At 41.3% G+C, this 72,089-nt stretch overlaps 1 pseudogene; it reads left to right on the forward strand.

Annotated features, from left to right (window-relative positions):
- The window catches only part of LOC116393981 (piggyBac transposable element-derived protein 4-like), a 1,662-nt pseudogene extending 862 nt beyond the window's left edge, over positions 1–800 (forward strand).
- The last annotated feature ends 71,289 nt before the right edge of the window (positions 801–72,089 follow it).

A 72,089-nucleotide genomic window follows, 5' to 3' on the forward strand; every position in this document is an offset into this window, starting at 1 on the left:
TACTGGACATGACAGCCGGTCTCAACGGGCATAATATCACATGTGATAACTTTTTTACGTGATATGCGCTTGGTCAGGAGCTGCTGAAACGAAAGCTCACCATGGTGGGGACAGTGAGAAAGAACAAGCCTGAACTTCCCCCTGCGCTGGTGTCGACCAGAGGGAGAGAGGTACTCTCGTCAAAATTTGTTTTCACTGACACACACTGTCTTGTGTCATATGTTCCTAAGAAGAACAGAAATGTCATCCTGATGAGCACGCTACACAAAGACGCCACTGTCAGCACCCCAGAGGACAGGAAGCCCCATATCATCCAGGAATACAACAGTAACAAAGGAGGCGTTGACTGCCTTGATAAGGTAATGTACATTTTCATCTATCATGTATTTTATTTTACTTTTATTCATGTAAAACATTGCATTTTTGTGTAAGACAGATTCAATATCGTTTCCAATCTCTTATTTCTTTCATTGCAGCTTACTGGTACATACACCTGCAAGTGAATGACAGCCCGTTGGCCTGTGGCGGTGTTCCACAACATCCTGGATGTGTCTGCATACAATGCATATGTGGTGTGGATGGCAATCGACCCAGCCTGGAATCAGGGGACATTTTTCAAGAGGAGACTCTTCCTCGCAGAGCTTGGGAAAGCTTTAGTGCCTCCACTAATTCAATGGCGCCAGCGCCTTCCCCGCACACCAGCCTCTGCTGGTGTGGTTAGGAGTCTGCAAGCACCAGCCGCTCCCCCCCCAACAAGGACAGGGGCAGAAAAGGAAAAGATGCAAGCTCTGTGTCCCTAGAGACAATAAAACAGGCCACATGCTACAAATTAGATGCCTATGTTTGCAAGGCACATTCTGACCTGATTGCACAATGCCACTCCTGTGCTTGAACATGCACACACACACACAGATGACTATTCATGTTGATGTTCTGTGAATTTGGTCTCTGTTATGATTTTGATTTTAACCTTTTACAATAAATGTTAATTTAGCGATACATTTTCAGTGTCTATTCTTTGTATATTCACAGCAGTTATTCATGCAAACCACTAGTCTGAGAAATAGTTTACAGCTTAAAAAGATGTTAAATAAAATTTGGTGATGATTAATGGTTTTTGTGTTAATGTAAGAGCAGTTAAAACAGACCGGTCTAATTTGACCAGGAACACTAAAGTAAGGGGGATTTATTATTTACCTTTTATTTTTATTCATTTTTCTGTGCAGAACTTGATGTACACTAATTTATTTAGGCTCTTTACTTCTATATTTTGCTTTTATAGTATACATAGGCCTAATGTGTGATGCTATTTATATGTGATGAATATTTTCTTGTTGATACAAAGCTTTGCTTAGTTACACTGACATTCTGTGACTGTTCTTCCTTTTTGTGGGGTTCACCAGAGCTTTGTGTATAATATATAGCCCAAACCTGAATGCTCTGCTATACCAAATTGTGAGAAAACGGAAAATCCAGAAAAACGTATTTCCTATATTTTAAATACAAAATACATGTATTGTATTTTGTTACATTTTCTGGCACCAGTATTTTGTATTTTATTTTAATACATTTATTTGAGGGGTATTTTTGCCCATCTCTGCCTATTAGGGTATACAAAGCTAAAAGTCATGCAGCCTTACAATCCTGTAATAAATCTGCCTTCGTTACACTATATTGTTCCGCAAAAAGGTGTTAACCTGTACAGTTGTTTCTGATATGTTCGAGTTCAATCAACACCACTTCAGCAACAGAAGGTCTCAAACCTCACGCGCTTCCCGCCGCTAACTTTAAATCCCCTCAGGCATACTTTGGTACTTGGACATTTTACCGTTACCGTTTAACCGATAGAGCTAAACTAAAAAAAAAAAAAAACGGTATTAAGGATGTTTGACTATGTAAAATATATAGACGACGGGTGTAAGGAAATCGTTCCCTCGTCCTGTATCAAAGATTTTGACAGAAGTGATAGTGACAGAAGATTTACTGGGTGTGATAGCAGGAGGAATTTTTCAAGGCCCAAATATTGCTCCTGAAGGGTAAGTTATACAGCTCATGTAGTTCATTAATAACTAAACATAAATGTTTCATTAAATGAAATAGTGAACCTGTATACGTTTAGTTAACGCTACCGAAGTTAGTGAAGTTGAGGTGTACGAAATCCCATTTAACTGTTAGCCCTAGCATCTTCTTCTTAGCAGCTAAACGGTTTGCTATGATTGACCTAATCAATTTGGTTTAGCTTCTAAACCAAGTAGCTAACCTGACACAATCCCATTTAACTGTTAGCCCAAGCATCTTCTGTTCTTAGCAGCTAAACGCGTGGCTTATCGCCCTGAAAGCCGTTCAACTTTCCGCCATTAACCATGGAAAAAATAACCTATTTCTGCTTAGTACGTGTTGTGGAAGTCCCAGATATCCCGGGAAACTAAACGCCGTCATGTCTGGTTCATAACATTGTCCAGAGGAGCTCAGTGGATTTTATCGAAGTGTATTCCCTGTGTCTAGCAAGCCACACATCGCTGTTTACTACAGCTGTATGAACACAAAATAAACTGATTTGGCTGTGATTTAACAGCAATAAACCGAAAAAAAGGGACTCTGAAATAACTATGTAATGATGCCGATTTGTAGGCTACTTGTCTTCTTTGCAAGATATGCAAAAGCGACATGGCATGGCACGGGAGCACCACGGTGATGATTCAGCACCTAAAACGTAAACATGTTGGAGTCCTTGATGAGGAGGAAGGATGTTCAACAGCAGGGTAAATCACTACAGAATCCTACTTTTGTTCCGTTTTGAAGTGAGGAACGTAACGTCCCTCCAGTAGCTCTTCTGGTGCTGGTGTTTACTCTTTATCCAGCTTGACAAGAAGCGTTAGCTCGTTAATAACACTAGTAAAGCAGGGGTGGTATAGTTTGCAAGACTAAAGACACGTTTTTATTCACTCGCCTTTTTTGGCCCATTAATATCCGATTCATCGATTAATCGAAAAAATAATCGCCAGACTAATCGATTATTAAAATAATCGTTAATACTACTGCAAACCCAGTTGTGATACGATGCGGTGGACAGTGGAGATGGAGACCAAACACTCTGGAGACCACCCAGAGGATATCATTACACCGGTCTTTGTTGTGGCACCCCATCATTTTTGTTTTATTCAATTATATATAGCTTTTTCTATCATTGTTTTTAGTGTCACAGCTATTGCCATTTATAGTTATTTTTTCGAAATGAATCAGTTGAATATTATATAATCAATGAATATGTATATAATAAATACAATAAACAATGTATTTAACAAAAAACTTAATTTTATTTACATGTTCATTTATTTGTCAGCCATTCTCTCCAGTAATGAAAAGAGCCTATCCATCCTCTCCTCTGCAACCTCATATCCATCAGCTCATCCTTTCTCTTTCTCTTTCTCTTTCCTGGCTTGGCCCTGGCCGGACTTCAAATTGCACCTGGCTGAAGAGCTGTTGACAGAGTTTGATGACAGCAGTGAAGACAGTGAAGAAGAGTATGAGCCACCAACCAAAATGAGGATCCCACAACCAGAGCCTGCTGTGCGTAGACTAGGAGCCAGGCACACGGCAGAGATGATGGATACCAAGCATGCAGAACGATGCAGAAATAAGGGCTGCAGAAGCAAGACGTACATGAGGTGTACCAAATAAAAGATGTTCCTCTACATTACCAAAAAGAGAAAATGCTTTCAGGATTATCACCGCTAAAAATAAAAACATGCAAAAGAAGAAATGTAGAACAATAAAGAATGATGAACAAAAGTAGATTGGTTTAGGTTTGACAAATAAGTAAATCTAAATTAAAATAAATATATCTGTTCTAATTTAGTTCTACTAAAGTTGAATATATTATTGGTTTAATATCACTCTACAGCCATAATTTATAAAAAAATGTATCTTCTATATTTGGCTGTCTTTTCACACTAAAATGGTCCTGTGGTCCACTACAGTAAACATGCTGTAGAATTTAAAATAAAATCTTTTGTGTTTTTTTGGTTTTGGTTGCTAAGTTTTGTATTACAAAATGGTATCTATTCCATGTTTCCAGACAAATCAGAAAAAAGCTGTGGAAGAAGCCAAAAAAACTAACCTCCTGGCTATTCTTCAAGAAAGAAAAATTCGGAAAAGAAACTGAAAAGAAAACCAATCTGCCCAACTCCAATCAAAAAATTCAGGGAGCATATCCTCTCTGATAGTTTCTCAGAAGTGGATGGTGACGACGATGATGGTGGGGTGGTTCCACAGAAACATTTGGAGGCAAAACAAAAACAACACCTTTACCAAAAACAATGCAATGAAATGTCCCTGCAACTGCAGGAAACAAGAAAAAAGTGAGTTGATCTTTGTCCAATTTTTTATTTAACCTAACTTTGACACATTGAGATATGCGTCCACTTATTTGAGAGTGCTCATTACTTAATTTGCTATAATCTAGATGACATAAATAGAAATTAAGAGCAGCAGTTGAGGCTGAGAACACAACACTCCGTGCTCTCAATATTGAGTTGCAGCAACAGCTGCTGAAGAAGTTGGGCAGCACATCAACCCCAAATGGTAACACTTGATAATAAGGTTCAGTCATACGCCTTTTGTTACATATGAAGTCCTCATTTGCGAGTAATTATAATACATTTGTATATGAGTAATATGTGGTATGCCAACATGTAACATAACATAGAAAACATCTAACTGTTCATACACATTCATTAGTAATGATTAATAAGATTGTTTGTGTTATTATAAATCACTTGTAAACTAATTCAAAGATATATTATTCCCTAAATCGTAAATACATTTATTTATCCTTCAGCCATTGAGTGTTAAAAAAACAAACAAAGCTAGGCAAAAAAAACTCTTACTACTACAAAGTTCTGCTAGCTAGTTTCACAACAGTCAAGCTAGCCCACTGACCAATCACGCTGCACGTTAATGCTGACGTACTCGGCTAGGCCACCCAGAAGCTCTGGCATGTCAAAGAATACGTCCAACATGTCAAACTAAAAATCTGATTGGTTGAAGACAATGACAATCAACAATATCGTCCCCATTTACTTAAACTGCAAAAGGTTTCAAAAAGCTCTACTTTATTAAATTATAAAATAGTTAAAACTTTGATTCTGTCTGGCAAGCAGAGAAGGCTTTGCTGGCCCTGACGGCCCACCACTGTAATGAGTTCTGTTTTCTTTGTACACACTGCCACACATCCATACATAGTTTACTAATGTTTGCCTGGCTCGTAACACTGTGGCACAGAGAATTGAAGAGCTATAATGAGATATTAAGAGACAACTCTGAGACAGGGGAATGAATTTAGATTTTTTTTCCGTTAGCCTGCGATGAAACAGTCAAACAAAGTGACACATAACAGTCGGATAACGTGATCGTATCAGCAGCTACCAAGGTGTGCAGCGTAAACAGTTCCATTTTTGAAGATTACAACCAAAATAGTGCGACTTACCCTCAACAATACAAAACACCATTGTGAAGAGAAGACTACGGAAGTTTAGGAGGTGCAGAAGAGGTTGAGACGTCATTTCTGCAGGAAACAAATGAATATAATAAAATAACGCTAAATAAAAATAAATGTACACAAACTCAACAGGATCGTTAAATGACAAACTAAATTCAAATATTAGAAATCGGAAATAAAAAAGTACATTTTTACCTCAGGTACTGATTTTTTTTGAGAAGCATTGACGATGACGTGAACGTAACAGAAGATATGCTTGACCTCAAAAGCGTTAAAGGCCAACCAAGAGGAACAGATGTATTCCTCACGGTTTGCTCAGCTGTTGATGATATGAAACTACTGTGGAGTAAAGTTAGTGGGATTATTTTGAAGCGATTGAAAAGGACATGTTTCTTTTCTCTTCTCCCTTCAGCGTGGACCCTGATGATGCTCCACCTCACCTGCAGCTGGAGCTGATTGAGCTGCAGTGTGACAACAAATGGCGCAGCCGGTACCAGCATCTCTCTCTTGTGCATTTTTACCGGTAGCTAGATAAAGGCAGGTTTCCAGAAATGCGAACATTTGCAAAGAAAATGCTACGCTTGTTTGGCTCCACATATTTGTCCAAACATTCTCTGTTATGAACTTAAACAAGAACCTCTTGAGATCAAGACTAAGTGACTCACACCTACGTGACATTTTACGCATGCCAACCACTGCTCTCAAACCAGACCTGCCCTGTGTACTGAAATCCAGGTCTCATTAGTGTCAGTAAGTTAGCTGTTGATTGATTATAAGACTTCAACAAATTCTAGTCTGAGTGTTTTGATGACTAAGTTCTTTCAAATGGGAACATCTGTCACTATTAACGCTGAAAAGCCACTAATACATATATACACTTGGACTTATGGCACTTACTTTAAACTTTTGAATAAGATAATGATTTGAGTTATGTAACTGTAGATATAACTTTCATGTGTGTTGAACTTAAATGTTAGTAAGGGTAATGAAAAGTTGTCTAAGTCATATTTAAGATTGTCTTGAGGTAAACATATTGATCAGCTTTTAGATGGCTTGTTCTTTATGTTATCTGACTTTCAAGATGTGAAAGAAAGGCAGAATAGTTGTTGAGATTTGTTCACACCCGAATGCTTACGTTTGGTTACATTGCTACTATTTGGTGCCATTTCCGCCAGGTTTACTTCTATCAAAATAATTTTTATATTTCATCTGAAAGAGGGCTTGTTAAACTATAAGAAAAATATATTTGTAAAGCTCAGGATATGATTGTCTAATAATTTTGACCAATTCTTTACATGTGTTACAGGACATTCACATCTCTATTAATATGTGTTTTGAATACACAGGTATTGTAATAATTACATTTTCTAAGAGTAAAAATGTCCCTTACTTTAGCCTTAAAATATATTTTGAACAGTATTTACAAACAAGCATTAATTTGAAAAAAGTTACTCTATTTTAAGGCACACAAATGCATGCTGAATTATCTTTTTGTGAAGGTTTAAAATGCTTAGTTTCATGTTATGCTTGAGCTGCTGGTTTAATGTTCACTAACCATTTTGAGTGGGAAGGAGCTTTGTCTTGAGCAGAGTCCTTGTTAGGAGTAGAGCTCGTTTGGGGGACGGTGGACAGTTTGGGTGAGCAGTCCGACGAGGAATCTATGATACAGAGGGCTTCTGGCATCCTGCATGAAAACATAACGTTTATCAAATGTTGACAAGTCATTGAATCATGAACCAACATCGTGACATCACATCAACGTTTTTATTTGGACTTGCTCACTGAGAAGATCGCTGGCCAGTTTTCTACGACGTTTTTCTACTGGTCTTTTGCAGAGAGCCGGCGACTCCTGTGGGTCCTCCTTACTGTCTGATGCAGGCTGTTCTGACTTAGTGGAGTGACTGCATGATGAGAGTCGAGACTCAGTCAAGCATTACGTAAAGAGGATCTTAAGGCACAATGAGATTTACCCACATTTCTTTTAGAATTAAAAGGGAATTTCAATGGAATGTTACCCCATCTTTAGGTTATTTAACTTTGCCAATTCATAACCTGCAATTAACCACAAAGATATGCTTAATATTTGTTGATTTAATTTAACTATTATAAAAAAAACACGTAACAGGGTGGACAGAAGAGTAACAGGGTGGACTGGACGTAACAGGGTGGAAATCATATTAGTGAACAATACGTTTCACATGAACATAAAAATTATAAATGTAACTTCCATTAACAACCATTAAACCATTAATCATTAACACTCACGGGTTTAGTTTCTACTATGGCAGACTATTCAGCAAACCAGCAACCCATTTGTTTTTCTAAGAAATCCCACACTGTCTTCCAGCTGGACGGACCTTTTATTTAAAGGTTGTGGCTCTCTCATCAGGCACACGATCTGGTCATCTGTGTACCAATTAATGTCATCTCGTGGACTTGGCCAGTACAACTTGTTGGTCTCATTCTTGTGCATACTTTTGACTCTCACATCATCTTCAACCTCCAGGGTGATTCCTGGGTAGGGTTCACCGTCATATTTCACAATGCACCACTGCCCAATGTTTTCTTTCATGATGACCTCAGGCCGGGATGGTTCTTCGTTCACACATGGCCTTGCTTCTTCTCCCAGGCTCACCTCCTTCAGCCCATAGCAGGGACAATCCAGTATACCTTTGTCTGCCTGGCATAGGCAGGTTATGTCACGGTATTTAATTGTCCCTGTGGAGAAGCTGATGACTTGGTGGATTTTCATTGTTCCTCTGACAGGCACAAGCTGGGGTGCAGCCGGCATTTCCTGCACTTTCCTTTCAACATCTTCCTCTCCCACAACAAAAAGCTCCACCGAAGTGCCCAAGTCCCTCAACTGGTGGAAGATGGCCTCTGCATTGGGGATATCTCCTCCATGTCGCACAATTCTGTCAGCTGATCTTTTAAGGGTACCCCCTATACCATCTGGAGCCCCCTTTCCATGGCTGGCCTCAAAGAAGTTCCAGCTGATGTCTTTGAAGCCTTTCTTGAAAGGCTCTTTTGACAGAAGGTAAAAGTTGCCCTTCTGTTTGTACTGGGTAGCGGGGCCATCGCTGAAGACATGGAGGCGATTTATTAGAGGGTATCTCTCCCTCACCATGTCTAACACAGGTTCGAGGTGGGCCCAGATAGCTGGAGGATCGTGCCTTCTGGAGGGTGAGATTGAGCAGAAAGTCACTGGGGACGGTTCAGTAGCAGTGTATAGCACTCCAGTATGTAAGGTTGCTTGCTGGTGTGACCCTCCAAAATGGACGGATTGAATTACTTGTGCGTACTTACAAGAGTAGTTCTCACTGAAATCTACATGTAGTAGACACTCATTGTTCCCCAAGTTTTGTTTCAGCTGTCTGTAGGCCCCGTACTGCCATCGAATATTAAAGATGTGCCGCCTAAATCTGAACAGTCTGTTCTGGAATTCCGTCACAAGTCTGTTGTCGTCACATTTTTTTTGACAGTGATTGTTGACCTTCTACCAGATTCCTCATTTACTTTGTTATTGTCCTCCAAAGACCACTGTGTGATGGCTACCTCTGCGTTTGCAGGCACTCTCAACATTGCATGTGTTATGATGATACAGTTGTCACATTCACCATAAGCACAGAGTTTGGATTTGGGATCGCACATTGTTGCATCTACCATTTCCTCAAGACTTTTTGATGCTGACAGAATTTGGCTGTACAGGGTGTTGGCCATGAACTGTAAGTTCTCATGGGTTCTACACCGACAGGTTTCACGATCAGCCTCTGTGGGCACCACAACCCAAAATGGTCTTAAGGTGCAGAAACAAGAATAGGAGACCTGATGTTCATTTTCTGAAAGGAACTTCTGGTGCAGACTTTTCATTGTGTCAGTTAGCAAACGTTTCTGTCTTTTCATCTTCTTTTGAGTGACAGTTTGCTTTCTTCCTGCTGTCATACGGCTGACATCATCCCTTAAAATGAAAGCCTTTACGTTCTCTTTGCATTCAGCAGGTAATCTGTTGCTCACCTTCCTTTCAAATATTATGAGCCCTCCATCTGGTCTTTGACCTCGCTTCTTTGAAAAGCCCAGAGTCACCTGTGCAGCCCTCTGCAGCCTGTATTTCTTTATAATTTTTCCCATTGTCATTTTTGCAATAATTTGTTTTTCCCGTTCCTTCTTGGTGTTTTTGTATTTATTTCTGATGTCCTCAATTATTGATTCCTGCAATAACAATCTTCTCCTAATGGTGTTATTAACTGTTTGATTGTGCAGCATTCCATCCACTATAGAACGTGGCGATTTTTGCTGACCGCTGGTACCTCTTCTTGTATTTTTCTTTTTTTTTCTTTTCCATCTCCAACAAGGCCTTTAGTTGTTCAATTTCATTCTGCAGCCTCCTTCTCCCACGCCTGACGTTCCTCCATCCAACAATTAGGGGTGCAACGGATCACAAACCTCACGGTTCGGTTCAGATCACGGTTCTTGAGTCACGGTTCGGATCATTTTTCGGATCAACAAAGAAAAGGGGAGGAGACAAATATAACTTTGCTTTCCATTCATTAATTAAAGAACTTGAAGAACACTTAAAGAAAAGAACTTTGGGCTATAATCTTACATAAAAACAAAAAATATTGAAGATGTCCAATTTGAAACAAAATTAAATAAATAAATAAAAATAAAACATTCAAGAATATTAAATTCTGTTAAGTTTAACCCTTAGATGCACGAGTGACTGGACCCTACACTCTTCCATAAGTGGGTCAAAAATGACCCATATTAGAATCAATGTGTTTTTATGCCATTTTTGTCATTTTGGTTAAGAATAATCACTTGTATAATATTTAGTATTATATTTAGGACCACACAAGAATGATTTCATGTTTGAAATATCTTTATTTTTCACTTTTTAACATTTTTGAAAAAGAAAATTACCCAGAACAGCAATAGAAAAATGTGAACATCCATTGTGTGTGTGTGTGTGTGTGTGTGTGTGTGTGTGTGTGTGTGTGTGTGTAACTGTCCAGTCATTGACAGTTCCTCTCTCTTTTCTCTGTTTTGCCTTCTTGTCTCATCACTGTATGCAGTTCAGACAAACTACCTGTTTCTGGCTGTGATCATTGCACACAGGTACATTGCATTTCCCACACCTATTGTTGACTTTGCGATCTTTGTTACTTGGGCAGATCTGACACCTCTTTCTCTTTGGTTGGCCCTGTCTGCTTCTTTCCTGTGGCTGGGTTGTGGCTTTTGTCACCCCACACCTTTCCATTGCTTCAATAATCGGGGTTTGCAGTTGGGGGCAGCCTTCCAGTCGACTCCTCTTGTGTGGTGTGACAAGCTCCTTTGACAGCTCTTTGAGGAAGAGCCGTCGTGCATTGGTGATGCCTCTCTTGAATTCTGGGTGCTGAGCCGTGAAAAAGGTGTAGGCATTCAGGGTGGCGATGTCAATTATGTTGTATCACAGCACCATGGGCCACCTCTGTGTTTGGTGCTTGCAGGTGTAGGTGCCAACCATCTGGTCAGTGGTGTCAACACCTCCTTTCGTCTTGTTGTAAAATGTGATCACTTCTGTTTTTTTCTTTCTGCTATTTTCATCCACTACTTTGTCATGGTGCATCGTGCTCAGGAGCACAACAGCTTTTCCTTTCTTTCTGACATAGCTGACCATGGTAAGACTGTCGTTGAATCCAAACTCTGTGCTGTGAACCTCCCTGGACTTGGAAGGCTTCATCAGAGGAGGGATGTCTGGCTTGTTCTGACGTAGAGTCCCCACAATAGTGAGATCCTTCTCCAGGAGATGCTGCGCAAGAGGCACACTGGTGAAAAAGTTATCCATGGTGATGTTGAGACCTGTGTTTCTAAATCTACTACACAACTGCTGGACAATGTTTTCCCCCAGATTCTTCTGAACTTCTTCCCCTGGTTGTCTCCCCGTGTAAACTATACCATATATTGCATAGGGGATGCATCACAAACCCAGAAGATCTTTAGGCCGTACTTGGCGGGCTTGCTTGGCATATACTGTAGAAACTTGCACCTACCCCTGAATGGCACAAGCTGTTCGTTCACAGTGACACAATCACTGGGGATGAATCGCTGTCTGCAGTTGACCAGGAACAGGTCCCATACATAGCGGAAGGCTGCCATATGGTCTGTTTCCAGTCGGAAGGCTCTGGTCCTCTTATCATCGAAGCGCAAGGTACGGCGAATGTCTTCAAGGAAGGACTTGGTCTTGAAGGACTCCCAAACAGCTCACGGGCTGATACATCCCAGTTCTTCTCACTTCCTGCAAGCAGGGTCAATCCAATGAAGGCTATGAATTCATCTTTGGTGACATTTTTCCATTCTTTTCCTCTAGCTGTTGCTACTCTCTGTCCTTCCAAGTTTGTGCACTTCATCACCTCTGGTATTATATCATCAGTGATAAAGAGCTCCCATGCATCTTTTGGTGAGACAATGGTGCTAAGCCCTTGTGCAGGCCCTGACCGACTTCTGAGGATATTGTGGCTCTGTGTTCTGCCCTGGGTGGGAGGTAACTCGCTCCAGTAAGAGCCCTTCCGACTCATTCTGTTGGACATGATTTGGACACTTTCTTCTTCAGAGGACACAGAAGAGGAATCTTCTGAGTCAGATTGATCCTGTTCAGTTGGATTTCCAGGTGGACGACTGCCACTGCCACCTGGACAATAGTCTGGGTCCTCATCATCAGAAATATAAGACTCGGAGTCCAACCCCGTTACTGCCTCTCCATCATCCAGCATCTGTAGGACCATTTCAGCTGTGTATCTAGCAGCCATGACACCTTGGATGAGGAAACATAAGAGTAATGTTTTCAATAGATCAATATGTAGCTATAAAAATAAATACACTCACACACACACACACACACTACATATAGTAATGTTAGCTTACTTAGTTAGCTAGCTAGTGTTAGCTAGTTATAAAGTAGGCTAATTTGTTGATAAATAATAATAACAGTCATGAAAGACACACACAATATTATATGAAGATAATACTTACACGTATCAGCTCTTGCTGTGTAAAATAATCTTCCTGAGGGTGACACTTCTGATATAGTCTGTGTGGTCCACAGTTAATTTATTCCTGACAGCCACAGTTGATAAGAATCAAAGGTTCCCATTGGATTCCATAGAAAATGCATGCGGGTCATTTTTGACCCACTTATGCATCTAAGGGTTAAGTGCAACATGAGGTATGTTGATATCCTCGTCCTTTGATCAATACTGAAAGAAAGAAACAGCCAGTGAGCTAGCTTCCACTGTTTCAACTGAACTGAACTGCTCGGCAACAACTTGGGTCTATATTTACTTCCTGTCAGGTTATGTCATTCAAATATACTGCAATAATGTTTACCATTACCATTATTTTCAAAAAGATGAGAATATCTACATTGCCTGGGGAGAGGGTAGACCTTTCTGTAGTGATATTACTAGTGGGCCTGTCTAGCTTCCACTCTGATACTTCTGTCAGCACCTGCCCCAGGTGTGTGTCTGTGTGACTCTCACAGAGGGGGCGTGTCTGCAGCACCGGACTATGAATCTCCACTCTGCCGTGCTGAAAGCGGTCACAGTCTTTTCCTTCTCACAGAGGCCTGGAACAAGCTTCACACTGAAGTGGTGCGTGAGTGGATTTCATATCCACTCACGCACCACTCACGCATTTTAACCAGATTTTGAAATCATTTGCTTTCCACAACGGAGTGTTCCCCGTCGCTGACAGACGGGATGGTGGCTCTTCATATGTGTGGACATGCTGATGTATTGCCGTTATCGTATGTCTTTATCTTTAAATAACGCCTATATACCGCAACGGTTTTGTCCACCACCCTTATCCGTCATTATAAATTACAGGGAAGTCAAAATGCTCCCAAACTTGTGACTTAAATGACTCCGGGGGCTTCTCAAGTTCCTCCGCTCGCCATGACTTTCGCCGTTAAATGCTTTTAACCTGCTCCGTTCACGTGAACACACTACTGCTTTATATCTGTTCACTGACATTCTGCATTGATATGTGGGGACTTGTTACTTGAAAAGGAACAGCAGCAGTAAAACTTTATTACACACTATGATGATTACACTGTGAAAAGAAAAGAAATACTCAATTGATCCGCGGTTCACGAGTGATCCGAACCGTGAGGGGTGATCCGAACCGTGAGGGGTGATCCGAACCGTGAGGGGTGATCCAAACGGATCACGGATCAATCCGTGATCCGTTACACCACTACCAACAATATATTGCCTAAAACATAGTTGGCATATCGTCACAATTTATAATCAATCTAACAGATATTTGGTTCCGTATACAACCGCTCTAGAACAGGCGTTTTCTACCCGTTATTGTAAAACCATCCCTTTCTTAACCCTCTAAACTCCACTAACCACTAACCCTTATATATTCATTAATTTATTTATATACTGTATGTATGTATGCATGCATTTATATATTAGGGACAGTGTATATTAATCAACATTTCAAAGTAAATGTGTCGGGAGTTAGCTCGTGAGCTAATGTATCCAATAACACTCCAACCCGAAGGGGGCTACACACTCAGGATTTATGCATGTTCTTTAAACCTAACCTTAAACCAAGTGTTCACCCTAAAAGAAAAGGGAGTCCCCACAATGTGACTGTATCAACAGATTTATTTCCCCACAACATAAGTAATACAAGGACTGACTAACACTCACACACCTAACCATTAACTCTCTCTAACCTTGAGGGCCCTTGTAGTGGGGCATTTTCTGACTCTGGAGGAATGTCTGGACTTGGAGGAAGAGTAGTCCTGGCTCTGGCACTCTCCCTAAGTTTTTTCTTCCTTTCTCGCCATTTCTTTCTCTGTACTCTCTTTCACTGAGGTCTGATGGTGCGTTCACACCAAACGCGGCACTAATTATTGGCGCGAGTAGATTACATACAAAGTCTATGCACAGACGCGATGAGACTGGCGATTGACCCGAATTCGTGTCAAACGCCAAATCGCCCCAAACTCGTGAGTTGAAATTTTTCAACTTCGGCGAAATATTCGTGTTACGTCCCAGCGCGATAATCTATCAGTGTTGAGATGCTCCTCCTGTCATCACTGATGTCCTGCCGTTGTTGAATCAGGAAATAAATACTGTAGACGCCTGTGTTCACCCAGAGCTCTACGACACCTCATATCAATAGAGACCGGACCAAACTATGTGTATAAATATGTGTGTGTAAACCATATGGTACAAACAATGAATAGACGCTGCCGTATTTACATCTACATGACGTTATTCTGAGTGTTGTTTGGAGCTGCTACAATGTTAGCTTAGCCTAGCACCAATCCATCAGAGCTCCATTGAGTACAAATCGGCATCATTACGTAGTTATTTCGGAGTCTCTTTTTGTCGGTTTATTGCCGTTAATCACAGCCAAATCAGTTTATTCTGTGTTCATACAGCTGTAGTAAACAGCGACGTGTGGCATGCTAGACAGTGAATACAGCTCGATAAAATCCATGGAGCTCCTCTGGACAATATTATGAACCCAGACATGACGGCGTTTAGTTTCCCGGGATATCTGTGACTTCCACAACACGTACTAAGCAGAAATAGGTTATTTTTTCCATGGTTAATGGCGGACAGTTGAATGGCTTTCAGAGCGATAAGCCACGCCCCCTATCCAGCGCGATTCACGCGAATGAACACAAATAGTCCCCGGCGAGACCGGCGGCGTGAATGACGCGAATACGCGGCGCGATGAATTTGCGCCGCATTTGGTGTGAACACGGCATGACACTTTATTTTTTCTCATCCTTCTCTTTTTTGAGGTATTGCTGCCTTCTTTCAGGGTCTGCATCCTGACGTGCCCTGGAGCGCCGCTGCTTTTCTGCAGCAGACAGGGGCGCCATTCCCTGACAAATACAAGCATGCCATTTTAGCAAATATTTTAAAAGTATAGAACAAATACATTCATAATTAAAGCTGCGAGCAGCATTGATCGGGCCCTCGCAACTTCACGCACGTCGGGAGTACTAGCAGGACTCTGGCCATGCTTTTCTTTGACCGTCATACATTGCATGCACGAGTGAGATATTTCCTGCGTAGACCAGCAGCGTAGCAAGATCATGTTGCCAGGTCTTAAGCCTCAAATGTTTTGAGTGTACCTCCGATACAATCATAAATGTAAGCCTTTAAAGATCATTAAGAAAATAAATGTGTGTGAATGTGCTTCAGTGTTTGTAAAATAACAGACTGTCAGTTTACTGGGATGGGGTTCAACTCCCTGCAGTGTCCTGCTGATTGTATTTGGACTTACATGAAAGTTAACAAAACAGTAGTGCCATTTGCTGTTACTTGAACACTTTAATTTAACACTGTTTTCATTTTAAGTTCTTCTGTAACTTTAGATTGTAGTGTGAAGCATTCATTATAACGTTTAACCTGATTGTCACGAAGAAGCTCTGGACAGATCATTTATACTAATGCCCACTGACATGGTTTGAAAATCCACTGTTATCTAACTTTTGCTCTCCAAGCATCTTAGTTTGCACATTTAGATCAGAGATGTCTTTCTCATGGTGTGCCCACAAACCCTTTCAATAAGTTCAGTGTTTGGGCCGCTGTAATTATAGAATCCTGCTTACGTCTGTGCTTATCAGTAGGTGGCGCTATGACTATGAGTTAATATTGGCATGCAGAAGTCCTAAAGCCATGACAGTCAACAAGCATGTCAAGTTTGGGACAGTTTTGACAACGTACAGTCGAGTTACAACAGCTTGATAGATGATGGCGAACCATGTAAAATGGCCATCACACCATATCCACGTCGTTCGTTGAAACCTAAAGCTTTTAGTAACTTTTAATCGCTAAGGTCTTTAGATTGTTCTGACCAAATTCTAAACTGATCGGATTAATTCCCTAGGAGTTCGTAGTACAGCACCTGGAAATGGAAAAAAAACGCGAGAAATTCATACAGAATTCAAAATGGCTGACTTTCGGTTGGGTTTAGAGCATGGTCCCAAGAGACTTTATTTTAAGTCCACATGTGATACATGTGCCTACCAAATTTTGTAAATGTATGTGAAACGTACAGCGAGGGCTGCTGCGTCGAAATTTTGTAGGGGGCGCTATTGAGCGCTACATTTTGGGCTTTAAATGTGTATGCCAAGTTTGCTTATGTTTCGAGCATTTCTAGCCTCTCAAAAACACCTTAATTTGTCATGGTGAAGAATGCGTTGCCACGGCAACAGCTTTTCTTCCTGTTTGGTTTAATGAAAAACTCCAAGAGGAACAAGCTTTGAGCAACTTTTCATCACAAAGGTCTTTAGACTGTACCAACCAAATTTGAAGTTGATCTGATTAATTCCCTAGGAGGAGTTCGTTAAAGTGCAGCGCCTGGAAATGACAAAAACGACACTAGAAATTCATAAAAAATTCAAAATGGCTGACTTCCGGTTGGGTTTAGAGCATGACTTTTATTTAAGTCCATATGTGATACATGTTCCTACCAAATTTCATACATCTAGGTCAAACATACTGCGAGGGCGGCTTCGTCGAAATTTTGTAGGGGGCGCTATTGAGCCGATTTGCCACTCTGAACCAATAAAATCATATTCCATCAAAATTTTGGGCTTGTAATCTGCTTGCCAAGTTTGCTTATGTTTCGAGCATTTTTAGCCTCTCAAAATGACCTTCGTTGTTAACGGCGAAGACTGCATCGCCACGGCAACGGCGTTCGACGAAACATCAAAAGCTTCATGAACTGGTATTATGAACTTCTTACATTTGTGTGGAAGTAATTTGATGTTGATTTGATTTACCTACTAAGAGAAACAAACCAAAGTATAATGACTTTAACTTCCTGTTACCAGTAGGTGGCGCTATGACTATGATTCAAAATTGGCCTGCAGATGTCTTCAGGCCGGGAGTCTAATCAAACATGTGCAATCTGGTAAAGATCTGATGATGTGGAGTTGAGTGACATCAGTTTATTCGTTCATGGCGAAGGATCGAAATTCGCCGAGCCGCCACGTCGCCGCCCTTCAACAACTTCTTACAATTTTCACAATAAAGCATTATCAAGGTCTTAAGGCTGTTCTGACAACATTTTAGAGGGATCTGAGTCAAAGTACACAACTTACAACTTCCAGTTGCCACTAGGTGGCGCTATTACTATGATTCTAAATTATTACATAGATGTGTTCCGTGTCAGGATGTTATGACATATGAGAGAATTGGAGCAGATTCAACAATGTACGGCCGAGTTACAACAACTTCCTGTTTCGCGGCGAATGGTGTTTTTTTGACGCCACGCCACGGACACATAGTTCGATAATTTTGATCTTTGAGTAACTTTTCACTGCCAAGGTCTCAAGAGCATACTGACCGAATCTGAAGTCGATCGGGTCAAATCTCTGGGAGGAGTTCGTTAAAGTATGACGCCTTGAAATGGTCAAAAAACGTCATAAAAGTCAAAATGGCCGACTTCCATGTTTGGTTTAATGAAAAACTCCAAGAGGATTTTTTGTGCGTCTCATCACGTTCCACATACCTACCAAATTTCATACAGCTAGGTGAAACCCGATGTTGGGGCTATTCAATAGGTGGCGCTATCGAGCCAATATTTCATACCACAGCTGGACACCCCAATCAGACAGCAATTTTCGCAAATTCTGGCTTGCATGCCAAATTTCACAAAATTCCCAGTATCCCAAGCACCTCCTTTTTGCGATGAAAGTGGAAAAGTAATAATAATAATAAACATTAGAATAACAATAGGTCCTCCGCTCCGACTACGTCGGTGCTCGGGCCCTAATAATAATAAACAATCGAAAAACAATAGGTCCTCCGCACCGACTATGTCGGTGCTCGGGCCCTAATAAATAATGCTAAATACCAACACATACTTGAAACACTATTCATCTAGCCCTCTTAATGTCCACCCTGTTGGTGTGCAAAACAGTAACAGGGGGGACATTTTATGCTAAAGTTATCCATTACTACTCATGAGATGAAAAACAAGCTAGCACTTAGTGACAACAGAGGAAGATTTTTAGTACATGTATTAACCTTATTTTCAAAATTACCAAAAATGATTGGTTTCCACTATGAATAAGCGTAACAGGGTGGACATGATATGAGTTACAACATCATTCAAGCATTCTAAAACATTGATTAAAAAGGTTTATTAAAGAGTGATAATTACTTTGCTTCTTGTAGATTCTTTTCCCGCCAAAAATGTATGCTACTTCCTTAGTCACATGACTTGAGGAAATGTCAGGGGGCGTGTACAGGGAGATTTGCATCAGAGTAACAGGGGGGACAGTCAACTCAGGGACAAAACATAGCTTAAAGATTTTAAGCATTAAAAGTGCATTAATAACAAAAAATAACATTTGGTGATTAATATTATAAATATAGCTATACAACAATAAGAAAAAATGTGGAATTTCTTTGATTTATATAACATATCTATCTAAATTTGACCAAACATGATTGGGGACATGGCAGTTTAGCCTACTTGTAATAAAATTTGAGTAATTATTTTCAATTAAATTATTCCTGCGTACATATTTTGTTTTATAGTAGAGGGTGGTTAACCATGTAAGACAAGCTTTTAGAAATAATTATAAGCCCGTCTTTACATAAAATATACCGTATTATGTAGTGGGGACTCAAATGGCACCAAATGCTAGGAATGACTCATTTGCTGTGTCATTGAAAATACAATTATTAAATAACAGTGTATTTATAGGCAACTTTTATTGTTTAAAATAATGTCAGCAGAGACTGTTAGCCCCCCTTGAAAAAAGTTTGAACACCCCTGGTTTAAAGTGTTTGTGCTGACTTTAGATTAATTTGCATGTTGGAAATGCCAGCGTTAACCAGCATTCCTCTGGACCAGATTGGTTGTAGAAGAGTTGGTAGCAGCTTAAGTAACGTATAACTAAAATGTCTCAATGTCAGTTCAGTTTTATATTTAATGTTAAATATTGGTTTAATTGAATATGATGGTTTGGAATTTAAATTGATTCCCAATGTAGTAACATTTTAAGCCGTCTTCTCCTTTTTAGACTGCGCCTTGTCAGTTTTTTGGGCAAGCTCCTGAAGGCTGAGGTTATGTACCTGGTAGTCAGCGTTTTGTTGTGTCAGGAGCTTGATCTCTTCCTCCTTTTGGTTGCGCCACTCCTCCTCCATCTCTCTGCAGCTCCTGCTCTCTCTGGAAGCTCTCCTCCTTTGCAGCAAGCTGGCTTCTCATCCGATCTTCCAGAGCCGTGAGTTTTATTTTCCACTCCGCCTCGAGTTTGCTTTCTTTCCGCGTTGTGTAGCTCTCCAGGTCCAGGGCGAGCTGACTCACCTTCTTGTCAAAGTTCTCTTGCTGAGTTTTGAGCGCAGTGACATTCTCCTTCTCTGTTAGAAGAAACGGCTTTTCCAACTTTGCGTCCAAGTCCATCAAATTATTTTTGTCCAAGGCAAATTTGACATGATTAGCGTCCTTCACCCAGTTCTTTCTGAACCTCTTGTTGTCCTCTTTCAAGGACTCAACAACCCGGTTGAACTCTTCACTCCACTGGCTGTTGACCGACTGGATCTCATTTTGCTTTTCAAGAAGACTTTGACGAAGAGAACTGATCGTTTCGTCCTTCTCCTTCTCTGTGACGTTCTTGTCCGCCTTTGCTCTTTTCCTAAGCTTTCTCTGACTGTAGAGCCTTCATTATTTTTTGTTTCTCTTGCTCCCAACTGAGCTCTTTGGCGGCCATCTGCTCCTTCAAGGCAGCAATTTCTGACGCCAGCTTGTTGACTTGTTTTTGAGAGTCCATTTGGACTGGTCCTGCATTTTTACACAGTGGTAATGCTGTATTGTTGTTTGAGAACTTTTGTTTTTGTACTAGTGGTGTTGTGGTTTGAGAAGTTGTCGCTCTGTTCGCACAAGATGTTTCTCTGATGGATGTTAGATGATAACTAACTCTGTTTTCCCAGAGGAGTTAACTATATTAAAACATCAAAAGGCAGTTAATTCCATGACGTCATCAAAGGCGCTAGAATGTCAATAGGTGTGTCTCAATTCAGGGGCTGCATCCTTCGGAGGCTGCATTTGTAGACCGGTTGCGTCAGAGCGGCTGCGACTAGGCTGGCGCATTTCGCATGTTTTTCAAGGACTCCTTCAAATGCAGCCTTCTGCTCCCAGATTCAGAGGACACAACTGATGTATCCTTCACGGCCCACAATATCCCGAGATGCATTGCGTGCCGATGAAGATTTTACTTTATCCAAGTTTTATCCGTGAGTGATGCGGGAGCTGGAGAAGCCTCAGTATTCACTTTTAAATGTAAGTATTGTTGATAATACTGCATAAATATAGTCCATGACCCCTGTACAATGATCGGTTTCCCAAATCTCTAAGAAAACATAGGTTATTAGTTCTCTGTAGTATCGCTCTAAGCAGGTCTTTTTGGTTTTGTTTGTCCAGGTTTTGAGAGACCCGTCTCTGGTTTCTGCTTATGCCCAACACAATGGAGGTCATTCATTATCTATGTCTATTTGAAGACTGTTGTGTGGTCTGGGATCTCATCAATGTAGCTCCATTAGATTGTATCTCACATAAGGGAAACCTCTTTCTAATCCTCTGTTCTTGATCAAGGTCTTCGCCATTTACCCATCTGCTATCAAATCAGGTTTTGGCTGAAGAGGTCCATGAAACAAAAAGGAAGAAGTGGGAATTCCAACCAGTGAAAAGAAGACAGTATGAACAATAAAGACCACCTGTGTTGTATTGAGGGCAGCTAAAGTTAGAGCACAGCTTTTCATGCACAGAGAGCGTGCCAGACTTTCCAGATGTCTACCATTGCTGCACAGATTTATTGGATGATTTGAGCGAGAAGAGCATGTGTGAAACATGCTGTTAGCCGGAGGGGCTCTCTGCAACGGAAACTGATCCAACACAGGACCACTTCTTCAACATGGATGATGTGGTTGTAAATTATTTTGATACAGTGGGAATTCAGCGATTAGAATAACACTTTATAGTTCTCTGATGATAAAGCTTATAATATCATAATCAGCCAAATGTTGTGTTGGGGGAACAGGTTGAGGTGTTAACATATATAAAATACAGCATGAATATACAACTGACTTTTTCTCTTTTCAACTTTATTCCAAAAGATGTTTATGTGACCTGTAATCTGTAGCATATCTACCAGCTCAGACAATAGTCTGTGTTTATACTATATGCTACAGAGTCCAGTCAGGTGTAGGAGGGGTTTATGTTGATGACGATGACAGAAAAGTTTAACTATTCTTTTACAGCCTACTTAAATGTACATCTGAAGCAAATATCTGAGCCATTTCAGAACACATTGCATGTATGGTTACATTAACACACGTGAATCCTTACTCCTACCTGTTAATCACATACAGTAAGAACAGTGGATTCATCTTTGAACCGAGTATGGCATTCCAGTGTTAAATGTACTTCAGTGATCCCTGCTGTATGTTTATGTGTATACACTCCTGGCTCCTTTGGAATGGTTAAGCAGCAAGTCAGAAGTATGCTTAAGAAGTCTGTCCTGGAGTATTCCCAACACACCAGCTCTTTTCATTGTCCTTGGATTCTCTCCCCAAGGGTCTGTGAGCTCATTAATGCAGACAAGATTGCATCAAAAAGTAAATACAGGAAATACTTCATCAATTAAACAGACAGCGTATGGTAGCCGGACCTTCTTCACAGAAGCATATGTTATGAAAGAACACAAAGACTAGTACAGTTAATTACATACATGTCCATAGTTCGAAAAGTAATGCCACTTTTTATACCTGCTTCAGCAGTCTGTAAATATACACAATGACCAGAACATGTGCTATCCAGAGTAAAATGACCAATCACAAAGCTATGTGTAGGAAGGTGGTTGTAGCATGTTGTAGGAGGTGCTTATTGTCAGCACGTAACAGGCCAGTACTGGCCATCTGGAGCACCATTAGAAGTCATGGTGGCCTGGCTGGCTGATTGGCCTAAAGTGTCAGGCCAGTGTTAAAAATACTGAATGAATTGTGTAAATCAAAGATGAAACAAGCTTCTCAACTGCAGAGCGTATCAAGACAAGCAATCAGTGGCACAAACAAAGAAAAAATGGACAGCATGTGAGAGACAAAGAGAAAAGGCGCCAAAATTACAAGGACATGGTTTGTGTTTGAAAAAACAACAACTAGTAAGGCTGCCCACAGTACATAATATCATGACGATCCTTCCTGAGTCAAGTTTAAAATAACTAATAAATGACAGTAAAGCAGGAGATGAATTTGTAAAGAAATAATGCAGAATATAAAGACCTGAATACTCTTTTTTGTCAGGTGGAAGTAGCTCCAGTTACTCAGAGCTTTTTTGATTTGTCGTTTGTACTTTCATCTGCCACTACCTGCCCCTTTCAGTTTTTATTCCTATGGATTTTTGGGATCAGCTTTATGTTTACTTCCACCTGCAGGCCTCTTATCTGCATTTGGGTCCACCCTTCTGAAATCACAATTGTGACAAGCCAAACTTCGTTTTCCATGATCACACACTCACACTTGGAGCTGTCCAGTACAACCACAGTCTAATCAGCTGGCCACTGAGCAGCTCCACTGGAGCTGCTCAGTGGAGTTCGAAGCCAAAGTATTGCTTCGAACAATAATTTGCATCCGATAACATTTTTCCACAAAAAATGTGGACATCCATGAATATGTATTTTTTCCCAAAAAAAGTTTAACTATTAGACACAAGATGTCTAATAGTCCATGTTAGACTGGAGGAAAACCATAACCTATTTTAATGATTCATTAAGTTCAAAAGAGTACATTTGGTGGTAGTATTTTAGCATTGGACTCCTATAACATTGTCAGACTCATCATGGCAGTTGTAGACAGATGTATCTTCATGACTTTGGTTATCCTGACTTGTACTCTAGCACTGCCACAAGGTTCAAATTTGTGATTTTGAATGAAATATCGCAACAACTGTTGTTGGATTGATGTCAAGAAATTTGGTTCAGACATTCATGTTTGCTTAGAATGGATTTCTATCCATTTTGAAGTGCCCTTGGCCCTGAACCTCAACTGCTCTATGGGAGCAACCCAGTGGTCAACATATCAAACTGAGGTTGTACAGGGGGAATGACGGTTAGGGTGTTGTTAGAAATTTTATTATGTTCAAAACTTTGGTTTATGACCAAATACATGCAAAAACAATGACATTCCCAGTAGCCTCAGCTGCTCTTTAGCAAAGGTTAATTAGCGAATGACAGACAACGTTAACACACCGTTGATTTACCTGTATTCCAACACCCAACAGGTACTGGGATATCATGCTCACTCACCAAGCAAGCTGGTTCGTCCTCTGTGTTATTGTGTGTGGAAACAGCATAAACACACATCTCGTGAACTTACAGACATGGGGGTTGGGTAGTGGTATGTTGGGGGGGCCGGTGGGTTAGAGAGACAATATACCCATCTACTTAGACACTAACAGCACTGAATATGTAGGAAGAACAATGACTATATCAAGATTTTCCAGGCTGAAGGACATCTAGTGAACCGATCTTTAAATGCTGAGAAAAACAAAACCCTTAACTTTGTTCACATTTTTAATGGAGAATATAAATATCATGAACATAGCAAAATGTTCTACTTGTATAGCCACAAAAGGCCTTATACAATTTCCCTCACAGGCAGTAGTACTCTCCAAGACCTGTAAACAGACGTTGATTTATAAAATCCCCCCTTAAGACCATGTGTGATGTTGGAGAAGGTTAAAGACCAGCCAAAGGGCGTAACCTTTAGGCTACGGTAAGGGCGACTGTGGCACAGAAAGTAGAGCGGGTCGTCCCTCAATCAGAAGACCAAAAGGTCGATCCCAGTCTCCAGTCCATGCCGATGTGTCCTTGGGCAAGACACTTAACCCAGAAAGTGCCATCGGTGTGTGAATGAGTGTGAATCACTGCCATCCATATTAACACCTCAGCACGTTCTCCCCAAAGGTCAGCATTTGTCATTGTGCTGTACTTTTCCACAGATGTTTGTTTTAAGGCAGCCTGTTGACTGCCACGTGTGCACTCTTGTAGCTCTACATCACAGATGCATTGTTGTCCACCCTCAAAGGAGAACAAATTTGCTCAGCATGAATGAAAACTGTATGTTTGACAAGACATCATTAATTATCTTTGCTTCGGAAAGTTCCAAAGTCTCAGAGCATTTTTCACATGTTAATCATTAATGAGATCAACTGATGAGAGCAAGCTTTTGAAATGGCACAACCTGGATAAATGTTCTTTCACCAGGTAAAACACTTGATGAGTCTTTTTTTCCTTGCTTCGTTGTTGACCAGTTCTGACAAATGTGTTGATCTGGTGGTTCCCTCTCCAGAAGGTCAAATGGATTTGCATTTTACAGATTTTGGGATCCGAAGCCTGCATGGTGATAACTCTTCCGTATGGCAGCGGAAATTCTTCAGAAGTTAAGGGAATTTTCTCCCTTATGACTGGCATATGTCGACTTGAATGGGAAGAGAGCGGGGCATAGAAGCCATCCGTTTTCTTATTAAAAATCCCAAAACAGAGTATTGTTCGTCCAGCGAAGTTAACACCATCACCTAGGTTTTTTAAAAAAAGCATCAATGTTGTTATACCTACTTTCATCCAAATCGAGTCGAACAGGACGGCCTGGAGCTGGAGGTAACGCTGCCGTTTATAGTCTAAGTGACGTCATGGCCGTATCACAGGGACCCCCATGGTGCCTATGGTCCTCGTCCAATGAGACCTAAGTGTTGAGTTTGAACCAAAAATCACAAATTGGTGAGATTTAAAGTCTAAAATGCTCAGTTTAAGCGTGTTTCTCTTTCATGTCGGCCTCCCGAAAAAGCAGAGTCTGCTCTGATGGGTCGGTGTTTCCAGTCTTCCACTTATGCTCTGCCAGCACCATTGCAGCCAGGGAACCACCAAGTTCAGCTACACTGCTACTGTGAATATTGCCACAATAACCACTTCTAAACCCAAAACCAAGTTTATAGGTTTCCCTTAAGGTTGGTTCTGATACATGCTGCTAGTTATTTATCTTTGGGGCGGGTGTTTGGGTCCATGTAAAACGTCAACATTGAAGTTTTTGTCATGTCACTTGCATACTTCATTGACGGCCGTGGTTATTTCAACCCAAACGATGATCTTCCTCCTTTCTTGGGTAACTGCAGACATTTATTGCAGGGCACTAATTTTAAAGGCGTTCAGAGCTCTGCACCCCACCCTTCAAGCACAGTTGTCGAAATGTCAGATCAAGTTCACATTCAACCTGCCAAGTGCCCCTCATTTCGGGGTGCTTGGGAATGGGAGATTATATCTATTAAGACTAGGGATGCCCCCACCGATACCCGGTTCTGAGCGGGAACCGATAAGACAGTAGTAAATCCCCGGAGTATCGATAAGGTCCAGAGGTAACGCTTTTGCTATCAGTACTTTAGAAGTTACAGAGTGATATCTCTGTGGAAAATAGCAGCATCTCAATCCTTCTCTCTCTGTCTCTGTGTCTTTGTATGAGGGGCGGAGTCTTGCTTTACTCTGACACACACACCAACTCCGGCTCAGTACTGCGTGAGACACACATCATGGCAGAGAGAAGAAAAAGATCCAAAGTGTGGCTACATTTTACTCCAGTAGATGCTGAGAATGCTCATTGTATCAAATGCATTAAAACTCTCAAAAGTAAGAGAGGCAATACCAGCAATTTATCACAACATTTAGCGAACACAGAACCTTAATCTGCAGAAATGCTTCTGTTTTCTACTGTTTGTCTAGCAGCCGTCCTCCCTGGTCCAATGCAGGTAACGTTAGCGATGACATACGGAGTTCGATCATAAGAACACGATAATCAATGAAAGATAGTCACTGAGCTAACTGTTTAGCTGAGCCTGTATTTGAAGGATTTTGGAACTTTTTCAGGAACTTTTGACTGAGGCTGCAGCCATGACCCAACACACTTAACAATAATTTGTTTACTGTAGGGAGATGACCGAGGCTGTCAACTCCAAATATACCCCTCCCTGTAGGAATGTTCTCAGTAACACACTCATTCCTGCTTGGTATGCTATTGAATAGGGCAATGTCATTGCAGAGCTGAAACATGTGCCAAAGCTAGCCATTCCTAGTGATGGGTGGACCAGTTTAAGTCAGGACCACTACCTCCCGGTCACAGCCCATTACTTAAAGCAAGGCAGCGTGAAACAGAAAGTTGTTACAGGAGATGCAGTGGCAGAGATCATGTTTACATATGAATAATAAAGTAGTGTTTCTTTTTAATTAATTGTATTTAAATTAATTAGGATCTAAAGACCTTTATGATGAAAATGTATGTATGTGAGTTTTCATGGAAGACCTTGACGTGGCGTGGCACTCATTGTGCACCATTCGCCACGAAACAGGAAGCTGTTGTACATTATCCAATCTGCCCCAAATTTGTTATGCATGATACTGGTTAAGGCTCGAGTACATTTCAATGTCAAATTTTTCACAAAGTCATGGCGCCACCTACCGGCAAAAGGAAATTACATGTTTTATACTTTCATGTACTGCTCCTAGCCAGTTGACCAGATCAACCTTAAATTTGGTAAGGAAAGCCTTACGACATTGATGATACTTCATCTTGATTATTGTGAGTTTTTGTTGAACGCAGTTTCCGTGGCAACGCATCATCCGCCATGAAAAGTAAGCAGACTTTTCTGTGGCTTGGGATGCTCTAAAACTCATGGAACTTTGCACATGTCATAGGTGATGGGAATACATATTTCATATGGGATTCTGGCTTTGCCGTTATAGATTGCCGCGATAGCACCCCCTAGAAATTTTAGTTAGTTTCCTGTTTTATTTTCGAAAAAATCCCTGCTTCCTGTGTTGTGTTGTAGTTGGACTTCTTGTCTTTGAGGGTTTCCCCTCCTTTCTGTGATCACCTGTATTGTTAGATAGGCAGGTGGCACCTAGCCCCTGCCATCAGTGTGTGAATGGGTAAATGATGACAAGTAGTGTGAAACTGCTTTGAGTGGTCGAAAAGACTAGACTTTTCTACTATGTCCAGTTGTTGTTGTAGTCCTTGTTCAGTACGAGACAGTAGAACCATCGCCATAAAAACAGATACTTCACCTCTCTAGACAGGAGGGAGGCCAGGAACATTTATATACACATTTCAGTCAGGAACGCTTTCATCATAGATTTATCCATTCATTGTAATAAATGTAAATACAGTTATGCCTGGTGCCGGTAGCTCCAATTTTAAAATGCTTACTGGATTAGCCAAGCAGCATACCTAACCAAAACTGTTATAGCCGAAGCCTCCACTGAAGCAAATATTCAAAAGCACAAATCAAGACAGGACAGTTCCAAAAAACAGTCTTTACTTAGCAGAGGCTGGGTACACTGGCAGGCAGTCAGAACAGGCAATCAAATCAAAAAACAGGGGTGAAGCAAAACACCAGGTAACAAAGCTCACAAGGAGAAAAATGCTGGACCACTAGACACAGAGGTACTAAAACGAACAGGCACAGACTAAGGGGAGCACACAGACTAAATACTCTAGGGAGGAGGAGGGGCATTGGGAACAGGTGAAGCTGATCATGGCGGGAAAAGGTAATCACACTGGTGGAAAACACACAAGGGCAGGAAGTGAGGTTATCTGAAATGAGAGGGAGAGGTGAATGACAAAATAAAACAGGAAACCCAAAAATGTCATAACGAGAAAACAAGGAAAACATACCTCAGGGAACTTGACGGGGTGTTACAAAAACAGGGAGCACAATGCAGAAACCCCCATGGATATACATGTGTGCCCAAAAGAAATACATTGACTACCATTTCACCCTTGTGCTATGCATGATGAACTCTGAACTTGAGAGGTGGAGGGTGGGCTGGATGGGGCAAGGCTTTGCCAGGAGCGGTGTGTAGCAGCATTGGTCTAGCAGGGATCGGTGGGGAGGAAGTCATATTTAAATGGACCGCCTTGTAGTGAGAATTGGCTGTGATTGGAGTGTGACTGATTAGAAACAATGATTCAATCAGCTGGCTGTCAGCTGGGGGCGTATGACTTTTCTTTGACTGTTTCCTGCATGAACTAACGTGATGCTTCATTAAATAAAGTCACACTTGATCCCATCATCTCTGGGTAAAGAATTCAGTTTGTTTGTTTCCAACTTTAACAGCACAACTATTTCATAAATATTGATTTACCCAGGTCATACATTTTGTCCCCTATACCACAATATACAACTAGTATAAGCACTCGTTAGTTGAACACCTTTGCTGTACTGTTATATAATTTTTTGCTATAGCTAGTTTCAACACCATTTGTTATAATACACAAGATAGCATCATGGATTACGTAAGCAAATTGGCAAGCTAGCTAATTAACATATCCACTCAGTGTTTTGCTAGCAATAACGTTGAGGAGCTAGCAATTCGTCCGTGTAATATGACAGCTACAGTAGCTTGGCAAATGGTGATATGGGGCACTGAATCTTTACAAACTTTAGAAAGATCCCTGCAGGAAGATTTATGGAAGATTATAATGCCTTCAAGAAATCAAACAAAGAACGGGAAATACAACACACATTTGTTTGTATTTCCTTTCTATGTATGCATTTACTGTGTCGTAATTAAACAAAAAACAGGTGTTAAATAAACAATTATTCCCTTTTCGTCTTAAGTAGCAGAATTAATTGTTTTTCTTACCAATAATGTTTTCCTAAAAGATAAGCAATGTATAAACTTGAGACTCATGGAGTAAAAAAGTAAACCTAACAGTAAACTCAATTGATCCCGAGACTGGAAGAAGTAGTTGTGTTTGCTGACTGGGAGCCCCTGGAGGAATTTGATGGTCTTATGATGACCTCCTGGCCGGGGCAACTGTGGGCTGCAAAGCTTTGGGTTTAGACAAACATTAGACTTTGGGGAGCATTACAGCTTTGAGGGGCGCTGACAAGGATGATTGGCTACATGTGGAATATTTATTTAAAATTTCACATACTGTTAATTCAGCTCTCATATGTTACAGCCAAGAAATGTTAACCATTTGTAAAGCAACATTCTTGAGCTCGGCTTTGGCAGAGACCATTAAAATGGGGAAATTAGCCTACCCAAAACACTGTTTGGTTGCACATGTGAGGTCACACTTGCCAAATGACTGTTTTCTTAACAATTTCTTCACTTAGCAACGTCCCAAGTTCTGCTGCTCCCTTTCCAAACACACACACTCACACACACACACACACACTGAGTAGCTTCTCTCTCTCTCTCTATCAGTCATCAATCATTTCACTCGCCAGAAAAACAATTAGGAGCCAGCGCTGACGGTTTAAACATGAAACAAAAGTCAGAAGAACATATGGACTGACCACTCGCTCTTTGCATATTATCATACTCCTGTAGAACTTGTGATGTAAAGAACAACTGGATGATCTAGAAGACTAAAGGAAAAGTTTAAAAAAAGAGATTCTTTTCAAATTGAGAGAAAAAAATATACAAAGAGGCTTAAACTGTGGGGCCAGAAAACAAAGTAAAGTCAACATGTTGTAAAAATTGCAGTATCTAGCAGCCCAATAAGCACCCCTAACATAAAGGGCATATTCCACAAAATGCTGAAATGTTTCAGGCTGGAACAGAGTGATGGGCCCACTGACCCATCCTAAGTGCCAGTAAGTAGCATGGGAGCAATGAGAGTAGTGTCCGCATTGTGGATTTAATTACGTGCAAAACAAAAAAAATGTTGGTGGTGAAAAATAGGCCTAAAAAAAAGGAAGGATGTAATTGATTCTTCAACCAGGTATTTCAATGAAATGAAGCATCACATCTTTTGTTATATGCATATCAGTAACTGATATGGAAATTAGTTATTTTTTCTCTGAATAAAAAGACACATTTTGCAATTTACAACATTACATCTGCACCTTTACTACCAGTATCATTAATATTATGAGAGCAGTAATATAGCAGTAGTAAGTCATATTTACCACTATTTCATTTCAAATTTCATTTTTACATTTTATATAACATTATATACCTTATAAATAAAATATGAATAAAGTGTATGTGTAACAACTTTAAATATATCAATGTAGATAATATTGTTCACATGTCATGGCTGCCACAGTTGCACTACTGGTTGTTCTTTGCACATTTCATTTATGTAGTCTAAAGTACTGTCATGTACAGTATATTTTGTATGTCTCTTATCTTACCTCATACCGCGGCCCGTATGTTATCTTACGTAAAATTACTCCTCGTTTTTCATGCTTCAGCGTTCTTTATACTTCCTCATTCATGATAACGTGGATAACATACAAAAAACATTTGTGGGATTTCCACAAATAACGGCAAATAGGCATTGCTGCGAATGCTGGATGAGACCAGCCTGTACCTCTCAGTGTGTCTCTGTGCTGCTGTAACATGTGAATTCCCCACCCAGGGACCAATACAGTCTTACTTACCTGACAGAGGCAACAAAGAAAAAACTCATTGTTCTAACACAAGGTTGTTCCTAATACTGTTTATAGTATTATGATACATGTGGGAACTACTCAGATGAAAGGAGAAAAAAAGATGTCATTGATGTTGCCTGCTTTTCATTAAACCTCCATTCCCAGAAGCAAATGTTTCTGCTCAACCTTTTAAATGACGAGCATCAGTCAAAGTATCATTTACCCTGTTAATGTCGACAAAATGATGAGAGCTGTGTACTAAGAAAAGCTCTCCCTGTCTACACAGCACAAGCTGTGCTAAGTAATGGCATGTTTAGTGAAGAGAATCCAGCCCCGCCTCGGTGCGTTTACTGTGAGCTAAAATGCCCGACAATTAGAAGAGTTGATTGCAGTCACGGAGGCTGCCAAGCAGAAATTTCCATTGATAATAACCAAAAGAAAACATTTATGTCTGATGCTGAAAATTGTTTTGCTTTTAGCGGCAGTGGCCCTCAGCCATTTGTGGTATTTTATTATAATTAGCTAGAAAAACATTGGACCAGAGGTACCTAGCACTAGATTGACATATTGTTTTCCAATTAGGTGCCATTTTATGACCCCCTTGACAAATAAATAATTGTACAATTCAGCACACATACCATGTCAGACTGCAAGCATATATGACCACATTACATTATTATGCATCAACGGTTATCAGTTGAGTAAACAGATACATTCCTTCTCTTATTGTGCCCTATCACTGGCTGAGTGGCTGCTCATGTCAAACTAATGCATGTAAAAATGTATGAATAGTAGTGATTAACTCCCATCAAATTTGAGTACATGGTTGTGTGTGACTTGTGTGGCTATGTTTTGTGTGAAAGTGTTTCTTGTGTGCTCGCCAAAACAAAGAGTGGTATGAGTTCAAGAGTGCCTGCCATTTTCCAGCGTCTTGTTTTGCGGTTCTGATGCCCTCTTATGGAATGTTGAGATGAGTGTTTTCAGAGCTCCTCTGCACACAGTTCTTCTGTGCTCTCTACTCGTTTCTGACCCTGTGAAAGTTGGAATTTGTTAATTTGCACAGTGAAGCCCTGATACTGGGAAGTGATCTGGCAGGTAAAAAAATGTTTCGGATTGAAAATCCTGTTGCAGACTTGAGTATTTCGTTTCCTGGTCAGCCTGTCCTCTGTGTTTCCTGTGTTTATGTTATTACGCGCACCCAAACGCATACATTTAGTGATCTGATGGATTTATCTGTGTCATTCATGTGTTCTGAAGATGGTCTTGAGAAAACAGTACCACTTGAAGGAAACTCAGAAAAATGTTTAACTGATTACTTGTTACATGCTGAAGCCAGTCTGTCTTTTGAAGTTGGTAGGGCTGAGTTTATGCTTGCACAATAGTCTGTCCCCAACTCTGGTTAAGTGCTGATCGTCTGCTGCCAAAATCAAGCACTAAGTCCCTGTGTGTATAGTTTTGATAATGGCGTGTTAATGCGCAGCATGGTATAGGTGTAAAAGCCAAAGTGATCAATTATTGCTGTTCCTGCCACATCTGTCAGGTTAGCACTAAACCAAACTAGGTTATTCCCCCTGCTACACGTATAATCCTTGTCCCAAATTGATTAAATACTGTCTTGAGTCAGGAAAAGAGTGAGATGTGGGGATTCTCTTTAACTCCTCGAGCGTCTGAAATTTTTGCTTTCGTCATCCCTGCCAACCTGTTACAATATACACCGTTTGCTCTCAGAAACACCCCTGCTACCTTCCAAAGTATCATAGTACCAGCAGGTTTTAAAAAGTTTGTATTGATGACTTGGTATGAACACATTAATTAAAACGCCATGTGTAATTTTTGAGAGGTTGAAGAAAGCTTCCCTCAACTTCAATCTGGCCAAATGTGATCTTGGCGGAGCCACTGTAACTTATTTCTGAAAGCTGGTTGGCCAGGTTCAGGTGCGTCTGCTACAAGAAATAGTTCAAACCATCCTGTATTACCCCGTAACGCACACCCGCCATGAGCTTTTCTGTTTCCGAGGAATGGAAGAATGAAAGAAAGCCACAGAAAACATGTTGGCTGATAGATCTAATGTTTCTTTATGTTCCCAATTATCAAACATTTTTAGGAAGTGGGGTTAAATGGCACGGCTTTAATTTGTTTGGTGTGAGAGTGAGTGCTCTGTCTTGTGAGGATCTTTGTTAAGTGCCTCTCTCTGACTGACTGGAGTTGTGGGTTTGTGCTGCTGACTGATCCATCCATCACCTCCTGCCTCTTTAAAATGCTTCGGCTTCCAGCCGTTTGACAGCAGCATCGTTCTGTCCTCGGCCTCCAAACTGTGTTAATGTGTTTTGTGTGATATTTAGGGGGATTGTGGTTAGGCCTAGTGCCCTAATCGGCCTTATACGGGTGTAACTTGACAGTAGTAATCTTATTTGATTGAATTTGCACAGAAGCTGAAAGGGTGAACTGCCGTTTTCTGTTATACTCTTTTCTGCTGTTTCTGCAGTATCCTTGAAAGACAGATTTAGAAAATGTTTGTTTGTTTGTTTCGTGCACTGTTGGGTAGATCGATTATTTTGGTTGTTGTTTAGGCTGTGGTTCACCCAGAATTATGTTGTAGTTAATTGCAAATGTAACTTAATTCTGTTGGAGTAATAAATAATTTTTTCTAAAATTCAATTCAGTATTGAGACTTTAGTTCAGGGACCTGGGAGAGTATGGCCTTTCCAACATCTGTTGCTATCCTACCCTTCTGTATGGGGCGTAAGAAGCACATGAATAACAAGAAAAGGAGATGGCAGTGGGGATTAAACTTCAAATGGTGGTCAAAAATGTACACATTGCTAATTCATTTTTTAATCTAGCCCCCTTTTTAGCACCCTGGAATAGAAACGACCACCACAGTCTGCCACTCCACAGGCACTGTCTCCAACTTACACACAACACTGAAAAAGCATGTCTTCTAAGACAGCCCAACAACATCTCAGGGTAAATCTCATCCACCAACCGGCGCCTTGCTGCTGAGTAGCTTTTTTTGAGGTATTACCACTTACAGAGAAGAGCGTGAATGGCCTATTCCCCGTCTTTTCCAGACTCAGTTTTAAGTTATGCAACTTACTTTATAAAGACACTGTTTTTCGTCTTTCAAACAGTGACGGAGAAGATGCTGAGTGCTTGCTCCTTTCAAACATCATCACTGAGGCAGTATCTGCTATCATGAGAGCTGGAGCTTAACATCCTCTTTAGAGACTATTAGCGAGTGAGTGGCCTTCTCCCCTCTTTCTCCCTGCTTCGGTCAGGGAGGCTGGCTTTTGTCATGCCAACACACTGAGAGCTTTTAAGTAAATAATAAGTACGCCCAAAACACCAGCCTCAGGCTCCAGAATGGGGCAATATTGATTTCAAAACAAATAGTCAATCATCAGTGCATAATTGGTTATTGCTTCATCGGGAGGTGGCACTGATGGTTCTTCCAAGGCAGGCTGGATGTTCTGTAACAGTATAGTAATCAGTACGGCGCTGCCAAACTCCTCAGGAGCCTGAAGTCAAAGCAGCTGTACAGTTAGAAATCAAAGTCCAGCATAATGCCAGCTGTCTTGTTGAGCACTTTAGGATAGCTCATGGAACATAATACAGTTTGCTTCACAATCTCATGAACCGCAAAATCTACTTCTATAGTAGAGTCTTACAAATGTAGGAAACATTTGAACTGTTCCTTTCACAAAGATGAAAGCAAAGTTTTGCCTTTTTAAGGAACACATGGGAAGGTTGCCATCGCTTAAAAAATACTCAATCAAAACAAGATTTCACTATGGATCTGCTGAGTAGAGGAACAGCAATGATGTGTTCATTCTGGTCCAGTTTTACTAATCTACTCTTAATCGGAGATTATTTGTTTTTTAATATCAGTAATTGAACTGCAATACTCACCAAAGCAAACGTTAGAGTCACCGTCAGAGACACCGGTGCTTCAAGGTTAAACATGCAGCTGACAAATTACACAGCCTAATCGGCTGACTCTTTGAGAATTCTTTTTCCCATAGTGTCAGGCTCAGAATATTAGGGGCTGCTCTGAGGTCCCCCACCAGTATACATGGAGGGGTGTCCTCCAGTTCAACGGTTAGCCCCAAAAAGACATCAGGAGCTTGACAAATTGTTGCAGATATGTGAAAACAATAGCAAGAGTAATACTATACTATAGACAATTGTGTTGTGAGCAAAAGTATATATCAGTTGAAAGCTGGATATTGAGCCTCAGTGTTGGAAAATGTCATGATACAGGATTTGTTAGGCTTTACCTTTTAGATTTTTGATAAGTCAAAAGTTTTATTGATTACATAAATAAATGCATTTTGGAGTTAAACAATTGTTTTAAAATTGTCAAGATATACAATATTTCCTTGAGCTTTAAACAATTGACATAATAAAACAAACAATTATATTACCTCTTCTAACCCCTGAATCTTGCCATGGAGTCAGCGGGATATGTTTTAGCCATCGTTCTGTTTGCAGAGTGAAACAAAAGGTTTCAGAATGCTCACTCTGACTCACCACCCGCAGTGTTCACAATCCACATGGACAACACACCCTAAAATCAGGTTCTGAGGTTCAGAGTCTGAGGGTACCTTTAAGTATGCTGAGGGAAAGATCTGTAGGAAAAATATTTGAAAGGAATGTGTCTTTTAAAATTTCAAAAGAAGATTTAAAGAGAAAAGGGTGGCAGTGCTGCAATGTTGCAGCACATCACATATATATATGTATCAAAATAAATATATAACCTAAACTGTACTTTGTAGCTGAATAATATTCCTGTAACACTTTAACGACTGAGGTTGGACAAAGTGTAGCAAATTCCCCATATTCAAGTAATTTGTCATTATTATCAAAGAAAATGTGATGAAAAAAAATGGAAAATCTTACATTGGAGAAACTGGAGGAAATGTGAAAAGAGATGAATGATTAGTGAACATTTCCTTTAAACACGTAAAGAGATTAGGTAAGGTCAATAAAAAGAGCAAAAGAAAAATGTAAATTAGAGAGTTAAAAAGACATGTATTATACATGTATTAACTACAAATATTTATGTTTTCATTAGTTTACATATCATCATCATTAGTAACATGTTGCAACTCTGTACAGCAAACAGCTTAACTGATAAATCCCTACAGACCTCAAGTTTTAAGTAATTCTATTGTTGCCCTGCTAGTTTCCTCATGCTTTTCATTCAGTATCGTGACAGTGATTCTCTTTCTGTTCTCAACCCTCCGAACCCACCCTCCCCACCCCCTCTACGGTCCATCAGTCAACATTTCCCGACCCAACAGAAACAAAAAATGATGACAAAAGTAGTCAATGGGAGAAGCAAAGCCTCCCAGCCCCATGCTCTGGTACTTTTAATGTTGTGTTGTGCTTTCTGTTCTGTTTTTGACGCACTGTGAACATTCCTAGTGCTGAGCTCTTTGGTCTCAATTGAAAGCAGCTGCCCACTCCAATTTCCAGAGAGCAGACTCTATCTCCCATGGGATCTGCTGGACATTTATTTCTATGAAATCATTTCAACGGGGTAGCTTTTAAAATATGTCATTTCACATTTTCTTTTCTGTCCAGGGGGAGATCGCCGCACTCGCCTACATACATCCCCAAGTGGGAGGAAAAGTGAATGTGCTGCTCCCTGCTGTTTCCAAACTGTACATTAAAGTGGTTTCAACATTGCTTTGGATAACTATTCAGCTGTTTACAGCTGTCACGCTAGCGGCTGTATGAGGCTGTACTTAGGCACAGTGGAGCTTTTAGCTAAATGCTCAGAATAGCATGCTAACAAGCTCAAAATGACAATGTTAACATTCTGATGTTTAGACGATATGTTTACCCTGTTCAACGCCTTAATTTAGTAAGTTAGAGGATCACCAAAGTACAATTCATGAATGTCAATGGAAAATATCATGGCAATTCATCTAATAGTAATGTACAAGGTTAGCATAGCAAAAATAGTTTGTCGTGGCTTAAGGATGCAATGTAGTTTTTTGATGATTCATTAGCATCAGCATCATTCATGCTGCTCAGAGGATGAAGTCTTTGATGTTGGGAGGTCTAGGTGCACCACCACTCAATGAGACTTAAATTATGAATGTCTACTGATATGAAGAAAAGACTCAGATCCCATACTTGTACAATGGAATCATAGTCCTGCATATTGAAAAATAAATAATTAAACAGTTAAGTAAAATATGAACAGGGTCACATTCCACAGCACAGTTGACACTGTAGAAAGGGAGGGGGCCACTGGAGGACTCAGGGAGGAGGGGGGGGGGCACCGACCCCCTTGGTGGCCCCATGCTAAAAAAAAAAGTGCAGTAAAAATGCTCTCTCGGCGACCCTTCCAGAAAACAAAACATGATGAATTGCCATCCAGGGTACCCTTCCAGTGGAGAAAATGAGATGCAGTGCACTAATGGGTGCCTTTAATGGAGAAAACATGATGCAGGGCCATATAGGCTGCACTACATTAAAAAAAAACTCTTTTCTTTCTTTTTTTTTCCCCTTTTTATCTATTTTTTTGGCATTGCCCCTCTGACAGTCTGAGTCCACCACTGGGGAAGGCAGTGATGCATGAAGCAGTTTTCTTTCAGCAGTTCCAGCAGGAAAAGAAGACAATTCAGTTTCAGCAAATCAAGCTTGCAAGGGTTCAGTGCTGTGTAATCTAGCATGCTGAGACAAACACAACCCTTCCTACTTCCACACCTCCACACACCTGGCTAATCACTGTGTGAAGATGGTGGGATTTCAACTGGTCTGTAGCAGAACGTGACAAATGTATATGAATGGATGTAGCCCTCAGCAATTCTGCTGTTGGAAAGTGGTTTAAAATGCTGATACTCTAGATGATCTGACAAGCACTTGGTTTAAAGCATGCTGCAATATAAAGATTCTTCCTTTGGAGAATGTGGTGTTTAAAGCTGACTGTTTTATATAAGATAAAATGCATGTTACAAGCACAAGATATACCGCAAAACATTTTATAAAGTACCAGTTCAGGCTTTTTTACATGTCCCTTTCTAAAACTGTGAGCACCATATACTTTCACCATCAGTTCAGATTGCAGTAGAAGCCTGAAGGAAAGATATCTCAAAACTTGGCATATAAAATCAATAAAAAACACGCAAGAGGACCCAGGATCGCCTTGCTATGGTGCAAACTGAGGTAAAGTTGAACATACTGAGAGAAAAACGTGTGCTTATGAATCTATAAATGTCAAGCAGAACATGACAGAGAGTTTGTGTTCGGCTTTCTTGACTAGCTGGTGTGATTTGTGCAGCTCCACCTCTGACAAACTATTACTCTTGATTCTGATATAGAGTATGGCTCATAACAATGTAGGCCAAAGTCTTCCGAAAAGTTGCAACCTGGAATGTGAAGGGATTACAGGAGGGAGAAGTTTTATACCATTTGGGAAAACTGTCCTCAGATGTTGTCTTTCAGGAACTTAACTTCAAACCGGGGCAAATAGAATACCGTAAGAGACAAATGGAAGCGGCCTTTACTTCTAGGCGTAAATGTGTGGGAATACTAATTAATTAGAGGGTACCTTTTCAGTTAGTTTCTAAATATAGAGATATCCATGGTCAATTTAAAATAGTTTAATATGCATTCTTTGGAGAACTTTATACTCTGATGAATACAAACCTCCCACCTCAGATATGTCTTTCTGAAATATAATTCAGACTGTGTTAGATAGTTCACCAACTGGGGTAATCCTATTGGAGAGAGACCTGAATAACATATATATATATATATATATATATATATATATATATATATATATAAAAATGTACTTAAAACTGTACATCCTAATACAATAGACTACACATATTTCTCACACCACCCAATAAAAAAATCAGAAAAGGAGAGAGAATGGAGGAGAATAACAAAAAGAGAGGAGTTCCTGACAAGAGGCTTGGCTCACACACAAACACAATGCAGGCACACTTCACACATGTTGCAGGCTCGCTACAGCTCACATATTTATAGTTGGTTGGCTGTGACAACTATACACTAACTGCACAGGCTAGTGGTCAGATACACATAAACAAAGCAAGAAGTTATGTCTGACTACTAAAATCCCTTTTCTGTTAATGAACACATACAATATCAGACTTTAAACCGTTAGTCAAAGGTTTGGCTACAAAAGCTGAAGCAAGCATGTCTTGTAAATTAAAAGACAAAATAAGCTCTGGAACTACACATGGAGTAGAAGTGTGTGGGGGGGGGGCACACACTGTCGCAGCTGTTAATGAGACTTACATTCATCAGCTGACACAAACATCACTCCTAGTGAATGAACATGTTGCTTTGTAACTGCTGGATGTGTAACATCTTATAGGACCAACTTATAAAAATGTCTTTAATTGGTGACAAATACATTTTTAGTTTTTTTCAATTTACTTCAAAAGGTTACATTAACACAACCGCTTACAGTCAGATGGAATTATTAATGTGATCGCTTTCAACTCATCAATGCATCTTAAATGTAAGGCAAATCCAACTCAATTATTTGCTTAACCCAAAAGAAAAGCCCTGCTCGTTAACAATCTGAGTTTATTTAATTTTTATTACAATTTAGTAATTTTAGTTTGTTAAATATAATGTAAAATAAAATCCAATACTATTAACCTTACGGTCACCAACACAGCTTTCATCATTTATGTCCTTTCCTCTAAAATATAACAACATTGTCACACTCTTCATGAACATTGTCACACTCTTCATGCTTTAACCGTGGCTTGCTAGTTGGCTAGCTCACTTAGCTATATCTACTGTATGCCCAAATGTATTGTTATCTTTCCTGATATGTTTAGCCTTCAAGACAGTGGAAGGAGCGACACAACATGAACAAACCACTGAGGATCAGGTGCCGTTTTCAAACCAAGTTAAAGTTGTTTAAAGTTAAGCAGTGTGTAACAATTCAGTGTAAAGAAGTCCCAAATGATTTAATGAAGTGTTGCATAGTATACATTACTAATAATGAAAACATTTGAGACATTATTTTGGTGAATCTGTTCATTTCCACATTAACAGTAAGCTACAGGCAGACACTCAACATTCTGGGTCTTGATTCCAGCTGAACAGGAAGGATTTTCCTCGCTGATACTTTTTTGCACATGGCAGATTTACACGCTGGGGTTGCCTCCAGTTACTGTCTACACTCTGGGTAAAATGTAGAGAAAAAAGCAGTGGAGGAAAATGGGAGTTCTCATCCTCTATTGATCATCAATCTTGTATAGAAATGGGGCCAAAGAAAGGGATAGATCTCCTCTTTGGACAGTCCTCAAAAACAATAAATAAAGTAAAGCACTGCTGGCAGCTTGGAGGTGGAGGAGAAGGGAAAGTCGGGGATGTCTAGCTCGCTGCAAATGCTGCTGCGTCATTCTGTAAAATACAACCTGAACATTGTGGTTCACAAACATTCACATTGGTCCCTTTTTGACTCTGTGTATGTGAGAAAGATGTACATGCCCTCGCTGATTTCAGTCAACCAGAAACAGGAGTGTGCCAGAGCAGCTAAAAGCACAGTCCAGTCTCAGTAGTCACTTAACACACTCTGACAGCCTACAAACTGTGGTAAAGGCTGCCCTCAGCTGTTGAGATGTGACGACCTGGCACTTCATCAGCCATGAACATTCAAAATGTTGATAGCAGACACTTGTTGGTGTAGATGGGCTAGAACAGACAGTGATATAAATAAACATGGGATGATCCACCTCCAGTTTGATTCATTGTGATCATGTGTTTGTTTCATTATGACTTCTATGAATTATTCTTAAAGAACAAGTGATATTTTATATTTACAGACCCGTTTAGAGAGAATGTCCTCACGCAACACAATAATGTCTAACATGTGCTATGATTTAGTTCCATATATATTGATGTAGCCTAGCTGTTGTATGTATTGTATGTCTGTTGTCTGTATGTAGTCAACAACTGCCTGTCAAATTAAATAATGAATGTTCAATTGAATAATATCTCAACAATATTTATCATCAGTTTTCAAATTTAACTGGATGAATTATAAACAATACATAATTTAATCATAAATCAATGTTCTTCTCTCGTTTTAAGTACAATAAGGGATGCATTTAAGTGTAAATTACATTACAGAAAGCTTATAAAAAATGAAATACTTTAAATAAAATACTTAATTTAAGAAAAATGACTTCAACTGAATTGTTTTTGCCCTGCAGCTGTAAATTCAGTTCATTCACGTGAAGTGATGTCAATCAAAAGAGAATAAATCTTCTAAATCTGTGGTTATTAAACCGCTTGTTTCAGCTCTATTTCTCTCTGTTAACATCATTGTTGGACAGTTAATTACTGTGTTAAGGTTCTGATCATATTGGGCTCTTAGGTTTATTATCTGTGCCTTCACTTTAGATGTGAGTGGGTACATTTGCTCAAAAGAGTTGTTCTTTGTCTCGTAGTGGCGCTTCACATTGCTGCTTTTAATAATCGCCACGGTCTCTGAACATATGAGACATACTGGTTTTAAACTGTCCGTGGGAAGAATAAAGATATACGAGTCTGTCCATTGTTGGTTAAAGACTCTGGTCTCTCTGGTCTCGTTGTCCACTTTTCTCTTCTTGGAGAACTTCATGTGAAAGAACTTCTCTGACTCACGTATTATTCTCTGACTACTGGGTCTGTCTCCCTCTGTGTGTAAATCTCACTCAAGCCGCGAAGCTTATCAGAATACACATATTTGATTGGCTGAGCAGCATCACGTGAGATGATTTACTACAACGCATCTAATTGGTCAGTGTGTTTCCTGGACCGCTGAACGAGTACCGTAAAGGCTGGAAAAGCTGCGCCGGTTAAAGCACTCAAAATGTAATAATTCTCAATTATTTATCGGTTGTAGGTCCTGGGTCCAGATATAACGGCGTCTGGGTCCGGACCGTGGACCACCTATTAGTGACCCCTGCTCTAAAGGGTGCCTTGTGCTTCAGAATCAGACTGTGAGGGCTGTGCATCTGTGTTTGACGCCCTGGGAGTGAGACCCGGGCAGAGTATTGTGTGTGTATCAAAGCCTGATGTATCGTCTTCCTCTGTGCCGGCATAAAGCTCCATGGTTGTCAAAAAACTAGTAAAAACTCATCAGTGAGTCACACTGTTGTGGTTGAGATGTTCCATCATTATCATGAACACACACACTGTAGTGTATTTTGACTCATTCCCACATACCGTCCTGCGGCCACATATCTCACTAGAGCACCAAATGTGGATTATTTGCCGCTGAAAATAATCCACAACAAATGTAATATATCCTTCTGTTTGAGTAACACTTGCTGAAAACAAATGAAACACTTTTAAAAATGAAACTATACATTTGTGCGGTAAATATTTTCATCTTCAGTAGGAACCAGTGGGCTGGGGGTCAAGGGCCACAGACAGGAAGTCGTGAGAGACGGGCAGTTTGGATGTTGTCATTGTATCTGTTGACAGTAACAAAAGCAGAGATTATCTCCTTATTGAATTCAACAGGACACGTTTTCTAAAGTGTTAAAACGCACTGAGCGATCCCTTTTCTTTGCTGCTTCCAGTTGGAACTGTGATAATAAGGTACACAGACCCCTTTAGTGAGCTTCGGTGACCCTGCTCCATTAGGTATTAAATTGCAATAATAATGTTTAAAATAATAGAGGAAATGATTGTAAATGAGGTCAGTAAAGGATATAATTGTAAGAGACAGATCTATATACTGTATACTGCACATACGATATATTTCTCACATAATCTTATCTGTCAATATTAAATATGAGGGTTTGCTACAAGGTTGTATGATGATCATAATAATAAAAACAATAATAATAATTATAATAATGATAAAGTCAGCTTAGCAACTTTGATTGCAGGTTTCAGCCCATAGGACACAGCCTTGTTGATGATTCCATCAACTCATGTTTTGTGGTTTGGAAATGACCATACAGTCACCGTGAGGATGACATCTTTGGCAAGTGTTGCTATGAAGCTCGATTCTTCTTCATTAAAGTCTCTGATGTTCAGAGGCCGGTGGGGGGCTCCGGTGCTCGTCAGGTTCGTTCATGTACCAGACATGGTGTCAGACAGTGAATCCGTGCTCGTTAGCCTCTGGATATCGTTCCTGCCACCCTGCGGACTCTGGTGAGACGATTGCGCTTTGGTTGAATCAAATCTTTTAGTGCCTGAGCATTTAGATTGTAGATTTTATCGTCTCCAGGTCATTTCTTATTTCTGCTACCGTCATGATGCAACATACATACAGGTTGGTCGATTTTTTATTTAATTTACTGTAAAAAGAATACACATGTAGCAACACAATTATCACAATATGTGAAGTAAAACACTTGATTTCATAAGTTCTCAGCTTTATGTAGTCTTCAACTTTTCTTCCACTCGATACACGCATATCATGTTAGTGTCCACTATCTGGGGCCGCTGTCTGTTTCTGATACTTCCACACTTGCCATTACTAATGACAATATCATAGCAGCAATGTTAGCCTTTAATAGACTGGGTGAATCAACCACATAGCTGTTCTTGTCTTGGTTTAAGCAGTGTGTGTGTGTGCGTGTGCATGTGTGTGTTTGCACGTGTGATGGAGCACAGTCGTCTGAGGGAAGTTATTGGTTATTGAAGCTTCTCCATGTGGCCCTCAGGAACAAACACAGTGAAAACACAGCTGTGGATGTCCAGTCCTCTGACAGGCCAGACCTCTACCGTGGAGGCCAGAGCATCCGTCTGCCTGAGGGGTCCAAACCCCATGCTACATTCCCGCCACATGCCGTTCGCTTTATTTACTCTCTGGTCACATGTTACCCGCTTGGTCGCAGCGGCTCTGGCAGAAGCAGTTAACTTCACCAAGCCTCCCCTCTCTCTTTCTGCAGATGTTACAGAGGTTTATTTGTATTTAGAAGGCCTTTGTTTTCTTCAGTTGCATCAGTAAGCTGTTTCCCCACCGGTGGGGTCACATGCCTTTGTGTCAGGCTGTTTCTAGCAGTTGGACAGCTGAATCTTCTGGGGCCAGAGTGCTCATGTGCTCCAGCCGAACCTCCAGAGGGGGTCTTACTGCCTGTGATGCTCTTATTCAAGATCTGATGGTGAACTTGGAGTTACACATAAAACATTTCTCCACCTGGGGAATGTTGTTTTTAATGTCTGCACTTTGAATGGAGTCAAAGAATTGAAACATATTTGCTGTTGTCCTAGCTACAGAAGTAATTCTTTGGATAGTTTTTGTGATTTATTGTAACTTATTTATTGTAACTTATTTATTGTAATTAACTGATATTTCCTAATATCAACAGGAACCTTCAAAGACACTTTTTTGACACTTTTTTGACCTTGGATCTGATTTTGAAGACTGTCATCCTTTGGTGAACAGTAGCCTACTGCTTCATTTCCACTTAGATTATCATCCTCCATTTAAAGGGGATATATGATGGAAAGACTTGCTTATACATTTGGGTATCTGGAGTGCCTACTATCCAACTGTGAAATAAGACAACCCAGACTTTGGGGCTGCGTAGATCAGAAGATATGGGATTCAACAAGCCCTTTTTGTAGCGAACAACTACTTATAAGTCTTGTGTTGAAGATCAATTCTGATCAGTTTCTCTCTTATACAGCCCTTTGTACCTCTAAAAACAGGAATCTCTGTCTGTCAGTGTGGCCTTTGCATATCTTGAGAATTATGTTTGAGGGTAGTTTGTGTTAGTTATTAGTTATTTGTGCTAGAAAATATTGTAAAACATTCATTATCCTCAACAAATACATTTTGGAGGATGCAATAGCAGAGTCTCTAATCCCATTGACCATCCATTACTTACTGACATTGTGGTAGGAGGACGTGTTTGCTGATGATAAACCGGTGCAGGACATGTCAGCTTTGCATGGGAAGGTAACCAGCATCGGTCTAAACATCGGGACTGGTCCTGCCTCTAACTCTAAAGGTGACTTATTTACATGTTGTGTCTTGTTGGCTGGCTAACTAGTCCTTACTACACTGAAAAAAGGTTGTTTCCTCAGGGATGGAGGGCGTGTGAGCACCAAGAGGGAACTGACCATCCGGCATACGTGGCATTTTCCTCTTGGGTCGAGCGGCCTTTTGGGCTAATACGAAAGTCTTTTTTTTTGTCTGACCGGCCCATAAAACAGGTAGGCTAGATTAAACTGGAATCGGAGATTACAGCTGTTTCTCCTGAACAAGTCATTTCAGGTCGGCATTGGTTTTTACACTCATGCTGAGTAAATCTCCGCATTTGTACACATCACCTGCTGCAATGACTATTTGGATGGTTTAATGGGGTCCTTGAATTAGTCCAAGCAGGGTGTGTCACAATTCTGGCGGGGAGCAAAGAAGAGGAGCAATGCCAAAGGACACATTGTCCTCCTTATACACATCCATCAGACATGCAGATGGCTCTTCTGTCGGGAAGAAGTGCATGATTGGTGACTATTTCCTGGCTAAGGGCTGCAGTGGTCAAATGCTGGGCTGTGCATGCTTATCCCTCTTGCAACGTTAGGATGAAGCTTAAGTGTACTGTGCTTTGTATTGCTTCTGTTGTCTTGCACTGATTAAACAGGAGGAATATTATCACCTTGTTCATTTTGAATAAATCAGCTTTTTTAAGATTTAAAAGATATGCTCTGAAGGCATGCATGTGTTTTGAAGTGGGCAAGCCTAATCTGTCACACCAGAGGGCAATCTCCCATGAATTAGTCTAACTCTATTGTCTTAATCCATTATGGTGGTACTCTGTCTCTCTCTTCCTTCTTTGTACTGTCTCAAAAACAGCAGAGACATCTTAGGAGCTGTTCATATGCCACGTTGTTTTGGGCCCTCAAAGAAATCTGCATGCTGAAGGTAAAAGCGACATCGTTGCTGAGTGCAAGCATTCCCAAGTGTTAATATTTTAGGGTGCGATGGCTTCGTCCCCAGAAAAAAACAAAGCAATGTATGAAATTGGCTTAATACTATAATGAATGTGCAGTAAAATTAATACAGCAAAGCTTTACCTTCATTTAATGACAATCGCTTTTGTACATCATCAAAGACAGAGACAACAGTGTAGGTTAACCGACTAGAAAAAAAGAGTCATGGTTAACAGAGAGCGTACACACACACACACACACACTCAAGTCTCCCAAACCCCCCTTCCCCCGTCCCTCTGTGGGGCATCATGTCACTTCCTCCTGGGAGCTGAAAGTCATAGCATCTTCTTAAGTTTTTCCACCTGCTCAGCTGCCTCTGGTGTGAGGCCCGCAAGAGCAAACTGACAGGAGTCAAAGCCTCCATGTTGATTCAGCTTCCTCGCATCCAAAGCATTCCCTGAGGAACAGACCCTGTGTGTGGGACCGGGGGCGGGTAGGGGGTGGTTGTGGTGGTTAAGTTCATAATGAAATGATTCAAGTAAAGTTATTAACGTTTGTCAATTCAAAGTCGCTAGACTGGTAAAGCCGTGTCATCTTGAGTTAAACAGAAAGCTGGACAGAGAAAGGGTTAATTAAGAAAACACACAAAAGAAGACATTCATACTCACTTTGATGTCCACTGTTCTCTCACCTATCTATAGCCCAAGAACAGCTACAAACAAAACACGTTCTGTACTTCTTAGAGTGTCCCTTACGAGCAGAACCGGGTTCACCCATTTCCGCCCCCCAAGACTTTATTATAGCCTATACTGCCCTTGCTTTCTTTATGACTTTTATAATGAAATGACAGCTTGAACTTTGTATTATTCTACAATAACACCTGCTACTATTACTGTTGGAGGTGATGCTTCCATGCAAGGTGCCACCTGCTCATCAGGACTATCTAACCATTCAAACAAACGTTCACACACCGATGGCACAGCATTCAGGAGCAATTTTGAGGTTACGTGTCTTGCCCAAGGACACATCGACGTGGACTGGAGGAGCCGGGGATCGGACCGCTGATCCTGTGACTGAAGGACGACCCGCTCTGAGCCACAGACTCCCACAGAGCCATATAGCTCCAACTAGCTTTTCTCCGGCACCGCCCGAGCAGCTGCGAGGCTCGGTAACTGTCTAAAGAAAGTATAGTACTAAGCAACAGCCCACTCAGCGACACATGAAGTTAGTGACAGCAGAGACTTAGTCACATGCATTATATTACCACGCCTCAGCTGTGAATTACTATCTGAATTCTCAGAGTTTTTAACAAGTTTCGTCATTAAAACAGAACAATTATTGTCATTGATTCTAATGTTCATATTGACATTGATAATGATTATGATAGCCTTAGTACTGCGTTTATCTCATTATGAGTGTACAGAAACCAACTCTCTGTGGTAAACACACGATCAACCTTGTTCTGGCTTATGGCATTAAAATAAAACATTTAATAGTCTTTCCACAGAACCCTCTTTTATTGGACCATTATCTAATAACTTTTGAATTCTTACTAACGGAGTGTACGCCATTGGGCAAAAGGTTCTACACTAGATGTCTATGTGATAGTGATATAGCTACATTTAAACAAGCGATTCCATCTGTATTTAACTCAATATCATGTCTCAATATAACAGAGGACTCCTGTGCTACCTTTAGTCCGTCCCAGGTTGGTCATCTTGTTGATAGCACTACAGGCTCACTGAGCATGACACTAGACTCTATTGCCCCTTTAAAAAATAATAACAAATAAGAATAACTGAATAATAAAACAAAGAAAGTCCGCTCCATGGTATAACCCTCAAACCAGTAAATTAAAGCAAACATGATGAAATCCTGAAAGAACAGGGCATTCCACCAGTTTGGAAAAATCTCGGTTTGTCTGGCGAGTCAGTCTTAAAACATATAATGTTTCCTTATCCGATGTTAGGGTCCACAGTCAGAAGATGTCGTATGCTGTACAGATTGTAAAGCCCTATGAGGTACATTTTTTGATTCGTAATATTGGGCTATTCAGATCAAGTTTAATTGAATTGCATTAGAAAGCTAACGGTCCGCTCTTTGTGTGCAGTTGTCAATGAGAGAATTGTCGTGGGTGATTCACTGCATCAGCAGCCTACGGCAAAGTAAAAAAGTTGGTTTCAATAATAGAAGCCGGTGTAGTTATTTTATTTAAAGAAAAAGTACAAACTGGGCAGTAGGCTACATAATAAAGCCTTGGTGGACAGAAGTGGATGAACCCGGTGCTGCCCGTCAGGGTCACTCTAAGAAGTAGAGGCAGGGATCATTTCATTGGTCACCACTACACCTATGATGTTTCGGCTTTTATTTTTACATGAAGGCTTCCCTCTTTGTTTCCCCCCTGTGGTGAAGAGGTCCCAATACCGTGCAGTAGTCCATCACACATACCAGTATCCGTGGTTCCAGACCGGACAGCTGAGGCCCGAGGCTGCTCCAACAGAGTGCTCTCCATCTGCTTCATGGTGGCGTCCTGCCTCTGCCGTCAGCCACCACCATCTTGCCTGTCCTGCATGTATGGCTGTTGAAGCATTTTAATCAGAATTTTAAGAATTACTTTTTTCCACAGATGGGAGGAAATATATTTTATAAATTATTCTGATTCCAACCAATTACTCTTTCTTACATGTAGATGTTTCTCTTGCTTCTCGAAGCAAACCAAAAGCCTCTGCCTCAATGTACCAGCCTCCTCTGGTTTAGCATTCACACTAATGTTAGGACATTAATCTTGATGGACTTTTAAAAGTCTGGGCTTGAAATTTAGCCTTGACCTGGTAACCCTAAATATACTTGTGACGACCCTCCTCCTCCCATACACTAGGTGTCCCTGTTGTGTTAGGTTATCTGTTGCAGGTGCTAATTGGAGGGTCGTCAGCTGGATGAGCCACACCTGAGCGAGTGACGATGACGTAGACAACCGCGTTCACTACTTGATTGGTTCTTTGCAGTCACGACATGTCCTTCCCTGATTCGTCACGCCCTCATCACGTGACCGTTTCCGGGAGAGAACACAAACAACAACAGCCTTGATTATCGATCAACTACCAGGTTAATTCAACATGGACAACAGATTACAGGCGTTTCTGGGCTTGTTGTCTATACTAGCAGCTGGAGTCCAGTTAAATTATACATTTTATAATTCTACTACTGCCGACAAATGAAAATAAAGCTCCCGTATTTACGTCTAGATGACGTTATTTTGAGTGTTGATGGAGCTGCTACAATGTTAGCATAGAATAGCACCGATCGATCCGCGTTCCATTGAGAAAACAAGTATTTTAAAAGTGATTTGCTTGTCATCTTGCGGAGAGAACTAACTAAACATGAATTCAAACTTTTTACAAATCGGCATCATTGCGTAGTCCCTTTTTGTCCATTTATTGCAGTTAAATCACAGCAAAATCTGTTTATTTTGGGTTCATACAGCTGTAGTAAACAGCCGACGTGTGGCTTGCTAGACACAGTGAATACACCTCGGGATGATGTTATGAACACAGACAAGACGGCATTTAGTTTCCTGGGATATCTGGGACTTCCACAACCAGTACTAAGCAGAAATGCAGGTTATTTCTTCCATGGTTGATGGCGGAAATAAATGGCTTAAGTTGATAACGGCTTCCAGGGCGATAAGCCACGCCCCCTCTCCGGGGTGTCTAGCACAAATTACGCGAATGACCACAAATGGTCACTGAATAATTTGCGCCGCGTTAATCACATCATCGCGTTTGGTGTGAACACAGCATAACAGGACCAAGAAAAAAATGTGCCTGGCGGGGATATATTTGACCATAATTTCTCATTAAAAGTTATTGAAAGTGAAAAAAGCATCTTTTGGATTTGTGTTTCAAGTAATTGAAATTTTTCCCATAAATCACTGACTGTATTTTGTGGGGTGTCCACACTCCATATAACTCTCCCATTGTGTCACCCTCTACTTGTTCTTACATCAGATAGTAAGTGCAAACGCCTGGCATGGTAACATGGGAAACAACGGTGAGGAAATGGTGCATTCTAGCTCTATTAGACTTAAGGAGACCTCCATCTGAGAATCAGATAGGACTTATCAGTCAAAAATTACTTAAGTGGCTCCATCTAAAGTGTTTTTTTCTACATGAATGCTTGTCTGCAAAACAGGCACTGTAGACCTTTAAAGATATTTGGTAGATTGACAAATTAAAAAAGCTATCAGTATAAGGCTCTGTATACAGCATGAAACTCCTAAATGTCTGCTAGAACCCCAGAGTGGTTGTAACCTTGATGACTTTTTGACTTTGGAAAACAGTAGTTTGATAAACTTTTTAAGTTTAAATTTAAATTGTTCAGACTTTTAGCCACATCTAACAGTATTCATCAGTGGAGAGAAAAGTATGGGACGATTACATTTATGGTAAATGGTGAATGCTGAGTGCATGTTTTGGTCCAATTTACTAATGTATTTTTAAAAGCCCAAATCTTCTGAGGAGTATGATTATGCTCAACAAATGTCATGACAATTGAGCTGCAACAATCAGTTAATTAATCAATGGACAGAAAATGAATCTTCCAACTAGTTACAGTAATTTTGTTCAGCAATAGTGCCAATGTGCCTCTGACATTTGGCCTGTGGATTAAAGAGTTAAACTCTCCCACCCACCATCCTTTTTCTTGCAGAGAATATGTTGAGCTGGGACTTTGTAAATGTGAAGTCACATTCCAACTAACACATTGATTTGCATACCAACATCATTTTTGACAACAAAGGTTTATTCTGGAGCTTTCAAATGTATGAACAGGAATCGTAGAACTGCCATGGAATTGATCTATTTTCCTCTGAAGAGTCATGTCATGGATAATTTTCACCACATTCATGCAAAAACATGCCACAGAAATAGTGTAGGTGTCAAAGGTCTGATTCTCATTGGAGATCTATACAAAAAAAATGTCTGCTCATTATACTAAGATGTGCTTTGAATAACATTACTTTAGCAATCTGTGGTCATCAGCCACCTGGGAACTCAGAGGTAATAAGTACTGCCTGGCAGCAGTGGATGTATCTCACTGCTCTGTGTTGCTCTCCTGGCTGGAGAACAAGACTTTTTAGCCTGAACAGTGTTTCAACTCAGCTCCCTCACTCGTTACACTGTCCTCTATGGCTGAGCAGCTGAAAATACCGGGAGGTCGAAGGGAATTGGGAGTTGATATTCCGTTGAGTGGGGAGTTTCAGCGCCTGGCCAAGAAATCAATGACTCATTGCTATTGATTAACAACCCTATCAACCTCGGCAGATATATGATACACATTTAGCGCTGAGGGACAATAAAAAATTTATTAAATTAATCTTTAAAAGAATTAGCTGAAATCATAACAATCCTGACAACTAGCTGTGGGAAAGGAATACAGCCATAGCCAACTATATTGATGTGACAATTTAAGTTCACTTAGCAGAGTAGGCACATTATGTGAGCTTACTGTTAAAATAACACCTCCACATATTGTACTATACAGCTTTAAATACGTCACCATGACATCATGCTACACTTGTAATTTTACTGTTGCCCTTCATTCCAAGCTCATCATCTCATGTTTTTGCAGCTTGACTTAATTAGATGGATGATATGCCAGTGGAGCAGGCTGGTTCACTTTACATTTTTCTCCTTTACTATCACAGTGGTTTCAAATGAGCATGACATAAGGTAATGACAGAACAAGCAGTCGATCATTTATTGTGGTGCACTATAAGATAACAAAACATGGAGGATGACCATTGAGACAGGACCACTCTGAAACACAACCACAGAGATTTGAGGCCATGGAGAGAAGCTGGCTGCTCATGACCCAGCTGTGGGATGGACCAATTGAGAGCAGAACAGGAACATATGACTGCTGCAGCTCAGCAGGAGGAGCAGACTGGAAGCTAGTGGGCCGGATGAGATCCTGGGTTTCTTCTCATTAAGCCTGGGAATCTGGCAGAAACTTCAAAAATCTCCCAGGGCCAGGTGGGTAGGTGGTGACTGTGGAGGAGGCGACTGTCAGAGGGAGAGCGAGTCATCCTTCAATCAAAAGATCGACGGTTCGATCCCCGGCTCCTCCCAGTCCATGTCGATGTATCCTTGGGCAAGACACTAAACCTCAAATTGCTCCAGCAGGCTTGGCCTTCGGGGTATGAATGGATGTGAATGGGTGAATGATGACATGTAGTGTTAAAGCGCTTTAACTGGGAACTTGGGAACCCAAGGCTAATGCACTGGTGTGGAGGCTTGTTGCTATCAGTCTGGGGGTTAGCAACTCAGAGACAGGCTGGTGGCTAGGCTAGGTAGGAGAACTGAGAGGTTTGCAGGACAGGTTGAGCCTGTCACGGACAACATCCATGCGGGCAACAAAGTGACTCACCCACAACGTCTCGTTGAAATACTGCTGCTGTATTGTCTTCTCCAGGAGCAGAGCACTGATGCGAGTTGGCAGTAATGAGATTAGCCAAAGTCCGATCAAATTCATAAACCTTTTGTGAAAAAAGTCCACATATGGGGTTTCTATTGAGGTTTCACAGTTCAAAAGGTTTCACAGTTCAAAGAGGACTGAAAGGCAGAACAACAGGCAGGCAGGTTGAGTAGAGCAAAAGGCACATTTTTATGTAACAAAGCTGTTACCAAAAACAGGCAAGCAACAAAACTGAAGGAGGGAAAGTATACAGACTAAATACACGCTAATTAAATATATAAGGTGAGCTAGAAATCGGGCAGGAAAAAGACAAAGGTTGGAATGTAAACCAAACATGACACACGAGGAGAGTGAACTTTCAAAATAAAAAGGAAACAAACTACGACCAAATCCCAGGAGCATAACACAAACACAAAAGGCAAACTTGTTGGGAGTTTCGGACTGATTAGATCAGATCGGATGAGTAGCCTACCAGGAATGCTTCTAGTAATGCGATAAGACAATCTGGCACATGACTGTTGAAATCATGGAAATGGGAAGCAGGTGAGCTAGTGGGGGAAGCAGATCAGGCAGTGGAACTGGTGAAAAGGCAGGTGGGTGTGGCTGACAACTGGCCCACGAGTGCCTTGTCCGCCATCTCATCATTAACAGATGTTATAACTGTGCCATTACAGCTGCACTGCACTCACTTTTTACAGCTGCAGCACCTCACAATGCGGATGTCATAAGCTTGAGGAAACCATACCGGAAAAGTGAAATGGCATGGAAACTACACTGGCTCAGCATAAGGACCCGTCATGCCGTGACAAAATACAGATCATAAACTTGCCACAGAAATTTGAGAAGAGTGACCATCTCATCATCCTTGCCGAAAGTGGTTCCCCACCCTTGCTCAGGAGAAACTCAAGTAAATGCTAAATGGTACTTTGCATGGTGTCCTCACCATCAGGACTAACTCAGTCATAAGCCTAAGGGAGCAATTTGGGGTTAAGTTTCTTGGCCATGGACACATCAAACCCGGACTTGAGGATCCGGGGATTGAATCTGATTGAAGGACGACCCATTCTATCTCTGAGCCACAGCCGCCCCAAGGTGATGAGAGCACATCCAATCGGTCCGGAACGCAAGTTAAGACCCCACCCTACTTTATTTGAAAGTTCCTCCATTGTAAGAACTGAGACAGATTTCAAAAGGCATCCAGAATCATTCCCGAAATTTGCTTTGCTTCAGATTATCGCAATTTTACCAATAAATGACGACATGAATATGCCCAGGTTATGGAAACATTGGGGAAAGAGGGCTTCAGTGCCTTTCTGTTTTATCCTGCAAAACTCAAGCAGAGGTTCACATGTTCCAGGCCCACTCTAGAAAGGAACTCTCGACAAGGTCCTGTATGATATCATTATGATATGACAGTCCGTGGCCTTACCTCTTTGACTTAATTCAGATCGGATATTAGCGTTTTCTAAATATGATGAACTAAAAAATCTTTTATGAAGAACTATTTTAGTATGGATGTTGAGGGACCCCAGCCTCCTTGGGAAATAGAGTTGGCTCTGCACTTTCCTGTGGAGGGTGTCAGTGTTTCCAGTCTATTGTCCAACTGCAGCCTCAGGTACTTGAAGGTCCTGACCAACTAATTGCACATCAATCCCCTCAATGGAGATGGGGACTGGTTTAGGAATGTGGCCTGGAAGTGTGATAGCACCCTGATGCTTACCATTTCTGTTGCTCCAGGTGGGGAACATTTTGATGGCAACAGTGCACTGAAAGGATTTTAAATGGAGTGAGTGAACTCCAGAGAGAATAATTCATTGCTTTTAAGCACTGGCTGTGTCAAAACAATTTTGCTTCAAAGGGCAGAGCAAAGGAGCCATTTACTATTTCATGCACTAAAGAGATGTCTTCTCGCTGAGTAGACCTATATGAACTATGAATCTACACTCAACTGGACTCACCAGAAGCTTCTTTCCTCCTTCCATATTTCCTTGGCCTGTAAACCTAATTAACACAAGAACCAAACAGCGAGCGTGTGGGTCAGAGTGTTAATGAGGAGAATGGCTACCACACTTTTGGGTCGCATTTCCCATGCATTGAGCTGAATAAAGGGGAGGGTGGGAAACCGCAGGGCCCACTAAAGCAGTGGGGGGTGGTTCAAGCAGATCGTGGCCTCGTGCATTGCATGAAAGTCAGCCTTTGAGCAGCCGTGATCGGCGGTTTGATCCCCAGCTCCTCCAGTCTGCATGTCAAAGTGTCCTTGGGCAAAATTCTGCACCCCCAATTGCTCCTGAAGGCTGTACCAATTGTGTGTGAGTCCTGCGCCAATGCACATTAGTTTGGAACCTGATGAGCAGGTGCCACGTTGCATGGCAGCCTCTGCCATCAGTGTATCAATGTGTGTTTGCATGTAGTGTACAGAACTTTGAGTGGTTGGAAGAGGCTTTATAAATGAAAGTCCATTTACCATTTTTGCGAGCATAATCAGTCATCCAACACAGTACAGGAAACTGCCCACTGTTAAGTTATTTACATATACCAAAAATGGCTCTGGAGTAGGTTGTAAGTGCAAATCAATGAGCAGAAGGGGAGAGATTTGGGTGAATGCCGCGGCCCCTGATGTAGCCCAGGCTGACAGTACATACCCATATGATGGATTAGTGCAGCTGGCAAATTACATCTCTCTAATTATGCCTTGCAAAGCTTGTTAGAATGTATCGCTCTTGCCTTAATCTCAGCTAAATGCTTTATGGAGAAAAGTAAAAGGAAGCTGCACAGGGCTTAAGTTAAATATTGATAATTCAATTTTATTTTCAATTTAAGTAGGATGAGATATACTTACAGATGATTCTGGTGTATAACAACCTATTTTTGTAGATCAGGCCATCATAACATTATTTTATGGCAGTCAAAAGAAAACGAAGCCAAACAGTAATTATGACCCAAACTTCCTGTTGGAAATCCATCACAGTTTAGGGACCCGCTTCCTGCTTCAACTTTGACCCACTGTACTGGTAATAGTACAAAATCCTTTGTACAAAAATGTCATCCAAGCACCTCCACAGTATTTATACCTGATGATCATGCTCAAAGGTGGGGCAAAAACCATCACAGGGAGGGGCGATCACAATGAATTGTTCATATGGGGATAACGGCACACACTTTCAGACAGTCTCAGCTTAATTGCATTCATGGTGTTGCACTCTGTGCTTCACAGAAAAACTGATGGAAGTAGTTATGTGAAGAATGAAAAAAGCTAATTAGTTGATGCACACAGTACCTCCCTGGTTAGTTTCTGGCCGAGGACCTTTGTTGCATGTCGTACCCCACTCTTCAGCTTTTAATCTCAACCACTTCATTTGAAAGTCAAACCAAAAGTGAGTGCAACCGCTGACATTTGTAGTATTATGTTATTCACACTTATACAGATGAAGCAATTGTGGCCACAAGTGGGAATTACAGGATATTGGTTAAGTTAAAACTGAGTGAAGACTAGCACAAGTATAAAAGAGTTGTACAGTCAGCTAACTGACTCAGTATTGTCAGTTACGCAGCAATATCTAATTAAAGTGTTCTATCATAAGCAACAAAAGCTACTGGTTATACCAGATCAATTAAGACTGGAACAGAAATTGAATTGAGGCAGAGTTCACTTTCCATATAAGGAGGAATGTATCAGAAAGTCTTTAAAAGTTATATTTTCAGAAAAGTCAGAAATATCATCTCAGTCAACACTCCTTTTTAACAATCTACATAAAATCCAACGCCTCTAAAAACAATCACTTATTTTTTTTCTGTGTAAATCCACAACATCCAGTGGGCTCTCTGGTTTCCAAGGCCGCCTCCCTACTAAATGGCAATCACAGGCAGGGTCAGTCGAGGTCAGGCCTGTCAGTATGGCTCCCAGGAGAAGCTCTGAAGGCCAAAAATCCAAACTATTTTTGAATTCTACGGGGGGCTGAGGCTGAGACCAATTTGAGAAGGACTGTAGCACAGGAAACTAATCAGTTAAATGCATCTAGATGGAGTTTGTGCTTTCTCAGAGTTTGGCTGAAGTGCTTTACATCACAAGGTTTGTCTAATTTTAAAGAACAGCATACCTCTCTGTTTGATGTGAAGCAGTGAACACAAACAGGGATGTGTGTTTGGGTGTTTGAACTATTGGTCCCCAAACAAAGGTCATGGGTTGGAGAGTGTTTTTATTAGGCAAAAAGAAAATACTTTTATTAATCCCTTCAAACTGCAATCCATGAGCTTCTTACCGTAGAACACTTTTTGTGGGTCTAAGCCCCTCCCCCTCCCTGGCTAAATTCCGAGCACTTTATGTTAGATGTTGCTTAATCGAGTACAGTGACGGTAAACAATTTAGATCTCATTGTAGAAGAGATTAAATGCATGTTGTTTGGTTCAAAACGTGTTAAAAAAACCTGTCCTCTTTCCACATAGCTTCGGGCCAAGCAGATATTGAACAACTGACCAAAAGAAAGCTATTAGGTGAGATAGTTGATGGTAGAATGTGATGGAACAGGCAAGTAGATCAGATTGAGACAAAAACGGGGAAAAGCATGACAATTTTCTCCAAATGCATATGAACCATGGGCGCCAGAAGTAGGGGGGCCACTTCACGGTCCTGTCCCGCTTTCTTTTAAAGTTGCGAATAACTGTATCCTCGCAAATGCCCCTATTGCAACACGATGAAAAGATGTTTCGATTCCATGTGACTTTCAGACTTCCATGTGTTTCAGACTGTTTTCAACTTCTGGAGCAAGAACTGAACTTCTGACTCACCCAGAATCTGATAGGTATTTTATTCTTGCATTAACTACGTTGTCTTTATAGCTGTACTTAGGCTTGCCTCAGTGGTGATTGGACTGAGTTTCTGCCTGTCTGAGGAGGTGTGATTTAGTCTCAGCTGCTGAATAGCTTTGCTAATTGCAAGGGAGGAGCCTACACTCCTGGCAGACAATCAGTAGATTGCTGTCCTTAAGCAATCTTAAAAATCTTAAAACTGAGATTGAAATGTAGCGCTTAACAAATAATAAAAGTTGTGAATCAGTATGGCCAAAAAAAAAAAAATACTTTAAAGTGGTTTCAAGCGTCTGGCAAAGGAAGGCTAGGGCAAACAAAGGCAACAAGGCGACTTTTTCAAGCCCGACTTCGTCAAGATAAGACTTCTCGAACGTGTAGTTACCTCATTTTTATTGTTCAAACCATGTGTTTGCATCCAATTTCGGTCCTCTCTTCTGCTCGGTGGTCATGTAGACATCGGGCCACTCCCAGGTGCCGTGACCCCGCTAACCTCATTTATCCTACTCTCTCAGCTCATGTTGAGCAAGTGGTACCGGGGGGGCTCTGGAATTGCCAGTCGGCAGTGCCGAAAGCTGAGTTTATCTCGGGCTACGCTTCCTTGCTCTCTCTCAGCTTTCTTGCTCTAACTGAGACCTGGATCACGCCAGAAAATACCACCACACCTGCAGCTCTGTCAGAAGTGTACTCTTTCTCTCACACTCCCAGAGCTGCGAGGCGGAGTGGTGGTATTGGCTTGTTAATTTCCCCAAAATGGAAATACACTCTTGTCTCGGTTCCTCAGTTCTCCCCGTCCTCTTTCGAATTTCATGCGGTTACTGTCACTTATCCAGTCAAGCTCACCATTGCTGTTGTGTATCGCCCACCAGGCCCTCTTGGTGAGTTCTTGGAAGATCTCGACACATTAGTCTCACACTTCCATGATGATGGCTCCGCACTCATCCTGCTCGGAGACTTTAACATCCAGACTGATAAATTAGAACCGCTTCTTTCCTACCCCACCTCTTTTGACCTTTACCCCGCCTCTTCTCCTCCTACCCACAAGGCCGGCAACCAGCTGGATCTTATCTTCACTAGACACTGTTCTACTGCTAACCTCTCCGTCACTCCCCTCCAGCTCTCTGACCACTATTTCATGTCTTACTCCCTCTCCCTCTCCTCTCCCCCCGTACTTCCACCACCTACCCACATGGTTTCTACCCATAGTCATCTCCGCTCCCTCTCCCCGGCTGATCTTTCATCTTCTGTTACCTCTGCTCTCCTTGACCCTGAAGCCTTCTCTCTCCTATCCCCTGATATTGCTACTGATCTTCTCCTCTCCACCCTTTCCTCTTCTTTGGACAACCTCTGTCCCTTCACCTCCAGGGCTGCACGGCCAACCCCACCTGCCCCATGACTGTCGGACTCAGTGTGTAATGACCGACGGAGCCTAAGAGAGGCTGAGCGTAAATGGAGAAAAGGCAAACTCCCGGGGGACCTTCTTAACTTCCAAGCTCTTCTTTCCACTTTTTCCACCACTATATCTACTGCTAAAGCTGCTTTCTTTCGCTCCAAAATGCTAACCTCTGCTTCCAATCCTAAAAAACTCTTCGAAACTTTCTCTTCACTCCTCCAACCCCCACCCCCTCCTCCTACTTCCTCCCTTCTCCCTGACGATTTCGCCAACTTCTTTGACAAGAAGGTAAACGATATCAGATCCTCCTTCTCTCAGCCCCCCTGTCCACTCTCTCCCTGTCCACCCTCTCCCTCTCTACCATCTCCAGCTCTTCCCCCACAGCTCTCCCTCCCCTCTCCATGCCCCATCTTGCTCCCCTCTCCCCTAACGAGGTCCTCAACCTTGTTACATCTAACCGCCCCACCACGTGCTCCCTTGACCCGATCCCCTGCCCTCTTCTTCAGTCTATTGCGACTGAACTCCTTCCTTTTCTCACCCACCTCAAGAACACATCTCTTGTTTCAGGATGCTTTCCCACAGCTTTCAAGACTGCTAGAGTCACCCCCCTTCTGAAGAAACCATCACTTGACCCCTCTGATGTCAAGAACTTCAGACCGGTGTCTCTTCTACCCTTTCTTTCCAAAACACTTGAACGTGCTGTCTTTACTCAACTATCCTCCTATCTCCACCAAAACAACCTCTTGGACCCTCACCAGTCCGGGTTCAAAGTGGGTCACTCGACTGAGACAGCCCTCCTTGCGGTGACGGAGTCACTTCACGCAGCGAAATCTAACTCTCTCTCCTCTGTCCTGATTCTCCTGGACCTGTCTGCGGCGTTTGACACTGTTAACCACCAGATCCTCCTATCCACCCTCGAGGGGATGGGCGTTTCAGGCTCTACACTCTCCCTGTTTGCATCCTACCTGACAGGTCGATCCTACCAGGTGTCATGGAGGGGCTCTGTGTCGGAACCACGCATGCTGACTACGGGGGTTCCACAAGGCTCAGTCCTGGGCCCCCTTCTCTTCTCGCTCTACACAACATCTCTGGGTTCTGTTATTCGCTCGCATGACTTCTCTTACCATTGTTATGCCGATAACACCCAGCTGGTCTTGTCATTTCCCCCCGGGGACACTCAAGTGGAGGCACACATCGCTGCGTGCTTGGCTGACATCTGAAAGTGGATGACGACACACCACCTCAAGCTCAACCTGGACAAAACCGAGCTACTGTTCCTCCCGGGGAAGGGTTGCCCGCACCGAGACCTGTCCATCACCATTGATGATACCGTGGTGACGCCAACTCGGACTGCGAGAAACCTGGGTGTGACCCTGGATGACCAACTGTCGTTCTCAGCAAACATTGCATCGGTTACACGCTCCTGCAGATTCCTGCTCTACAACATCAGGAGGATTCGCCCCTTCCTCACTGATGAGACGGCGCAGGTGCTAATCCAGGCTCTTGTCATCTCCCGCCTGGACTACTGCAACTCACTACTTGCCGGAGCCCCGGCGTCGGCCATCAGACCTCTGGAGCTTGTCCAGAAAGCTGCAGCTCGCCTGGTGTTCAATCGCCCCAAGTTCTCCCACACAACTTGCCTTCTCTGTTCTCTACACTGGCTACCTGTAAGAGCCCGCATCCAGTTTAAGACTCTGGTGCTAGCCTACAGGGCAGTGATAGGAACAGCTCCTTCCTATCTCCAGGCCATGGTCAAGCCCTACATCCCGGCCCGACCACTTCGCTCTGCTACCTCGGGGCGAGTGGTTGCCCCGTCGCTCAGAGGTCCCTGCGGCCGATCGACCCGGCCGCGGCTGTTTTCTGTCCTGGCCCCACAGTGGTGGAATGAACTCCCCACTGACGTCAGGATGGCAGAGTCGCTGCCCATCTTTCGGCGCAGGCTGACAACTCACCTCTTCAAGAAGGCCTACCCTTCCGCTTAGCACTTACTTAGCATCTATTGTATTCATACTAGCTTATTGCACTTATTGTTTTTATATTAGTTTGTGGCACTTATTGCATTCGTTTGTTTCTGCACTGTACGTTGGCTCTGGTTTATGCTCTTAGATGCTTGTTTGAGGAAAGGACATGCACTTATTACTTCTGGTGACTAGTTGTTCTCTCGAAAACCGATGTTGAATACACTTATTGTAAGTCGCTTTGGATAAAAGCGTCTGCTAAATGACTGTAATGTAAAAATGTAATGTAATATTTCTAGACCAGGGGATATCAGAAGTGTTTTGTACTCATACCAGATACGCTCTTGTTTAATCTGTGCTCCATCTCCGCACAGATATGCGTTAATCAACCACCTGAATCCGACCTACAAACTGACAAATGAAGCTCTAGCGTGAGTTCAGTCAGGAAGACTATACTCTTGCATGCCTAAACCCGTAGTTTATTTCTCATACATCTGCCATTCACTCCTCCCACATGCTCACTCATTATTTCCTTGCTGTCATTGTTCGAGGCTGTCAATCATGATATCAGCTGTTTAGATCAGCTGGTCTCTTCTATCCAATAGCACAACGAAACAATGACATCGTTGGCCTATCATGTTGCTGCTGTCTCTCTTAAATATGATTGTCTCTCTATCTTCAGTATGTTCATGCTGCTGTTACGCACCCCTCCACCTCCCAATCTCCGCCCAGACTTCATCATCTTCATCAACTCATCATTCTGTCAGCCTCATCAGCCATCACCACCACCAGTGTCTGGACTCCACGAAGAGATTTATCTTGCTGCTGCTCAGGGCAGACACCTCTCGATTACAAATCTCCCTGTAGAGTCCAAGCGTCAAAGACTGTGAAGACTTTATCATCTCATATCATCTGTTTATAATAAACAATTATCTTTTCTTTATCTGACTTGTCTCTCCTGATTGAACTTTACGCATTAGTAGTAGCATGAATGTCAGGGCTGAGCTCTGCAGCGCTCTCCAAGGGGCTCTACTTTATGCAAATTAAGTCTGTCCATAACAGTCAAAGTAGGCAGTGCTGATAAAATATGAATCATATTCTGTTACTGCATTGCTTGTTTCTTATCTAAAATGTTTTCAGAAACATATTTTAGTGAACGGTTCACCTGAAAAAGGAGAAAGTTTATGACCCGGCGGCACATGTTATAAACAGTCGTGCCAAAAAACAAGCACCGCCCACCGACTCGAGCAAACACAAAGCATGACTCGCGAAACTCAGATCAAAGTTACTGTACGGCCTATTTCTACACTCAAATGTTTTCAGAAACATATTTTAATGTACTGTAAAGAAATGATGACTACAGATCTGTCATTTTCTTGTTTAGTCATTAAATAACCACTAAGATCACTTTTGTCTCAGTCTAGCTATGCTCCTTGGCCAGTATCATTTAGCCACAGAGGAGGGCTGCTTAAGATTAAAGGCTCAACATACAACTTGAGGCATTAAAGTGTAGTGCAAGAGGCAGTCATGCAGCACATGGGACAGGATGTGCCCCAAACCGTAAAATCTGTGAAAAGCTCAAAGATCACCAGATCACAGCCAGACCGTTAACAAACCACGTAGTTCACTTGTTTATTTGTTTTTAATGTGAAACATTCAGACATCTCAGCTGTAAGACTGCTGAACACTGTGGATGTCTGAGGGCGAAGGTGAGAGTCGCCTCTCATTCAAACATCATGGATGTGTAGCCGGGGGCCTGTCAACTAGAGGACTTGATGGGTCACACTGGTCAGGGCCCGTGCAGACGGACGTGTGTCCTGGGAGCGCTCAGCTCCAAGTGTTGAGCTCCACATTTGAGGTCGACCAATCCCTATTTCTTCACCTCCACAATGAGCTCGGCCCCCATTTATCAAAACCAAGTCTTGGCCCAGGCTAGTGACACACTGGGACTGCGGTTGTCATCTAGACCATACATTATGTCGGTTAAAGCTGTTTTTTATTAGCTGGATGATAGATAGTTCTTTAATTGTTTTGTTATTTTTTTTTCTCCTTATGTGAGAAATCACAGGCTTGAACGTGGGAATGCGTCAACTCTGCTGTTGCTGTGTTTGGATAGAAAAATGGGAAAATCTTACAGAACATGTGTGATAGGATTTCTAATGTGGCGATATACAGAAAGCTGATAGTTCAGTGCCGTGTATGCAGTTAAACATGTAACAGATGGCTTTATTATAAATCAAAAACTTGATCAGTGTGTGGAGTTCAATCTCTCAGGACAGTGGTGGGGAGGTTATGGTGCTGTGTGCTCTGGCACAAAGAAGGTTTATTTTAGAGTTCCACCTCAGATTTTAGGAAACAAGACCTTTGTGTATCACCAGCATATTACAAAACACACAATCTTTTTGGCTTGGGTCCATTTAGAATAGATTAATGTCTACATTTCACCTGACATCATGCCAGCTTTGCTATAAATACAAATCCAATTGAAATGAAATTATTCATGTATACCCCAAATCTTAGCAAACTGACTCCAGATCAGCACGTATGGACATGGACATGGGACGCATCACACACACACACACACACACACAAACACACACACACACAACATGCCTAATGCTCTCCACCAGCCAGTGCCTTCATTTGAAATAAGGTATTGCTGTAACTACAGTAAATGCATTAAGAAAAACAGTAGTCCAGACAGAAAGGAAGAGGAAACAGAGAAGAGAAAGGGAAACGACTAAGCAACAGGTTGTGTTAACAGTATGTGTGTTAGTGAATTGGTGTCAATGTTCTCTGTAAGGATCTGTTGGTTTCTTTGTTTTGTTTCATAAGCACTTTTCACAGCAGACATTTTGACTGGTAACAGAAAGAAAAGAACTAGTGTTAGTAATAGCAGCTTTGAATCCGCATCTTAAACCCTGACTTCATAACCACTTCACACTGGAGCAGACTTTATTTCTATCCAACCTGTGATCTCAGACTACTTTGTTTTTCAGACATCTCCAAGAACAGGAACATGTCCACCTAGGACAGGAGTGCTACGTGGGATCCGTTTATCTCGGGGTTTCCTGTTTTAAGAGAGCTGTTTAAGTTCATTTAAGTTCATGTTTTCATTGGTTATTGCACACTTTTCTTTGTATACTTAGATGCCACTTCTTGATTTCCTCATGCGAGTAAATCTGTCTGTCCCTCACACATATCTCAGACACCACCGTTCAAATTTGTGTTTTTTCGACTGTTTGAAGGGATTGTGTATCTTGTGTTGTGAAATTAATTGTATTATAGTTATGTGTGATGGAAGCACTCTATTTTTGCTTGAATAACCATTCCAGTTTGACTGGCTAGATTTCCCACAATTTAGATTCATTAAAAAGGCATACAACACATCAAACCTTATTTTAAAAAAATGTTCAGCCTGTGTGAAGGTGGAAGTCTCTCTCCTTGTAGATTATTTCACACTGAGCATTTTGTATTGAAAATGCACTCGCAGTTGCAAGATACATCATTCCCCCAAGATTATTAAATTACTGATTAAATGGTAAATGGACTTGCACAGCACTTTATTAGTCCTAAGACCACTCAAAGCTCTTTAACACTACATGTCATGATTCATCCATTCATACACTGATGACAGGGGCTACCATGCAAGGTACCACCTGTCCATCAGGACTCTAACAATCTGAGTCCATGGTCCACGACAACCCAGAGTTCAGACCAGGAAGCAGAGTTGCAGTCTTACACACTCCTCTGAGCTTCCATTAGAGCAGTTACTCACCCAAAACCACATAGAGACTGTGTCTGCCCCACGGCCACTTCAATTAATTAAATCAAAAATAAACGATCGAGGAGTTAAACAAAATAACCTAATCCAAGTTAAAACTACCGCAACAGTGCAACAAAATACGATAATTAAATGTGGACTCTTAAATATCAGATCTTTGTCATCTAAAGCTGTATTAGTAAATGAGCTAATATCAGATAATCATATTGATTTATTTTGTCTTACTGAAACCTGGCTGTGTAATGAAGAATATGTCAGCCTAAATGAATCAACTCCTCCAAGTCATATTAATACTCACATTCCTCGAGGCACCGGCCGAGGAGGTGGAGTAGCAGCCATCTTTGATTCAAGCCTATTATTAAACCCTAAACCTAAACTAGATTATAATTCATTTGAAAGCTTGTTTCTTAGTCTTTCACACCCAACCTGGAAAACAATACAGCCAGTTATATTTGTTATAGTGTACCGGGGCCCAGGTCCGTATTCTGAATTTTTATCAGAATTTTCTCAGTTTTTATCAAGTCTAGTCCTTAAAACAGATAAAGTAATTATTGTAGGTGACTTTAATATTCATGTGGATGTCAAGAACAATAGCCTCAGTACTGCGTTTATCTTATTATTAGATTCGATTGGTTTCTGTCAGAATGTACAGAAACCCACTCACTGTTTTAACCACACCCTCGACCTGGTTCTGACTTATGGCATTAACATAGAAGATTTAATAGTCTATCCACAGAACCCTCTTTTATCGGACCATTATCTAATAACCTTTGAATTCCTACTAACGGAGTGTACACCGGTAAGCAAAAGTTACTACACTAGATGTTTATCTGATGGTACCGTAGCTCTATTTAAAGAAGCGATTCCGTCTGTATTTAACTCAATACCATGCTTCAATATAACAGAGGACTCCTGTGCTAACTTTAGTCCTACCCAGATTGATCATCTTGTCGATAGTGCTACAAGCTCACTGAGAAGGACACTAGACTCTATTGCTCCTTTAAAAAAGAAGTTAGTAAAACAAAGGAGGTTCGCTCCTTGGTATAACCCTGAAACCCGCAAATTAAAGCAAACATCGCGAAAACTTGAAAGAACATGGCGTTCCACTAACTTGGAAGAATCTCGGTTAGTCTGGCGAGACAGTCTTAAAACGTATAAGAAGGCCCTCCGTAATGCCAGAGCAGCTTACTACTCATCGTTAATAGAGAAAAATAAGAACAACCCCAGGTTCCTCTTCAGCACTGTAGCCAGGCTGACAGAGAGTCACAGCTCTGTTGTGCCGAGTATCCCTATAGACCTCAGTAGCAATGACTTCATGAACTTCTTTAATGATAAGATTATAGCTATTAGAGAGAACATAAACAATGTACTGCCCTCGACTAGTACCGATCTTTCCACAAATAGAGTAACCTTAGAAACAGCTGTAAACCCTGATATATGTTTAGATGGCTTTACTCCCATCGACCTTGACAAACTGACTTCAACAATTTCTACGTCTAAACCTTCTACCTGTCTCTTAGACCCTATACCGACTAGGCTGTTTAAAGAAGTGCTACCATTAATTAGCACGACTTTATTAGATATGATCAACCTGTCTTTACTAACAGGCCATGTACCACAGTCCTTCAAAGTAGCTGTAATTAAACCTCTTCTTAAGAAGCCCACTCTCGATCCAGAGGTGTTGGCTAACTATAGCCCGATCTCTAACCTTCCCTTTCTCTCTAAGATCCTTGAGAAAGCAGTTGCGAATCAGTTGTGTGACTTTCTACGTAACAATAGTTTATTTGAGGATTTTCAGTCAGGATTTAGAAAACATTATAGCACAGAGACAGCTCTGGTAAAAATAACTAATGACCTTCTAATCGCATCAGACAAAGGACTAGTCTCTGTTTATCGGATCGATCTCAGTTTGTTTATGTAAACGATGAAGCCTCGATGAAGACCGACGTCAATTATGGAGTTCCACAAGGTTCTGTGCTTGGACCAATCTTGTTCATCTTATATATGCTTCCTCGAGGCAATATTATCAGAAAACACTCTATAAACTTTCACTGTTATGCAGATGATACTCAATTATATATATCGATCAAACCAGATGAAACCAATCAGCTTGCTAAACTGCAAGCATGTCTTAAGGACATAAAAACCTGGATGACCTGCAACTTCCTGATGTTAAACTCAGACAAAACTGAAGTTATTCTACTGGGCCCAGAACACCTCTGAAATCAGTTATCTAATGATATAGTTTCTCTAGATGGCATTGTGCTGGCATCCAGCAGCACCGTAAAGACTCTTGGAGTTACCTTTGATCAGGATTTGTCTTTTAACTCTCAGATAAAACTAATTTCTAGGACTGCCTTTTTTCACCTATGTAATATTTCAAAAATCAGGCACATCCTGTCTCAAAGCGATGCAGAGAAATTAGTTCATGCATTTGTTACCTCTAGACTAGATTACTGCAATTCCTTATTTTCAGGCTGCTCTAATAAGTCTCTTAAATCTCTCCAGTTGATCCAGAATGCTGCAGCTCGTGTACTAACAAGAACTAAGAAAAGAGATCATATTACTCCTGTATTAGCTTCTCTGCACTGGCTCCCTGTAAAATCTAGAATAGAATTTAAAATCCTTTTACTTACCTACAAAGCCCGAATTGGTCAGGCACCATCATATCTTAAAGAGCTTATAGTACCATACTGCCCTACTAGAGAGCTGCGCTCCATTAATTCAGGGTTACTTGTGGTTCCTAGAGTCTTAAAAAGTAGGATGGGAGCCAGAGCCTTCAGTTATCAAGCACCTCTTTTGTTGAACCAGCTTCCCGTTTCAGTCCGGGGGGCAGACACACTCACCACATTTAAGAGTAGGCTTAAGACTTTCCTCTTTGATAGTGCTTATAGTTAAGGCTGGCTCTGGCTTGCCTTGGACCGGCCCTTAGACAAACTGGTATGGGCAAAAACTACAGGGGGACTTCCTTAGGATACACTGAGCACCTCTCTCCTCTTCTTCACCTCTGTCTGTATGCATTGATGTCCCATTAATGCTCATTACTAACTTTACTTTTTCCCCGGAGTATTTGTGCTTTCTCGCCTCACAGGTTACCATGACCGCAGTTTTATCTGGACACTGGTCCTTCAACCATCCATGGCCCTGCTGACACCTACTACGATCTTCATAATTAACCCTATTACCGATACCATTAATGCACAGTACTGATTTTGTCTCTTCCCCGGAGTCCTTGTGCTTTCTCTCCTCACAGGTTTCCATGGAGCATGGTTTCATCTGGACCCTGGTCCTTCCTCCTACCATGGCCCTGCTGACTCCAACTGCTAATATCACTTTTATTATTACTCGCATTACTATTTCATATTACCGATACCATTAATGCACATTATTGACCTGCTTCTTCACCAGAGTCTCTGTGCTTTCTCACCTCACAGGTTCCTGTGTATCCGGGTTATACCTGGAACAGGTCTTGCCTCCTGCCGTGGTTCTGTCATACATTGAATATGTTGTAATGACATTGAATGTGTTGTAATTCTGTTATCCTGTTCTACACATGACATCTATTGCACTTCTGTCCATCCTGGGAGAGGGATCCCTCCTCTGTTGCTCTCCCACAGGTCTCGTCCTCTTTTCTCCCCGTTAAAGGGTTTTTTTGGGGGAGTTTTTCCTGTTCCGATGGGACAAGAGGATGTCAAATGTGTACATATTGTAAAGCCCTCTGAGACAAATTTGTAATTTGTGATTTTGGGCTATACAAAAATAAATTGAATTGAATTGAATACAATCACTCATGGACATGTGTCCATGTCAGTGGATAAATTCCCACAGGATAAATTAAGTTCCATCTTGACTTATCTTAATTTAATTTAACATCTTATATTTTAACTATATATATATATAACTAGTTATTATTACTGATAGAAGTGATGGACACAGCTATAAGAACCAGGTTGTAATTAAGTGGCATTGTCCTTTAATGCCTTCAGAAATACCCCCACACAATGCATGCAATACACAAACAGTCACTAATCTTGACACACACTATAATTAAAGGAAAACTTGATATTGTTGGTTGGTGAAATTTGTTTCCTTCTTTTTTTCAGTGTAACCATATATTGTATGTGAAATGGGTATACAGTATGATGTTGCCATCTAACAGGGTTTGATGAAACTGTTGGACTGCTCCTTTGAGGGGCTGCTTTGCACTCTTTTTATTGTGTTTCCTTTGCTTTTCACTGGGCAGCCATACATGTGCTCATATTCTTCTCATAGTTTGCATAAGGGTATAGCAGTTCTTATTTTTCTCCGTAGGCAGCTCTGAAGCAGCTACTGGTGCGATGGGAAGCTGCAGAGCTGAAGCAGAGCAGCTGGGCTGGGCCAAGGATTATTTGTCTGTTACAAGCTCCGCTTTAGCTCCGATGTTTTCCAGATGTTACAGATGTCGTTACCACATTATTGCTGCTGGTAGAGCCCCAACTGTGAAACCAACCACAACAGTCCCAGCCTCAGCACCAGTGGTGGAAATGGAATAGTTTGACTCGGTGTTGTTTCTTTTGGCTCCATGCCACCGGGGCCTCTAAAGGCTTTAACTGATTTATTTAGGAAATCTGAGACTCCAGCAAAGAGATGATGAGGTTTTTCAGTAGCATGTACAAATTGTAGAGACTCGTGTACCATATGTACTTATACTGTATCTATTACTGTAGTGCAACAGTAATGTCCATAAAGTAATCGTACATCTCGTGTTTATTATAAAGCCGATTGGTGTTGTGTTGAAGCAGGCTAAACTGCAAAGTTGTTCTGTGTACATACTGGTTTAACCCTTTTTTAAGCTTCACTGAAAAAAAGTAGCAGAATAGACAACAATAACGAGTACAGATTAGTAATAACAACATAATACACATAACACAAAATGCATCACCGGTTCAGAAGTAACCCTCAAATGACAAAAAATCCTACATGTTGTTCTTATTTGACACAAATTGAGCTATAAATATTGTGTTAGCTTGCTATGGAGTTTCACCTGTTCATTTAAACCACTCACAGACTCTACTGGCTAAAGGTCAAAGGTTATGGACCAGAAGTCAGTGGACAACCACTTGAGTCAGATCCCAAGGTCAAGAATGAACATCTATCCATCGATTGTCTGTAACAGCGGATCCTCAACAAGGAGGCTGGAGCCAATCCCAGCTGACATTGTGTGAGAGTAACAATGTCACCCTGGTCACTAGTCAGTCTCAGGGTGAAACATATAGGCAGGCGACCACTCAGCTCACATTCCTACCAACAGGCAATTTAGTCACCAATTAACCCGCATGTCTTGGGACTGTGGCAGGAAGCTGGAGAACCCGGAGAGAACATGCAAACTCAGAAGGGCCAGCAGGTGAGAACCCACAACCCTCTTGCTGTGAGGCCACAGTGCTAACCACTACACCACTGTAACACCCAAGAAGGAACATGCATGCTTTTGTCAAAATGGTAATCTAACTTTACTGCTGTCTGTCAGTCAGTTATTAAATGATAAGGGAATATGTTTTCTATAATTAGAAAGATTTCCATTCATAAAACTATTAGTCACTATGAATAGAATAAAAGAAATAGATTAACACGACTTTTCACATATATATATATATATGTATATGTATATATATATGTGTATATGTATATGTATATATATGTGTATATGTATATGTATATATATGTGTATATGTATATGTGTATATGTATATGTATGTGTATATGTATATGTATATGTATGTATATATATATATATATATATGTGTGTATATACATACTTCTGTTTGTTAGACATTGACGTCAATTGTGTGAAATTAAATGAGAGCGGTACAAGGGAGGATTTCCAATTCAAAGCTGAGTGCTTACTGCAGCCGCCTGGGCCTTGGCTGTTGGAGCTGATGAAGGTCAGCAGGTCACCACAGACTGAATGTTGTGTTGAGATATCTAGTTCTGCCTCAAATTATTGGACAGACAGACAGACAGACAGAAGGATCAGTGGACCAACACCGCCACCTCTGGGCCCTGCAGGGACCTTTTCAGCTTTCTCCTTACATCATACAGCTGTTCAGTACAACTACTTTATAGAAAGAAATAGGATTAAACTGGTAAGGATGTGTGTACAGACTCGGTACAATGATAAGAGCAGCTGATCATGAACAGCCCTTCACATTCTTTACTTCAGAGCCCATAGTGGGCAGAAGGTAAAGGCTCGAGGGTCGGTGGAGAGATGTGATCAGCCCTGAAATCTTGAAATGAGTCTGGGGTCACACATTGATCAATGCATAGGTGCGATATGAATGAACAATATTATTACTATTATTATTATTACTTTACCTCTCTATTGTCCTTGTAAATGGTATAATTCATGGCTGAGCTGTTGTATTTATATGGCATTAGATTTGACAGGTTTTGAGCCCTTTATGCACACTGTCCTTAAGTCTGCATTTCTGCACACTTTGCCTCAGGGAATTCCCCACAATTCATAGCACTGGGACGTTAAACAGAGGTCACCAGGGGAAGCCCAGAGGTGAAAAAAGGTAAATTAAAAGGATGGCATTTAATAGGTCTGCAGCCTGCCATATTAAATTTACACAGAAGCATTAATATTACGGATTTAAAAAGAGTTTTGGTGAGGGCAGCTGAGCTTGAGCAGCTGAATATGGATACAATCTGACCGGCACCTGGTTTAAAAGCTAATGTATGGAAGCATTTTGCTTCTTCTTCTTCTTCCAACCAACTCAGAGAGGGCAAAGTAGATTGCAACTTTTTTGCCGAGGATTTGCGCCCCTACACAGTCATTGTGAATCAGAGCTTTTGCACAATGAATAAGAACACAATTCGAACATATAAAATAAGGAGGGGCTTGGAGCAGCAGCAGGACGAGCAGGAAATTAATGAAAAACTTTGGCAGATTACAAATTTACAAATCTAAAACAAACACAAGAAAGTCCTCATCTCTGGTGGGGACAAGTCTGCCTACAGGTGGGAGATTTACCATCTGGTGACCTGGTGCGGACTAAACAACTTAGAGCTCAACGCTCTAGACAGTGGAGATGATTGTGGATTGCCGCAAGAACGCAGCCATACCTATCAACCTGTGTAACTCCCTGATCACCGCGGTGGAGTCTTTCCGCTTCCTGGGCTCCATCATATCCCAGGACCTCAAGTGGGAGCTGAACATCAGCTCCATCACCAAGAAGGCTCAGCAGAGGATGTACTTCCTGAGGCAGCTGAAGAAGTTCAACCTGCCAAAGACAATGATGGTGCACTTCTACACTGCCATAGTTGAGTCCATCCTCTGCTCCTCCATCACGGTCTGGTACGCTATAGAGACTGCTGAAGACAAGGGCAGGCTGCAGCGCATCATTCGCTCTGCTGAGAGGGTGATTGGCTGCAATCTGCCATCCCTCCAAGACTTGTTCGCTTCAAGGACCCTGAAGCGAGCAAGAAGGATTGTAGCCGACCCCTCTCACCTACGACATGAACTGTTGGAGTCCCTTCCCTCTGGTAGGAGGCTGTGGTCCATCAGGACCAAGACCTCTCGCCACAAAAACAGTTTCTTCTCATCTGCAGTTGGGTTCATCAACAAAGCCCGGGACCCCCACTGACTCTGACACTTTCAGAGAGAAGAGAATTTCTTACAGTTACACACTCTTGCACATCTTTTCTCTATTAATATACACTTGACACTTTGATCATACTTGTTTTAACGTACTGTTATTTGTTTGTTTGTTTACCATATTTCATTGTAAATTTTTATATTTTTCCATTTTTAAATTATGTCTCATACTATTACACTGTGTTTATTGTTATGCACCATTC

This window comes from Anarrhichthys ocellatus, unplaced genomic scaffold, assembly GCF_004355925.1.
Source record: "Anarrhichthys ocellatus isolate YVR2014 unplaced genomic scaffold, GSC_Weel_1.0 scaffold36, whole genome shotgun sequence".
Lineage (NCBI taxonomy): Eukaryota > Metazoa > Chordata > Actinopteri > Perciformes > Anarhichadidae > Anarrhichthys > Anarrhichthys ocellatus.